Raw genomic sequence first — 72,089 nt, 5'->3', positions numbered from 1 at the left:
AGCACTCCCGTTTCAGTGTGCCAGAGCGCAGAATAACTGATGAATTTAATTTCACGTCCTGACCAGTAAAGGGGTTATTTGTTATTGTAGGTTGGTCAGGGCGTGGCAGGGGGTGTTTGTTTTATGTGTTTCGGGGTTTTTGGTTTATGTTCTATGTTAGTATATTTCTATGTTCGTTCTAGGTTTTCTATTTCTATGTCTAGTTTATTGGTTTGACCTTCAATTGGAGGCAGCTGTTTCTCGTTGCCTCTAATTGAAGGTCCTATTTATAGGGGTGTTTTGTCTATGGGATTTGTGGGTAGTTGTTTTGTGTATGCCTTACAGGACTGTGTGTTGTCGGTTTTTTGTATAAGTGTGTTTTGTTTTGGTTTTCCTTCTTTCTGCCAATAAAAAAGACGATGAGTAAACACATTCCCGCTGCGTTTTGGTCCAATCCTTACGACGCCCGTGACAGTGCCAGAGCGCAGAATAACTGATGAATTTACGAATGCGCAAAACAACCGCTGAATATGACAGGTGTCAGTAAAAGGTTAATTAAATTGTTGCCAGCAGCACAGATGCAGTCGCTAACGATCTAGATGAAATGAAAACAGTCTGACTACCTCTGCTAGGGTGAGTAAAGTGGTCAGAGAGATGTGTTTCTTTCATTATGTGTCTGGAAAGTAGCTAGCAAGCTAGCCAAATTTGAACCAGTTAGCTTGGCTGCCGTTGTGAGGTCAGAATGCTCTGGATCAACCCTACTCCTCGGCCAGAGCGTCCGGCGTGAACGCTCTGAACGCTCTGAATGCTCTGGACGCTCTGGACGCTCTGGACGCTCTGAACGCTCTGGACGCTCTGGACGCTCTGGACGCTCTGAACGCTCTGGACGCTCTGGACGCTCTGAACGCTCTGGACGCTCTGAACGCTCTAGACACTCTGGACGCTCTGAACGCTCTGGACGCTGTGAAATCTCTGAACGCTCTGGACGCTCTGAACGCTCTGGACGCTCTGAACGCTCTGGACGCTCTGAACGCTCTGGACGCTCTGAACGCTCTGGACGCTGGGAACGCTCTGAACGCTCTGGACGCTCTGAACGCTGGGAATGCTCTGGACGCTCTGAACGCTCTCGACGCTGTGAACGCTGTGAACGCTCTGAACGCTCTGGACGCTCTGAACGCTCTGAATGCTCTGGACGCTGGGAACGCTCTGGACGCTCTGGACGCTCTGGACACTCTGGACGCTCTGAACGCTCTGAATGCTCTGAACACTCTGGACGCTCTGAACGCTCTGAATGCTCTGGACGCTCTGAACGCTCTGGACGCTGGGAACACTCTGGACGCTCTGGACACTCTGGACGCTCTGAACGCTCTGGACGCTCTGAACGCTCTGGACGCTCTGAACGCTCTGGACGCTCTGGACGCTCTGGACGCTCTGGACGCTCTAGATGCTCTGAACGCTCTGAACGCTCTAGACGCTCTGAACGCTCTGAACGCTCTAGACGCTCTGGACGCTCTGGACGCTGTGAACGCTGTGAACACTCTGGATCCTCTGGACGCTCTGAACGCTCTGGACGCTGTGAACGCTCTGAACGCTCTGAACGCTCTGGACGCTCTAGACGCTCTGGACGCTCTGGACGCTCTGAACGCTGTGAACGCTCTGGACGCTCTGAACGCTCTGGACGCTGGGAACACTCTGAATGCTCTGGACGCTCTGAACGCTGGGAACGCTCTGGACGCTCTGGACGCTCTGGACGCTGTGAACGCTCTGAACACTCTGGACGCTCTGGACGCTCTGAACGCTCTGAAAGCTCTGGACGCTCTGAACACTCTGGACGCTGGGGACGCTCTGGACACTCTGGACACTCTGAACGCTCTGGACGCTCTGGACGCTCTGAACGCTCTGAACGCTCTGAACGCTCTGGACGCTGTGAACGCTCTGAACGCTCTGGACGCTCTAGACGCTCTAGACGCTCTGAACGCTCTGAACGCTCTGGACGCTCTGGACGCTCTGGACGCTCTGGACGCTTTGGACGCTGTGAACGCTCTGAATGCTCTGAACGCTCTGAACGCTCTGAACGCTCTGGGCGCTCTAGACGCTCTGAACGCTCTGAACACTGTGAACACTGTGAACGCTCTGGACGCTCTGGACGCTCTGAACGCTCTGGATGCTGTGAACGCTCTGAACGCTCTGAACGCTCTGAACGCTCTGGACGCTTAGAACGCTCTGGACGCTTAGAACGCTCTGGACGCTCTGAACGCTCTGGACGCTGTGAACGCTCTGGACGCTTAGAACGCTCTGGACGCTCTGAACGCTCTGGACGCTGTGAACGCTCTGGACGCTCTGGACGCTCTGAACGCTCTGAATGCTCTGGACGCTCTGAACGCTCTGGACGCTGGGAACGCTCTGGACGCTCTGGACACTCTGGACGCTGGGAACGCTCTGGACGCTCTGGACACTCTGGACACTCTGGACACTCTGAACACTCTGAACACTCTGAACACTCTGAACACTCTGGACGCTCTGGACGCTCTGGACGCTCTGAACACTGAACACTCTGGACGCTCTGGATGCTCTGAACGCTCTGGATGCTCTGAACGCTCTGAACGCTGGGAACGCTCTGAACGCTCTGGACGCTCTGAACGCTGGGAACGCTCTGAACGCTGGGAACGCTCTGGACGCTGTGAACGCTCTGAACGCTCTGAACACTCTGGACGCTCTGGACGCTCTGAACGCTCTGAATGCTCTGGACGCTGGGAACGCTCTGAACGCTGGGAACGCTCTGGACGCTGTGAACGCTCTGAACGCTCTGAACGCTCTGGACGCTCTGGACGCTCTGGATGCTCTGGACGCTCTGGACGCTTTGGACGCTGTGAACGCTCTGAATGCTCTGAACGCTCTGAACGCTCTGAACGCTCTGGGCGCTCTAGACGCTCTGAACGCTCTGAACACTGTGAACACTGTGAACGCTCTGGACGCTCTGGACGCTCTGAACGCTCTGGATGCTGTGAACGCTCTGAACGCTCTGAACGCTCTGAACGCTCTGGACGCTTAGAACGCTCTGGACGCTTAGAATGCTCTGGACGCTCTGAACGCTCTGGACGCTGTGAACGCTCTGGACGCTTAGAACGCTCTGGACGCTCTGAACGCTCTGGACGCTGTGAACGCTCTGGACGCTCTGGACGCTCTGAACGCTCTGAATGCTCTGGACGCTCTGAACGCTCTGGACGCTGGGAACGCTCTGGACGCTCTGGACACTCTGGACGCTGGGAACGCTCTGGACGCTCTGGACACTCTGGACACTCTGAACGCTCTGGACGCTCTGGACGCTCTGGACGCTCTGAACACTCTGAACACTCTGAACACTCTGAACACTCTGAACACTCTGGACGCTCTGGACGCTCTGGACGCTCTGAACGCTCTGAACACTGAACACTCTGGACGCTCTGGATGCTCTGAACGCTCTGGATGCTCTGAACGCTCTGAACGCTGGGAACACTCTGAACGCTCTGGACGCTCTGAACGCTGGGAACGCTCTGAACGCTGGGAACGCTCTGGACGCTGTGAACGCTCTGAACGCTCTGAACACTCTGGACGCTCTGGACGCTCTGAACGCTCTGAATGCTCTGGATGCTCTGATGCTCTGGACGCTGGGAACGCTCTGGACGCTCTGAACGCTTTGAACACTGGACGCTCTGGACGCTGGGAACACTCTGAACGCTCTGGACGCTCTGAACGCTGGGAACGCTCTGGACGCTGTGAACGCTCTGAACGCTCTGAACACTCTGGACGCTCTGGATGCTCTGAACGCTCTGGACGCTGGGAACGCTCTGGACGCTCTGGACGCTCTGGACGCTCTGGACGCTCTGAACGCTCTGAACGCTCTGGACGCTGGGAACGCTCTGGACGCTCTGGACACTCTGAACGCTCTGGACGCTCTGGACGCTCTGGACGCTCTGGACGCTCTGGACGCTGTGAACTCTCTGGACACTGAACGCTCTGAACGCTCTGGACGCTGTGAACGCTCTGAACGCTCTGGACGCTCTGGACGCTCTGGACACTCTGGACACTCTGGACGCTCTGGACACTCTGGACGCTCTGGACACTCTGGACGCTCTGAACGCTCTAGACACTCTGAACACTCTGGACGCTCTGAACTCTCTGGACGCTCTGGACGCTCTGAACGCTCTGGACGCTCTGAACGCTCTGAACGATCTAGACGCTCTGAACGCTCTGGACGCTCTGAATGCTCTGAGAGCAAAATGCTAATTTACCAAAGGACAATCTGACAATGCTCTGAATTTACAAAATGGCCCAGAGCGCACTCTGACACACTGGATGCAATTTACAAACGCACCCTCACTACGACTGGCTATTCCTAGTCGAACTCAAGAGTTGACCAAAGTAATTTATAGTGAAAGACCTTTATGTTTATTCATTGGTTAAAGTACAGTACTTAGGTTGAGCAAATTCACTTTCTCAGTAGTGACGTGTAAACTTGTAGTGACATGTTTTGGGGATTTAGAGATATCTAGCTATTATTTTCAACGCTAGAAAGTAAACACAAGTGTTTAATATATTGTTTTAATCAACAACAACAAAAAGTAACCTATTAAAATGCCTATTTTATTACAAATATAACGTGTCCCTCAATTTTGTCATTGGTGTTTCCCACCTTGAAAATCACTCATTACAAAGATATACAAGGACCCTGAGCATTCCCTCCCATGACAAACTGTTATTAGGGGAGGAGTCTATATTAAAGACAATTATTATTGTTGTTATTATTATTATTGAAACGTTAGTATGTCATAACTGTGAGGATTCCATTGATCGTGTGTTGTGTCTAAATCCAAAGTGTCAACTTAGATGAAAGGAAATAACATAGTGAACAAAGTGACTAATCGTATTTCTTAATTAAATAATTTTTTATTGGATTAACGACCTTTAGATTTGAACATTTGTGGTCTCCATTTCAGAAAATCGTTACCTCCATAGATCTGTCACGGTACAACGGGATGTGTGAGATCCGCAGTATTAGTTTCTGTCACGCCCTGATATGTTTCAACTGTCCTTGTGATTGTCTCCACCCCCCTCCAGGTGTCACCCGTCTTCCCCATTATCCCCTGTGTATTTACTCCTGTGTTCTCTGTTTGTCTGTTGCCAGTTTGTCTTGTTTGTTCAAGTCAACCAGCGTTTTTTTGTCTCAGATCCTGCTTTTCTCAGCCTCTCTTTTTCTCATCCTCCTGGTTTTTGACCCTTGTCTGTCCTGACCCTGTACCAGCCCACCTGACCACTCTGCCTGACCCTGACCCTGACCCTACCTGTCGACCTGTACCTTTGCTCCTACTCTGGATTATCGACTCCTGCCTGCCTTGACCTGTCGTTTGCAAGCCCCTGTTGTTACAATAAACATACTTCACACAGTCTGCACTTGGGTCTTACGTTGATACCTGATAGTTGCGGGCCTTGGGTTTTTACATTTCTGGTTATTTGGACAAAATGTGTACAGTAGGTGTTAGCATCTTTCTAATTTCTGAAGAGGATGGGGCATTTAGCCCATAGACTTATCCGTAACTTTCAAAGAGAAATGGTGGAGCTCTTTGTTCCGGTTCCGATCCTCGTTCTAGCTCTTCTCCTAACATGTATGGACCCAGAACTTAATCGAGCATCTGACCAATTTCGCGAGACTTTAGTTGTGGGTTAACCATGTCGTGACTTTACTTTCATTAATCTGATGGCTGTTATTTATTTAATCCACTATCTATGTTTAATTGTTACCCGATTAAGTTAATCATGTGACAATTAACTCGTTAGGATTTGGGGGCACCACGGAAGAGGTAGTCCTGAATTTAACTCCTGAATTTAACTCGATGTAACGACCCTGGCCATAGAGAGGGGTTTTTTGTTGTTTATTTTGGTTAGGCCAGGGTGTTACATTGGGTGGGCGTTCTATGTTCCTTTTTCTATGTTTTGGTATTTCTTTGTTTTGGGCCGTGTGTGTGGCTCCCAATCAGGCACAGCTGAAGCTCGTTGCTGCTGATTGGGAGTCACACATAAGGAGCATGTTTTTCCTTTGGGTTTTGTGGGTAATTGTTTCTGTTTGAGTATTTGCCTAACAGGACTGTTTGCTGTCGTTTTGTTCATTTTGTAGTGTTCTCTTGTTTATTTGAATTAAAATTCTAATGATGAGCACATCCTCTGCTGCACCTTGGTTCCCTCTTACAGACAGCTGTTACACTCTATAAGGTCTTTAACTATTTTATCAATAAACAGTCATCTGATTAATCATTACCTCTTATCAAATCATCATTCTGACCAGTTGTAACCTTCTTGGATCTGCAGAAACCCCAGCCTAGCTCTTTATTCAGTATTACACCAATTGGTTTAATTATTTATTTACTAGCTAAATAATTAATAACACAGAATAAACATACACGCTTTACATGAGACAAAGGTCCCTAGTGGACTGACAAAATATGACGGCTTAATACACAGAGATGGAGAGGGGGAAAAAGAGAACAACAGAGATAAATGTATTTATGTGTGAAATGCCTTTGTTCGTTGTTTAGCTTGATCGGAACCAAGCCTTCTCAGAAAGTTGTTGGCCTTCCCGCTGTATGGCTCTGATTGTCCGAAAGGGGTCTCCCCTTTCCTGTCTTCTATTGTTGTTCACTCTGGAAGATAACCAGCCGACGGTTCCCATTGGTGATGAGCGTAGTAGGATAGTCTCACTTAGATTCGCTTTTCTCGATATCTGACTTAAGACAGCTAATTAGCTGTACCAGTGATTGTCTGAGGTGAGCTTCTCACCTCTTCCTCCATATGTTGGTATTCAGGTTTTGAACCAAGATGGACATGAGCTGCAGCCCTTTGTCTCTCTGGTCCAAAGGAAGGTTAATTAATTTCTTCACCTCGTGTTGAAATTCAAAGTTTCAACCATTTCTAACATGAAGCTACCCGTCTCACGTTTTCCTGGTCTAAAGGTTGATTCGTCTTCCAGGCTTTTTATGCAATCTTGGTCAAAACGAGCCGTTACGTAATGCTGACAAGCTCTCTGACCTCCCTCGGGGTGTGGCTAATTAATGTGCAAAAGATACGATTAGAAGTTATCTCTTATGACTCCTAAAATCACGTTCATATCTTAACAAAAATACTTTCATCATTTTTTTTATATCATTTGACAACATACTGGATGGGAACTTGACAGATAAAAGGGGTTTCCAAATCACAGTATTTTGTCCAGTCCGTTTTTTTAATAACATCACAAAAGGAAAAGCAATAGTACATTGTTTTCCATAGTTCACCACAGACCATTTCCCACATCGTTCCGTTACAAATATTGTTCCATTATCCACTTTTTTTGGACGTTAGAGATTTGGGTGGGTAAAAGCATCTGTGAACAAAGACATTTCTTTGGTTGATATTAAAGAGCGAGAGAGAGAACCCTCTCCGCCTTCATTTACAACCTAGTGTGAGCTGTCAACAATAGAAAGCTCTCTGTCTCTCCCCTCTGTGGGAGAGAGAGAGAGAGAGAGAGAGAGTCCTGGTCACTGTCACAATCTCGCCAGTCTGATCTGACCCATTCCTGATCCTCACAGGACATTCATGACATCCCAGATAAGTGTGTTACCACCATTGGTGTTGCTACTCCTACTGGTGGCACAATGTTGTCAATGTCAGCAGAACGAACCCTGACAATAACGGTGTCGCGCAATGCGTACAAGGCAAGCAGGTACGAGCTCCACAAATCCAATTAGGGACACAAAAGACTCAAACTTGAATTGATGTTCGACAAATCAGACTCACAACACATGTGGCAAGGACTACAGACGTGGCTGTGTGTGTAGGGGGGCTATGGAAAGCCACTGGGCGGTTAGGTATGACTCCTTTGGGGGGGGGGAAAACGCATGCATTCCTACAACACAGAAGTAAGACTCGAGGCCACATGGATGCTGACGGTGGTGATGGACCACGGACACAGAATCCTCAGTCTTCTCCATCTTCCAAAACAAATGACTCTGGGCAAAAGCAACAGATCTTTACACTGGAGTCAAAGTGGCCCGCAGTGTGTTGGAGTGCGTCGAGAAGCTGAGGCGTCGACAGCGAGTTGGAAGCCATAAGGGCACAGTGCAATGCCATTGGAACTGATACCTTCCCTGTAGCTCAGTTGGTAGAGCATGGTGTTTGCAACACCAGGGTTGTGGGTTCGATTCCCACGGGGGGCCAGCACAGAAAAAAAATGTATGATATGTATGAAATTGTATGAAATGTATGCATTCACTACTGTAAGTCGCTCTGGATAAGAGTGTCTGATAAATGACTAAAATGTAGCTCCAAGCAAACGACAACATTATGTAAGTACCTAAGCCACTAAGTCTACTGCACCTGTCCTGAGTGTTTGGTTATGGTATTTATTTACAACTTTGAGGCACAGATGAGGATTTTGTTCGTTGTTAAGTTTTGTACAGTAGGCCAGATGGACAGAGGAGAAGTGACTGAGTGTAAAAAGACTGTTCTTTAGCACGTTGTATGCTGTTATCGGTGAAATATCAGAACAATTCAGCTAACGCAACAGCCAACTAACTGGTGGAGCCCCTGTGTGTGTCCTTAACCCAGAGAGCCACGACTTTCTAGATGTGAAAACGGTGAAACCACAGCTGGATTTAAGCAAAACAGATTTAGCGGCAGCTGAGTTTAGTGTCGCTCGCCAGTTTTTGCATCGCAGAAATCGTCCGCTCTGGCTCCAATGAGGGCAAATGGACCCTGCTTGAGATACCCTGCAACGATTCTCTGGCCCTTTCTCCGCTATGACGATCGCGCTTACTGCACTGAACATGGATTGACTTTTTTGGGGCGTCCACAGCTGCCTGCGAGAATTAATTTTCCACGTTGACAAATGCGTTCAGTCATTACAGAAGAAGCATGCTACACCCGAGGAAAACTCAACCAATCCAACTGGCCTTTGAAAGGGGATCTTCAAATAAGATTTTCGGGTGGAGAATGGAACGATCAATTACTCAGGACGTTCTACAGAGCATCAAGGAAGCTGCAAGTCTTTTGAAAAGGTAAGATTGAAACAATCTACCTGGTTGTTTTAAAAAAAAAAAAAATCTTGCTTTAGTGTGTAGGGGCGCTGTCTGTGGTGCTGATAGAGCGCCGTGAGATTTTGTACTATTGAACCTGTCACTTTTTGGTCAAAAGCATTTAAAAAAAATGTTTCTGTTTATTTTTGGTACAGCGTGACATAAGCAGAATTCAATATAATTTCAATGCATGAACCAAAATGGCTCCGCTGGGTATAGTTACATATCGGTATGTTTCATCATAGAGATAGATATCCTTCATTCTATTATGGTTGTCTTGATCCAAAATGGCTCCCCTGGGTATAGTTACATATCGGTATGTTTCATCATAGAGATAGATATCCTGCATTCTGTTATGGTTGTCTTGGTAACCCGTACTGTAAATGGAACTGTATGTATTGGAAAGGTGTTTATGGTGGGCTGGCATTGCTTCATTGATTACGTGGGTTGACTTTGATTCACGGAAGTGTATTGTGTATTGTGTGTATTGTGTGTATTGTGTGTATTGTGTGTATTGCGTGTATTGCGTGTATTGCGTGTATTGCGTGTATTGCGTGTATTGCGTGTATTGCGTGTATTGTGTATTGTGTGTATTGTGTGTATTGTGTGTATTGTGTGTATTGTGTGTATTGCGTGTATTGCGTGTATTGTGTGTATTGTGTATTGTGTGTATTGTGTGTATTGCGTGTATTGCGTGTATTGCGTGTATTGTGTGTATTGTGTGTATTGTGTATTGTGTGTATTGTGTGTATTGTGTGTATTGTGTGTATTGTGCCGTATCACAACGTGTTGCTGAACTTCTGAGCGACATGATTTTCCATGTCTGAAGTGGGTCTATTTGTTTGGCAAGACAGCGGTGCATGGCTGTATCTCACTGTAGTAGACTGTAGAATGCATCTCACTGTAGTAGGCTGTAGACTGTAGGCTGCATCTCACTGTAGTAGGCTGTAGGCTGTAGAATGCATCTCACTGTAGTAGGCTGTAGGCTGTAGGCTGCATCTCACTGTAGTAGGCTGTAGGCTGTAGGCTGCATCTCACTGTAGTAGGCTGTAGAATGCATCTCACTGTAGTAGGCTGTAGGCTGTAGGCTGCATCTCACTGTAGTAGGCTGTAGGCTGTAGGCTGCATCTCACTGTAGTAGGCTGTAGGCTGCATCTCACTGTAGTAGGCTGTAGAATGCATCTCACTGTAGCAGGCTGTAGGCTGTAGGCTGTAGACTGCATCTCACTGTAGTAGGCTGTAGGCTGCATCTCACTGTAGTAGGCTGTAGAATGCATCTCACTGTAGTAGGCTGTATCTCACTGTAGTAGGCTGTAGGCTGCATCTCACTGTAGTAGGCTGTATCTCACTGTAGTAGGCTGTAGGCTGCATCTCACTGTAGTAGGCTGTAGGCTGTAGCTCACTGTAGTAGGCTGTATCTCACTGTAGTAGGCTGTAGGCTGTATCTCACTGTAGCAGGCTGTAGGCTGTATCTCACTGTAGTAGGCTGCATCTCACTGTAGTAGGCTGTAGGCTGCATCTCACTGTAGTAGGCTGTAGGCTGTAGGCTGCATCTCACTGTAGCAGGCTGTAGGCTGTAGGCTGTAGTCTGCATCTCACTGTAGTAGGCTGTAGGCTGTATCTCACTGTAGTAGATTTAAAAAATTACTTAAAAAGTAACCATAATCAAGAGCACTATCACTCACACACATCCTCAAAACCAAACACCATTTACATTTTAAAACACATTCACATACAATGCATCTCACTGTAGTAGGCTGTCTAGTCGGTAGGCTGTATCTCACTGTAGTAGACTGTAGGCTGTAGGCTGTATGCTGTAGGCTGTATCTCACTGTAGTATACTGTAGGCTGCATCTCTGCCCTTTCCCACCTGGACAACAGGAACACCTTCATGAGAATGAAGTTCATTGACTACAGCTCAGCATTCAACACCTTAGTGCCCTCTAGTGGTGAAAGTAGACAACAACACATCCGCCACGTTGATCCTCAACACGGGGCCCCTCAGGGGTGTGTGCTTAGTCCCATCCTGTACTCCCTGTTCACCCACGACTCCAACACCATTATTAAGTTTGTCCAACAGCATTATTAAGTTTGTTTGATCACCGACAACGACGAGACTATAGGAAGGAGGTCAGAGACCTGGAAGTGTGGTGCCAGGCCAACAACCTCTACCTCAACATCAGCAAGACAAAGGAACTGATCGTAGATTACAGGAAACGGAGGTCCAATCGCACGCCCCCGTTCAGATCGACGGGGTTGTTGTGGAGAAGGGTCGAGAGCTTCGAGTTCAAGTTCCTCCGTGTCCTCCATCACCAAGGACCTATCACGGTCCAAACACACCAACACAGTCATGAAGAGGGCACGACAACGCCTCTTCCCTCTCAGGAGGCTGAAAAGATTTGTTATAGGCCCTCAGATCTTCCAACAGTTCCACAGCTACACCACTGAGAGCATGTTGACTGGATGCATCACCGCCTGGTACGGCAACTGCTTGGCATCCGACGGTACGGCGCTACAGAGGGCAATGCGTACCACCCAGTACATCACAGAACCTCTATACAAGGCGGTGGCCTAAAAATTGTCAAAGCCTCCATGCACCCGAGTCATAGACTGTTCTCTCTGCTACCACACGGCAAGTGGTACCGGAGCGCCAAGTCTAGATCCAAGAGGCTTCTAAACAGCTTTGACCCCAAAGCCATACGACTGCTGAACAGTTAATCAAATGGCTACTCGGACTGTTTGACCATGTTTGTATTTGCACTGACTCTCTTGCACCGGCTCTATGCACACTGACTGGACTCTACCCACACACTGACTGGACTCTACCCACACTGACTGGACTCTACCCACACACTGACTGGACTCTACCCACACTGACTGGACTCTACCCTCACACTGACTGGACTCTACCCACACACTGACTGGACTCTACCCCCACACTGACTGGACTCTACCCACACACTGACTGGACTCTACCCTCACACTGACTGGACTCTACCCACACACTGACTGGACTCTACCCACACACTGACTGGACTCTACCCCCACACGGACTGGACTCTACCCGTCACACTGACTGGACTCTACCCACACTGACTGGATTCTATCCACACTGACTGGACTCTACCCACACACTGACTGGACTCTACCCACACTGACTGGACTCTACCCCCACACTGACTGGACTCTACCCCCACACTGACTGGACTCTACCCCCACACTGACTGGACTCTACCCCCACACTGACTGGACTCTACCCACACACTGACTGGACTCTACCCCCACACTGACTGGACTCTACCCTCACACTGACTGGACTCTACCCACACTGACTGGACTCTACCCACACACTGACTGGACTCTACCCACACACTGACTGGACTCTACCCACACACTGACTGGACTCTACCACACTGACTGGACTCTACCCACACTGACTGGACTCTACCCCCACTGACTGGACTCTACCCACACTGACTGGACTCTACCCACACACTGACTGGACTCTACCCACACTGACTGGATTCTATCCACACTGACTGGACTCTACCCACACACTGACTGGACTCTACCCACACTGACTGGACTCTACCCCCACACTGACTGGACTCTACCCCCACACTGACTGGACTCTACCCCCACACTGACTGGACTCTACCCCCACACTGACTGGACTCTACCCACACACTGACTGGACTCTACCCCCACACTGACTGGACTCTACCCTCACACTGACTGGACTCTACCCACACTGACTGGACTCTACCCACACACTGACTGGACTCTACCCACACACTGACTGGACTCTACCCACACACTGACTGGACTCTACCACACTGACTGGACTCTACCCACACTGACTGGACTCTACCCCCACTGACTGGACTCTACCCACACTGACTGGACTCTACCCACACACTGACTGGACTCTACCCACACTGACTGGACTCTACCCACACTGACTGGACTCTACCCACACTGACTGGACTCTACCCACACACTGACTGGACTCTACCCACACTGACTGGACTCTACCCACACACTGACTGGACTCTACCCACACTGACAGGACTCTACCCACACACTGACTGGACTCTACCCACACACTGACTGGACTCTACCCACACTGACTGGACTCTACCCACACTGACTGGACTCTACCCACACACTGACTGGACTCTACCCCCACACTGACTGGACTCTACCCACACTGACTGGACTCTACCCACACTGACTGGACTCTACCCACACTGACTGGACTCTACCCACACTGACTGGACTCTACCCACACTCACTGGACTCTACCCACACACTGACTGGACTCTACCCACACACTGACTGGACTCTACCCCCACACTGACTGGACTCTACCCCCACACTGACTGGACTCTACCCACACTGACTGACTGGACTCTACCCGCACTGACTGGACTCTACCCGCACTGACTGGACTCTACCTGCACTGACTGGACTCTACCCGCACTGACTGGACTCTACCCGCACTGACTGGACTCTACCCGCACTGACTGGACTCTACCCGCACTGACTGGACTCTACCCACACTGACTGGACTCTACCCACACTGACTGGACTCTACCCACACTGACTGGACTCTACCCACACACTGACTGGACTCTACCCACACTGACTGGACTCTACCCTCACACTGACTGGACTCTACCCTCACACTGACTGGACTCTACCCACACACTGACTGGACTCTACCCACACACTGACTGGACTCTACCCACACACAGACTGGACTCTACCCCCACACTGACTGGACTCTACCCCACACTGACTGGACTCTACCCCCACACTGACTGGACTCTACCCTCACACTGACTGGACTCTACCCTCACACTGACTGGACTCTACCCTCACACTGACTGGACTCTACCCTCACACTGACTGGACTCTACCCTCACACTGACTGGACTCTACCCTCACACTGACTGGACTCTACCCACACACTGACTGGACTCTACCCACACACTGACTGGACTCTACCCACACACTGACTGGACTCTACCCACACACTGACTGGACTCTACCCACACACTGACTGGACTCTACCCACACACTGACTGGACTCTACCCACACACTGACTGGACTCTACCCACACACTGACTGGACTCTACCCACACACTGACTGGACTCTACCCACACACTGACTGGACTCTACCCACACTGACTGGACTCTACCCACACTGACTGGACTCTACCCACACTGACTGGACTCTACCCACACACTGACTGGACTCTACCCTCACTGACTGGACTCTACCCACACTGACTGGACTCTACCTCACACTGACTGGACTCTACCCTCACACTGACTGGATCTACCCACACTGACTGGACTCTACCCACACTGACTGGACTCTACCCACACTGACTGGACTCTACCCACACTGACTGGACTCTACCCACACTGACTGGACTCTACCCACACTGACTGGACTCTACCCACACACTGACTGGACTCTACCCCCACACTGACTGGACTCTACCCCCACACTGACTGGACTCTACCCCCACACTGACTGGACTCTACCCCCACACTGACTGGACTCTACCCCCACACTGACTGGACTCTACCCCCACACTGACTGGACTCTACCCCCACACTGACTGGACTCTACCCACACACTGACTGGACTCTACCCACACACTGACTGGACTCTACCCACACACTGACTGGACTCTACCGTCACTGGCTGGACTCTACCCTCACTGGCTGGACTCTACCCACACACTGGCTGGACTCTACCCACACACTGGCTGGACTCTACCCACACACTGGCTGGACTCTACCCTCACTGACTGGACTCTACCCACACACTGACTGGACTCTACCCACACACTGACTCGACTCTACCCACACACTGACTGGACTCTACCCACACACTGACTGGACTCTATCCACACTGACTGGACTCTATCCACACTGACTGGACTCTACCCACATTGACTGGACTCTACCCTCACACTGACTGGACTCTACCCACACTGTCTGGACTCTACCCACACACTGACTGGACTCTACCCACACTGACTGGACTCTACCCACACTGACTGGACTCTACCCACACACTGACTGGACTCTACCCACACTGACTGGACTCTACCCTCACACTGACTGGACTCTACCCTCACACTGACTGGACTCTACCCACACACTGACTGGACTCTACCCACACACTGACTGGACTCTACCCACACACAGACTGGACTCTACCCCACACTGACTGGACTCTACCCCACACTGACTGGACTCTACCCCCACACTGACTGGACTCTACCCTCACACTGACTGGACTCTACCCTCACACTGACTGGACTCTACCCTCACACTGACTGGACTCTACCCTCACACTGACTGGACTCTACCCTCACACTGACTGGACTCTACCCTCACACTGACTGGACTCTACCCTCACACTGACTGGACTCTACCCACACACTGACTGGACTCTACCCACACACTGACTGGACTCTACCCACACACTGACTGGACTCTACCCACACACTGACTGGACTCTACCCACACACTGACTGGACTCTACCCACACACTGACTGGACTCTACCCACACACTGACTGGACTCTACCCACACACTGACTGGACTCTACCCACACACTGACTGGACTCTACCCACACACTGACTGGACTCTACCCACACTGACTGGACTCTACCCACACTGACTGGACTCTACCCACACTGACTGGACTCTACCCACACACTGACTGGACTCTACCCTCACACTGACTGGACTCTACCCCACACTGACTGGACTCTACCCTCACACTGACTGGACTCTACCCTCACACTGACTGGATTCTACCCACACTGACTGGACTCTACCCACACTGACTGGACTCTACCCACACTGACTGGACTCTACCCACACTGACTGGACTCTACCCACACTGACTGGACTCTACCCACACTGACTGGACTCTACCCACACACTGACTGGACTCTACCCCCACACTGACTGGACTCTACCCCCACACTGACTGGACTCTACCCCCACACTGACTGGACTCTACCCCCACACTGACTGGACTCTACCCCCACACTGACTGGACTCTACCCCCACACTGACTGGACTCTACCCCCACACTGACTGGACTCTACCCCCACACTGACTGGACTCTACCCCCACACTGACTGGACTCTACCCACACACTGACTGGACTCTACCCACACACTGACTGGACTCTACCCACACACTGACTGGACTCTACCGTCACTGGCTGGACTCTACCCTCACTGGCTGGACTCTACCCACACACTGGCTGGACTCTACCCACACACTGGCTGGACTCTACCCACACACTGGCTGGACTCTACCCTACACTGACTGGACTCTACCCACACACTGACTGGACTCTACCCACACACTGACTGGACTCTACCCACACACTGACTGGACTCTACCCACACACTGACTGGACTCTATCCACACTGACTGGACTCTATCCACACTGACTGGACTCTACCCACATTGACTGGACTCTACCCTCACACTGACTGGACTCTACCCACACTGTCTGGACTCTACCCTCACACTGACTGGACTCTACCCTCACACTGACTGGACTCTACCCCCACACTGACTGGACTCTACCCTCACACTGACTGGACTCTACCCACACTGACTGGACTGTACCCACACTGACTGGACTCTACCCTCACACTGACTGGACTCTACCCTCACACTGACTGGACTCTACCCTCACACTGACTGGACTCTACCCACACTGACTGGACTCTACCCACACTGACTGGACTCTACCCCCACACTGACTGGACTCTACCCACACTGACTGGACTCTACCCACACTGACTGGACTCTACCCTCACACTGACTGGACTCTACCCACACAGTTACACATACTACACACACACACACACACACACACACACACACACACACACACACACACACACACTTTTGCACTCTGACACATACGCTGCTGCTACTCTGTTAATTATCTATCCTGAATGCATAGTCACTTTTACACCTTCCAGTATGTACATATTCCCTCAGTTACCTCAACTACCTCGTTCCACATTGACTCAGTACCGGTACCCCTTGTATATGGCCTCGTTATTTTATTGTGTTACTAAAGTCTTACTATTTAACTCTGCATTGTTGGGAACGGGCTCATACACTTTCACGGTAAAGTCTACACCTGTTTAATTCGGCGCATGTGACAAATAAAAGTGCCCATTTCCATTGCTATTCACACGGCCGTAACTTGATCTGGACAAGAGGAACACCTATGTGAGAATGTTATTCATTGACTGCAGTTCAGCGTTCACCACTAATGTTTCCACCAAGCTCAGAGCCCTGGGTATGGACACCATCCTCTGCAACTGGATCCTGGACCTCCTGACGGGCCGACCACAGGCTCTGATTCTAACCCGAACAGGACTGACCACCTGTTCTGACTAACAGGACTGACCACCTGCTCTGATTCTAACAGGACTGACCACCTGCTCTGATTCTAACAGGACTGACCACCTGCTCTGATTCTAACAGGACTGACCACCTGCTCTGATTCTAACAGGACTGACCACCTGCTCTGATTCTAACAGGACTGACCACCTGCTCTGATTCTAACAGGACTGACCACCTGCTCTGATTCTAACAGGACTGACCACCTGCTCCGATTCTAACAGGACTGACCACCTGCTCTGATTCTAACCCTAACTGGACTGACCACCTGCTCCGATTCTAACTGGACTGACCACCTGCTCTGATTCTAACAGGACTGACCACCTGTTCTAATCCTAACAGGACTGACCACCTGCTCTGATTCTAACAGGACTGACCACCTGCTCTGATTCTAACCCTAACTGGACTGACCACCTGCTCCGATTCTAACAGGACTGACCACCTGCTCTGATTCTAACCCTAACAGGACTGACCACCTGCTCCGATTCTGAGTACCTTAGCATACATGCATTCACTCACACGGCAACACAGATATAAACTCATACACACACGCATGTGTTACACACACACACACACACACACACACACACACACACACACACACACACACACACACACACACACACACACACACACACACACACACACACACACGCTACACACACACGCTACACACACATCACAACTAATTCTACCAGACTCATATTATAAGTGCTAAATACTGCACAATTGAAACACTTCCTCCCCCCCAATCCCCCCCTTCTCCAAAACACATGTAAATATTGGACTGTAAATTGATCCTTCCTGTATTATACTGATGCTAAAATGTTTATTCCACTGAGACACTTACTTTATGTTCCTGTTCTTCTCCTGTATTATTTCTTATTGTTGTTGCATTGTCCAGATGGAACCTGCGAGTAAGCATTTCATTGGACGGTGTAAATCAAATCAAATGACATTTTATTTGTCACATGCGCCGAATACAACAGGTGTAGACCTTTACAGTGAAATGTTTACTTGCAAGCCCCTTAAAACCAACAATGCAGTTTTATGAAAATACCTACAAAAAAGTAAGAGATAAGAATAACAAATAAATAACAGTAAATAGCAGTAAATAACAATAGCGGGGTTATATACAGGGTATTACGGTACAGAGTCAATGTGGAGGTTATATACAGGGTATTACGGTACAGAGTCAATGTGGAGGCTATATACAGGGTATTACGGTACAGAGTCAATGTGGAGGCTACATACAGGGTGTTACGGTACAGAATCAATGTGGAGGCTATATACAGGGTGTTACGGTACAGAGTCAATGTGGAGGCTATATACAGGGGGTACCGGTACAGAGTCAATGTGGAGGCTATATACAGGGTGTTACGGTACAGAGTCAATGTGGAGGCTCTATACAGGGGGGGGTACCGGTACAGAGTCAATGTGGAGGCTATATACAGGGGGGGTACCGGTACAAAGTCAATGTGGAGGCTATATACAGGGGGGTACCGGTACAGAGTCAATGTGGAGGCTATATACAGGGGGTACCAGTACAGAGTCAATGTGGAGGCTATATACAGGGGGTACCGGTACAGAGTCAATGTGGAGGCTATATACAGGGTGTTCCGGTACAGAGTCAATGTGGAGGCTGTATACAGGGTGTTACGGTACAGAGTCAATGTGGAGGCTATATACAGGGGGTACAGGTATAGAGTAAATGTGGAGGCTATATACAGGGGGGCTATATACAGTGGGTACTGGTATAGAGTCAATGTGTGAGGGCACCGTTTAGTCGAGGTAATTGAGGTAATATGTACATGTAGATGGAGTTATTAAAGTGGCTATGCATAGATAATAACAGAGAGTAGCAGCAGCGTAGAAGGGGGGGGGGCACAATGCAAATAGTCTGGGTAGCCATTTGATTAGCTGTTCAGGAGACTTATGGCTTGGGGGTAGAAGCTGTTTAGAATCCTCTTGGACCTAGACTTGGCGCTCTGGGACTGCTTGCCATGCGGTAGCAGAGAGAACAGTCTATGACTAGGATGACTGGAGTCTTTGACACCGCCTGGTGTAGAGGTCATGGATGACAGGAACCTTGGCCCTGGTGATGTACTGGGCCATACGCACTACTCTCTGTAGTGCCTTACAGTCGGAGGCCGAGCAGTTGCCTTACCAGGCAGTGATGCAACCCGTCAGGATGCTCTCGATGGTGCAGCTGTAAAACCTCTTGAGGATCTGAGGACCCATGCCAAATCTTTTCAGTCTCCTTAGGGGGAATAGGCTTCTTCGTGCTCTCTTCATGACTGTCTTGGTGTGCTGTCTTGGTGTGCTTGGACCGTGTCAGTTTGTTGTTGATGTGGACGCCAAGGAACTTGAAGCTCTCAACCTGTTCCACTACAGCCCCGTTGATGAGAATGGGCGCGTGCTCGGTCCTCTTTTTCCTTTAGTCCACAATCATCTCCTTTGTCTTGATCATGTTGAGGGAGAGGCTGTTGGCCATGCACAACACGATCAGGTCTCTGACCTCCCCCCTATAGGCTGTCTCATCGTTGTTGATGATCAGGGCTACCACTGTTGTGTCGTCGGCAAACTTAATGAAGGTGTTGAAGTCATGCCTGGCCGTGGAGTCGTGAGTGAACAGGGAGCACAGGAGAGGACTAAGCACGCACCCCTTGAGGGGCCCCCGTGTTGAGGATCAGCTTGGCGGATGTGTTTTTACCTACCTTTACCAACTGGGGGCAGCCCGTTAGGAATCCAAGATCCAGTTGCAGAGGGAGGTGTTTAGTCCCAGGGTCCTTAGCTTTGTGATGAGCTTTGAGGGCACTATAGTGTTGAACGCTGAGCTGTAGTCAATGAACAGCATTCTCACATAGGTGTTCCTTTTGTCCAGGAGGGAAAGGGCAGTGTGGAGTGCAATAGAGATTGAATCATCTGTGGATTTGTTGGTGCGGTATGCAAATTGGAGTGGGTCTAGGGTTTCTTGGATAATGGTGTTGATGTGAGCCATAACCAGCCTTTCAAAGCACTTCATGGCTACAGACGTGAGTGCTACGGGTCGGTAGTCATTTAGGCAAAACCTTAGTGTTCTTGGGCACAGGCACTATGGTGGTCTCCATGAAACATGTTGGTATTACAGACTCAGGCAGGGAGAGGTTGAAAATGTCAGTGAAGACTCTTGCCAGTTGGTCAGCGTATGCTCGGAGTACACGTCCTGGTAATCCGTCTGGCCCTGCGGCCTTGTGAATGTTGACCTGTTTAAAGCAGAGCATAATCACACAGTCGTCCGGGAACAGCTGATGCTCTCATGCATGTTTCAGTGTTACTTGCCTCGAAGCGAGCATAGAAGTTATTTAGCTCATCTGGTAGGCTCGTGTCACTGGGCAGCTCGCGGCTGTGCTTCCATTTGTAGTCTGTAATGGTTTGCAAGCCCTGCCACATCCGACAAGCGTCGGAGCCGGTGTAGTACAATTCAATCTTAGTCCTGTATTGACCCTTTGCCTGTTTGATGGTTCGTTGGAGGGAATAGCGGGATTTTTTAAAAGCTTCTGGGTTAGAGTCCCGCTCCTTGAAAGCGGCAGCTGTAACCTTTCACTCAGTGCGAATGTTGCCTGTAGTCCATGGCTTCTGGTTAGTGTATGTAAGTACGGTCACTGTGGGGACGACGTCCTCGATGCACTTATTGATAAAGCCAGTGACTGATGTGGTGTACTCCTCAATGCCATCGGAGGAATCCCGGAACATACTCCAGTCTGTGCTAGCAAAACAGTCCTGTAGTTTAGCATCTGCTTCATCTGACCACGTTTTTATAGACCGAGTCACTGATGCTTCCTGCTTTAATTTTTGTTTGTAAGCAGGAATGAGGAGGAAAGAATTATGGTCAGATTTGCTAAATGGAGAGCGAGGGAGAGCTTTGTATGCTTCTCTGTTTGTGGAGTAAAGGTGGTCCAGAGTTTTTTTCCTCTGGTTGCACGTTTAACATGCTGATAGAAAGGAGGTAAAACTGATTTAAGTTACCCTGCATTAAAGTCCCCGGGCCACTAGGAGTGCTGCTTCTGGATAAGCGTTTTCCTGTTTGCTTATGGCGGAATATAGCTCATTGAAAACTCTCTATGTAGATAGTGTGGTCTACAGCTTATCATGAGATACTCTACCTCAGGCGAGCAAAACCGTGATACTTCCTTAGATATCGGGCACCTGCTGTTGTTTACATATATGCATAGGCTCCTGCCCCGTGTCTTACCAGAGGCTGCTGTTCTATCCTGCCAATACAGTGTATAACCCACCATCTTATTAATGTCGTCGTTCAGCCACGACTCGGTGAAACATAATATTACAGTTTTTCATGTCCCGTTGGTAGTATATACAGTACATGCTTTCAGTTCGTCCCATTTATTTTCCAGCGATTGCACGTTAGCTAGCAGGACGGAAGGCAACGGCAGATCAGCCACTCGTCACCTGATCCTCACAAGGCACCCCGATCTTTTTACACGCGAATTCTCAGTTTCCTTCTTCAGCGAATGCCGGGGGATCTGGGCGTTGTCGGGTGTCTGTAGTATCTCCTTCCCGTCCAACTCATTAAAAAAAACTCTTTGTCTAATCTGAGGTGAGAAATCGCAGTCCTGATGTCCAGAAGTTATTTTCGAGTCAATAGAGACGGTAGCAGCAACATTATGTACAAAACAAGTTACGACCAACGCGAAAAAACAAACAAAATAGCATGGTTGGTTAAGAGCCGGTAAGATGGCAGCCATCCCCACCGGCGCCATCTTCCTGCAACAACTTCCTGTATACCATGTGTATCCCGTACATAGGACTAACACATCCCCACCGGCGCCATCTTCCTGCAACAACTTCCTGTATACCATGTGTATCCTGTACATAGGACTAACACATCCCCACCGGCGCCATCTTCCTGCAACAACTTCCTGTATACCATGTGTATCCCGTACATAGGACTAACACATCCCCACCGGCGCCATCTTCCTGCAACAACTTCCTGTATACCATGTGTATCCCGTACATAGGACTAACACATCCCCACCGGCGCCATCTTCCTGCAACAACTTCCTGTATACCATGTGTATCCTGTACATAGGACTAACACATCCCCACCGGCGCCATCTTCCTGCAACAACTTCCTGTATACCATGTGTATCCTGTACATAGGACTAACACATCCCCACCGGCGCCATCTTCCTGCAACAACTTCCTGTATATCATGTGTATCCCGTACATAGGACTAACACATCCCCACCGGCGCCATCTTCCTGCAACAACTTCCTGTATACCATGTGTATCCCGTACATAGGACTAACACATCCCCACCGGCGCCATCTTCCTGCAACAACTTCCTGTATATCATGTGTATCCCGTACATAGGACTAACACATCCCCACCGGCGCCATCTTCCTGCAACAACTTCCCGTACACCATGTGTATCCCGTAGATAGGACTAACACATCCCCACCGGCGCCATCTTCCTGCAACAACTTCCCGTACACCATGTGTATCCCGTAGATAGGACTAACACATCCCCACCGGCGCCATCTTCCTGCAACAACTTCCTGTATATCATGTGTATCCCGTACATAGGACTAACACATCCCCACCGGCGCCATCTTCCTGCAACAACTTCCTGTATACCATGTGTATCCCGTACATAGGACTAATACAACTTGAAACCTAATTGATTGATAGGGAACAGGCAGTGCTAAAGGCTCCGTCTGCGTCCATAATGGTACCCTATTACCTATATAGTGCCTATAGGGATCTGGTCCAAAGTAGTGCACTATGTAGGGAATAGGAAGCCATTTGGGACTATGGAGCCGTTTATGATGAGTGTTTTGTTTAGGACAAACCATTTGCCTCAAGTTGTAATTTTCCCTTTGATGTCTTGCTAACGCTGGATATTCTTTGGCTCGGCTACTAGAACATTTTCATGGTTTTGGAGTCGGACCTGAAGTACCAGTCAAAAGGTTTGGACACAGCTTCTCATTCAAGGGTTTTTCTTTACTTTTACTATTTTCTACATTGTAGAATAATAGTGAAAACATCAATACTATGAAATAACACATATAGAATCATGTTGTATCCAGAAAAGGGTTAAACAAATAAAAACATATTTTATATTTGAGATTCTTTGAAGTAGCCACCCTTTTGCCTTGATGACAGCTTTGTACACTCGAAGCATCTCTTTTGCCTTGATGACAGCTTTGTACACTCGAAGCATCTCTTTTCATTAAAAGTCCCAATGACGCTCTTAACTTTTTTACAACTTACGTTCTCAAATATCAGACCAGGTGTATTTCAGGCGCTATACAGCTATGTTGTGGTCAGGGTGAGTGACTTAGTTAGCAGTGACTTAGTTAGCAGTGACTTAGTCAGCAGTGACTTAGTCAGCAGTGACTTAGTCAGCAGTGACTTAGTCAGCAGTGACTTAGTTAGCAGTGATTTAGTTAGCAGTGACTTAGTTAGCAGTGATTTAGTTAGCAGTGACTTAGTTAGCAGTGATTTAGTTAGCAGGGATTTAGTTAGCAGTAACTTATTCAGCAGTGACTTAGTTAGCAGTGACTTATTCAGCAGTGACTTATTCAGCAGTGACTTAGTTAGCAGTGACTTAGTTAGCAGTGACTTCGTTAGCAGTGACTTAGTTAGCAGTGACTTAGTTAGCAGTGACTTAGTTAGCAGTGACTTCGTTAGCAGTGACTTAGTTAGCAGTGACTTAGTTAGCAGTGATTTAGTCAGCAGTGACTTAGTTAGCAGTGACTTAGTCAGCAGTGACTTAGTCAGCAGTGACTTAGTTAGCAGTAACTTATTCAGCAGTGACTTAGTTAGCAGTGACTTAGTTAGCAGTGACTTATTCAGCAGTGACTTAGTCAGCAGTGACTTAGTCAGCAGTGACATAGTTAGCAGTGACTTATTCAGCAGTGACTTAGTTAGCAGTGACTTAGTTAGCAGTGACTTAGTTAGCAGTGACTTAGTTAGAAGTGACTTAGTTAGAAGTGACTTAGTTAGCAGTGATTTAGTTAGCAGTGACTTAGTTAGCAGTGACTTAGTTCGCAGTGACTTAGTCAGCAGTGACTTAGTCAGCAGTGACTTAGTCAGCAGTGACTTAGTTAGCAGTGACTTTGTCAGCAGTGACATAGTTAGCAGTGACTTCATTAGCAGTGACTTAGTTAGCAGTGACTTAGTTGGCAGTGACTTAGTCAGCAGTGACTTAGTCAGCAGTGACATAGTTAGCAGTGACTTAGTTAGCAGTGACTTAGTTAGCAGTGACTTAGTCAGCAGTGACTTAGTCAGCAGTGACTTAGTTAGCAGTGACTTCATTAGCAGTGACTTAGTCAGCAGTGACTTATTCAGCAGTGACATAGTTAGCAGTGACATAGTTAGCAGTGACTTATTCAGCAGTGACTTAGTTAGCAGTGACTTAGTCAGCAGTGACTTAGTCAGCAGTGACATAGTTAGCAGTGACTTATTCAGCAGTGACTTAGTTAGCAGTGACTTAGTTAGCAGTGACTTAGTTAGCAGTGATTTAGTTAGCAGTGACTTAGTCAGCAGTGATTTAGTTAGCAGTGACTTAGTCAGCAGTGACTTAGTTAGCAGTGACTTAGCTAGCAGTGACTTAGTTAAAGGCTGTTAAACATTCAGGGTTTCTCTGTGGATTTATGTGCTTGGCAGGGAGCTGGAACAGATTATGCTTTTGTGCTCTGTGATTGAGAAACTATTGAATGTTTGGGTTGAATGTTTCATATAGCAGAGGAGGGGGGGGGATTATATAGTGATATACTAGGCTTTGACACAATGTTCTGGTCCAGGGATATCTTCCAAGATCTCCTTTTGGGTCATCGCCATGAACTGGCCTGGCTACAAAACATCAGGAAAGATTCAGCGTGAGGGAAGGACTAAACGCTAAAGGGAAACCAATCTGCTGGTAAAGCAGAGTCAGAGAGAGACATGGGTGAAGGTGCTCAACCGAGAGGAAGTGAATGTAAACGAGCTGTACAGCTACACCTACTACGCCGACATTAACGTGTACAACTGAAAGGTTGATTATGGTCCACAGTCCTTGTCAAATACATTTCAAAAGAGGACTTCACTTTCTATCCAGACTACAAACGGACTTGCCTAGTTAATAAATAAAATACAAATATATATTTTTTAAAATAAAAACAACGTGCTGACAAGCCAGACTCACAGAGGATGTGATAGAAGGTGAATTTTGGCACAGGGGGGCTATATACGGGGTGGCCAAGATCTCTATAACCATCTGCAGCGTTGATGTGACAATTTAAATTGATTTGACACAGTGGTCTGGTCCAGGATGTCTTCCAGGATCTCTTTTGGCTCACCGTCATTAACTAGCCTGTGTACAAACATCAGGAAATATTCAATGTGAGAAGGACTGAACAGTAAAAGTCAGAGAGAGAAAACTCCCGACGTTGGCTGAACGTTTTTAACCAATCCCACTACAATACTTATAATATCTGACTACATAAGATATCGTAGTGACTTTAACACAACACCTAGCGACGTCGTCAAAGAGGTTTTACACCTTTTTTTGGGGGGGGGGGCGTAACGGTAAGATGTTGGCTTGACAGTTGCTGGACCTGTGTTCGAGTCCCTTGTACGGTCTATCTGCCGAATTTTGCTACAATATTATAGCGATCTATAAAGCTTTGACCCAGTGTTCTGTTCTGGTCCAGGATATCTCCCATGTATGTCTCTTTGGGTCACTGCCATTAACTGGCCTTCAAACATCAGGCTGAAACCTGCTGGCAAGCCAGACTCACAGAGAACCAAGGCCGAAGGAGCTGATATGAGTAGATTTGGCACAGTTGACTACTATGGATATAAATTAGCTTCACAACTGCTATCGCCAGCGTTTATGTGACGCGTTAATTTGATTTTTATATACACTCTCCCTGTCGAATGCATTTGAGACCAGAGACCTTCTCAGGCAGATATGTCTGTCCAGAGGGACATTGGACCAGGACCAGGACACTGGACCAGGACACTGGACCATGGCCAGGAAACTGGACCAGGACACTGGACCAGGACCAGGACACTGGACCAGGACACTGGACCAGGACACTGGACCAGGACCAGGACACTGGACCAGGACACTGGACACAACCATTATCCTTGAATGGTTCATATGACATCCTCTTATCGGTTATTCGAGGGTCAAGGGTCAAGTCCCTTCACATCCATCTCCTTCCTCGATAAAGTCCTAGATATGTAAGTATCAACTCAAGGCTAAATCAAATCAAAATCAAATCAAATTTATTTATATAGCCCTTCGTACATCAGCTGATATCTCAAAGTGCTGTACAGAAACCCAGCCTAAAACCCCAAACAGCAAGCAATGCAGGTGTAGAAGCACGGTGGCTGGGAAAAACTCCCTAGGAAAAACTCCTGAGAAAGGCCAAAAACCTAGGAAGAAACCTAGAGAGGAACCAGGCTATGAGGGGTGGCCAGTCCTCTTCTGGCTGTGCCGGGTGGATATTATAACAGAACATGGTCAAGATGTTAAAATGTGGCTAGGCTTCTAACCATATTATTTATCCGTACTGGAAATCAGACCAAACCCCCCCCCCCCCCCCCCAAAAAAAAAATCCATTTCGTATACAGCTGACTAAGCATGAATAATCTGGCAAAGCTGTTTCACAGTAAGAGGCCTATGGTTACATAATGAGGTAGTGAAGTGAGGGCATAGGTTTAACATGTGTATGTTCCCATACCGTTCCACTGAAAGATATGGCAATAATAACATTAGCCACAGAATTACTGTCTTGACGACTGTTAAAGGAAATCATTGTTCAATACTGACGTTTTCTTGGAAATCATCCGATGAGTTTAACCTATGTTTCAGTCCAGAGTGTGTCTTCTGTCTACGGTTTCTGTACTGGTTTCCTGCCATTACGCTACCGAGTGGCACAGCGGTCTAAAGGCACTGCATCTCTGTGCAAGAGACATCACTACAGACCCTGGTTTGAATCCAGGCTCTATCACATCCGGCTGTGATTGGGGAGTCCCGTAGGGCGGCGCACAATGGGCCAAATGTCGTCCGGGTTTGGACGGGTTAGGCTGTCATTGTAAATAAGAATTTGTTATTTTAACTGACTTGCCTAGTTTAAATAAAGGTAAAAAAATACTATATCTTCGAAAACATCAGATAAGTTTAACCTCTGTTTCAGTGCAGAGTGTCTATATACTACATACTGCTCAATTATGAAACCTATAAGGTTATGGTCCTAATGGTACCCTATTCCCTATGTAGTGCACTACTTTTGATAAAAGCCCTCTGGACCCTGGTCTAAAGTAGGACACTACCCTATGGGCCCTGGTCAAAAGTAGTGCACTACCCTATGGACCCTGGTCAAAAGTAGTGCACTACCCTATGGGCCCTGGTCAAAAGTAGTGCACTACCCTATGGACCCTAGTCAAAAGTAGTGCACTACCCTATGGGCCCTGGTCAAAAGTAGTGCACTACCCTATGGACCCTGGTCAAAAGTAGTGCACTACCCTATGGGCCCTGGTCAAAAGTAGTGCACTACCCTATGGGCCCTGGTCAAAAGTAGTGCACTACCCTATGGACCCTAGTCAAAAGTAGTGCACTACCCTATGGGCCCTGGTCAAAAGTAGTGCACTACCCTATGGACCCTGGTCAAAAGTAGTGCACTACCCTATGAGCCCTGGTCAAAAGTAGTGCACTACCCTATAGACCCTGGTCAAAAGTAGGGCACTACCCTATAGACCCTGGACAAAATTAGGGCACTACATAGGGAATAGGGTTGCGTTTGACAGCCGGCCTAAAAGTTTGTTCTCTCACACATTTCCTGCAGTATGTCCTGTATGTCTCAATACAGACAGTAATGACAGAGTGTAGTTACTGTACCCCGTATGGCCCCAATCTTAAACATGTGTTCTATGGCACGGAATAAACGCAGACACATTTCAGAGAGGTATTTCTCAACCCCATTCGGAGGACAAGGCTGCATCGCAAATGGCACCCTATTCCTAACATAGTGAACACATTTTTGGACCACAACTCTATGGGCCCTGTGTCAAAAGTAGTGCACTATATAGGGACTAGGGTGGTGTCATTTGGGACCCATTCAGTCCTAGTTTCTCTTCAGCGAATTTAGTTGGTTGTGAAAGCAATGTAACCAAACATGTACAGGGAGAGACTGCAGAATATAAAAACGTTTTTTCCTAACCTGAGCCTGTGTCTTTAGAGATTTACAATGTGTGGACAGGGCTGGGGACTGCCGATGTCCCATTGGGCTCAGAGTGTGGACAGGGTTGGGGACTGCCGATGTCCCATTGGGCTCAGAGTGTGGACAGGGCTGGGGACTGCCGATGTCCCATTGGGCTCAGAGTGTGGACAGGGCTGGGGACTGCCGATGTCCCATTGGGCTCAGAGTGTGGACAGGACTGGGGACTGCCGATGTCCCATTGGGCTCAGAGTGTGGACAGGGCTGGGGACTGCCGATGTCCCATTGGGCTCAGAGTGTGGACAGGGCTGGGGACTGCCGATGTCCCATTGGGCTCAGAGTGTGGACAGGGCTGGGGACTGCCGATGTCCCATTGGGCTCAGAGTGTGGACAGGGCTGGGGACTGCCGATGTCCCATTGGGCTCAGAGTGTGGACAGGGCTGGGGACTGTCGATGTCCCATTGGGCTCAGAGTGTGGACAGGGCTGGGGACTGCCGATGTCACATTGGGCTCAGAGTGTGGACAGGGCTGGGGACTGCCGATGTCCCATTGGGCTCAGAGTGTGGACAGGGCTGGGGACTGCCGATGTCCCATTGGGCTCAATGTGTGGACAGGGCTGGGGACTGCCGATGTCCCATTGGGCTCAGAGTGTGGACAGGACTGGGGACTGTCGATGTCCCATTGGGCTCAGAGTGTGGACAGGGCTGGGGACTGCTGATGTCCCATTGGGCTCAGAGTGTGGACAGGGCTGGGGACTGCTGATGTCCCATTGGACTCAATGTGTGGACAGGGCTGGGGACTGCCAACTGCTGATGTCCCATTGGGCTCAGAGTGTGGACAGGGCTGGGGACTGCCGATGTCCCATTGGGCTCAGAGTGGGGACAGGGCTGGGGACTGTCGATGTCCCATTGGGCTCAGAGTGTGGACAGGGCTGGGGACTGCCGATGTCCCATTGGGCTCAGAGTGGACAGGGCTGGGGACTGCCAATGTCCCATTGGACTCAGAGAGTGGACAGGGCTGGGGACTGCTGATGTCCCATTGGACTCAGAGTGTGGACAGGGCTGGGGACTGCTGATGTCCCATTGGACTCAACGTGTGGACAGGGCTGGGGACTGCCGATGTCCCATTGGGCTCAGAGTGTGGACAGGGCTGGGGACTGCCGATGTCCCATTGGGCTCAGAGTGTGGACAGGGCTGGGGACTGCCAACTGCTGATGTCCCATTGGGCTCAGAGTGTGGACAGGGCTGGGGACTGCCAATGTCCCATTGGGCTCAACGTGTGGACAGGGCTGGGGACTGTCGATGTCCCATTGGGCTCAGAGTGTGGACAGGGCTGGGGACTGCCGATGTCCCATTGGGCTCAGAGTGTGGACAGGGCTGGGGACTGCCAATGTCCCATTGGGCTCAGAGTGTGGACAGGGCTGGGGACTGCCGATGTCCCATTGGGCTCAGAGTGTGGACAGGGCTGGGGACTGTCGATGTCCCATTGGGCTCAGAGTGGGGACAGGGCTGGGGACTGCCGATGTCCCATTGGGCTCAACGTGTGGACAGGGCTGGGGACTGCCGATGTCCCATTGGGCTCAGAGTGTGGACAGGGCTGGGGACTGCCGATGTCCCATTGGGCTCAATGTGTGGACAGGGCTGGGGACTGCCAATGTCCCATTGGGCTCAGAGTGGGGACAGGGCTGGGGACTGCCAATGTCCCATTGGGCTCAATGTGTGGACAGGGCTGGGGACTGCCAATGTCCCATTGGGCTCAGAGTGGGGACAGGGCTGGGGACTGCCGATGTCCCATTGGGCTCAACGTGTGGACAGGGCTGGGGACTGCCGATGTCCCATTGGGCTCAGAGTGTGGACAGGGCTGGGGACTGCCGATGTCCCATTGGGCTCAATGTGTGGACAGGGCTGGGGACTGCCAATGTCCCATTGGGCTCAGAGTGGGGACAGGGCTGGGGACTGCCAATGTCCCATTGGGCTCAATGTGTGGACAGGGCTGGGGACTGCCAATGTCCCATTGGGCTCAGAGTGGGGACAGGGCTGGGGACTGCCGATGTCCCATTGGGCTCAGAGTGTGGACAGGGCTGGGGACTGTCGATGTCCCATTGGGCTCAATGTGTGGACAGGGCTGGGGACTGCCAATGTCCCATTGGGCTCAGAGTGGGGACAGGGCTGGGGACTGCCAATGTCCCATTGGGCTCAATGTGTGGACAGGGCTGGGGACTGCCAATGTCCCATTGGGCTCAGAGTGGGGACAGGGCTGGGGACTGCCGATGTCCCATTGGGCTCAGAGTGTGGACAGGGCTGGGGACTGTCGATGTCCCATTGGGCTCAGAGTGTGGACAGGGCTGGGGACTGCCGATGTCCCATTGGGCTCAGAGTGTGGACAGGGCTGGGGACTGTCGATGTCCCATTGGGCTCAGAGTGTGGACAGGGCTGGGGACTGCCGATGTCCCATTGGGCTCAGAGTGTGGACAGGGCTGGGGACTGCCGATGTCCCATTGGGCTCAGAGTGTGGACAGGACTGGGGACTGCCGATGTCCCATTGGGCTCAGAGTGTGGACAGGGCTGGGGACTGTCGATGTCCCATTGGGCTCAATGTGTGGACAGGGCTGGGGACTGCCAATGTCCCATTGGGCTCAGAGTGGGGACAGGCTGGGGACTGCCAATGTCCCATTGGGCTCAGAGTGGGGACAGGGCTGGGGACTGCCGATGTCCCATTGGGCTCAGAGTGTGGACAGGGCTGGGGACTGCCGATGTCCCATTGGGCTCAGATTGTGGACAGGGCTGGGGACTCCTGATGTCCCATTGGGCTCAGAGTGTGGACAGGGCTGGGGACTGCCGATGTCCCATTGGGCTCAGAGTGTGGACAGGGCTGGGGACTGTCGATGTCCCATTGGGCTCAGAGTGTGGACAGGGCTGGGGACTGTCGATGTCCCATTGGGCTCAGAGTGGGGACAGGGCTGGGGACTGCCAATGTCCCATTGGGCTCAATGTGTGGACAGGGCTGGGGACTGTCGATGTCCCATTGGGCTCAGAGTGTGGACAGGGCTGGGGACTGCCGATGTCCCATTGGGCTCAGAGTGTGGACAGGGCTGGGGACTGCCGATGTCCCATTGGGCTCAATGTGTGGACAGGGCTGGGGACTGTCGATGTCCCATTGGGCTCAGAGTGGGGACAGGGCTGGGGACTGCCGATGTCCCATTGGGCTCAACGTGTGGACAGGGCTGGGGACTGCCGATGTCCCATTGGGCTCAGAGTGTGGACAGGGCTGGGGACTGCCGATGTCCCATTGGGCTCATAGATAAACTTCCTGTCACACAGCTCGCCTCCCTGGAGCTGCTCGACTGGAGTTGCTTTCATTGCTTCTGGAGCCAAAACAGAATTTCATCGAACACATCTTACCGTTAAAATTGACGTGATGAGATTACAACATGGAAGTGAAATTCCTCTCACAGAGACTGTTGGTGTTCAACTGAAGAACGGAGAAAGTAGACATTTTCAGAGTAAACAAACAGTCAAAATAAAGAGGATTGTTTTTCTATCATATCTCTCCGCTCCTCGACCTCCACTGGCTGGTGATGTTGTAGTTAACTTCCTGTCACACAGCTCACCTCCCTTTGAAATGTCAAGAACATCCGCTCTTCGACCTCTACTTGCTGGTTAAGTTGTAGTTAACTTCCTGTCACACAGCTCACCTCCCTTTGAAATGTCAACAACATCCACTCCTCGACCTCTACTTGCTGGTCATGTTGTAGTTAACTTCCTGTCACACAGCTCACCTCCCTTTGAAATGTCAACAACCTGATGTTTTCTCAACGTCCATGTTGTCGTAAGGTTCTGGCCAGCCCAGTCGTGAAAGCGGAGAGGTCACGTTGATGTCAAAACAACACAACCAAACGACCGCTAATTCTCCTACTGCACCTTGACCTCTCAGTCAGCGGTGATAACCAACCTGATTTAAAACATAGCATTGACATAGCTGTGTGATGTCTTGTTGATTTAGTGTGTTATTATTGGCCTGGAATTAGAGATATACTCATGTACATGTAGCTGGGAAAACACCTTTCAGACTCCCTGTGTCACAGCACGGGGGGGCACCTTCCCCCCACCTTTCAGACTCCCTGTCCCACAGCACGGGGGGGGGTACCTTCCCCCCCACCATTCAGACTCCATGTCCCACAGCACGGGGGGGCACCTTCCCCCCACCTTTCAGACTCCATGTCCCACAGCACGGGGGGGCACCTTCCCCCCACCTTTCAGACTCCCTGTCCCACAGCACGGGGGGGCACCTTCCCCCCACCTTTCAGACTCCCTGTCCCACAGCACGGGGGGGCACCTTCCCCCCACCTTTCAGACTCCCTGTCCCACAGCACGGGGGGGCACCTTCCCCCCACCTTTCAGACTCCATGTCCCACAGCACGGGGGGGGGCACCTTCCCCCCACCTTTCAGACTCCCTGTCCCACAGCACGGGGGGGCACCTTCCCCCCACCTTTCAGACTCCATGTCCCACAGCACGGGGGGGGCACCTTCCCCCCACCTTTCAGACTCCCTGTCCCACAGCACGGGGGGGCACCTTCCCCCCACCTTTCAGACTCCCTGTCCCACAGCACGGGGGGCACCTTTCCCCCCACCTTTCAGGCTCCCTGTCCCACAGCACGGGGGCACCTTCCCCCCCACCTTTCAGAATCCCTGTCCCACAGCACGGGGGGGGGTACCTTCCCCCCCACCATTCAGACTCCATGTCCCACAGCACGGGGGCACCTTCCCCCCACCTTTCAGACTCCCTGTCCCACAGCAGGGGGGGGGTACCTTCCCCCCCACCATTCAGACTCCATGTCCCACAGCACGGGGGCACCTTCCCCCCACCTTTCAGACTCCCTGTCCCACAGCAGGGGGGGGTACCTTCCCCCCCACCATTCAGACTCCATGTCCCACAGCACGGGGGGGCACCTTCCCCCCACCTTTCAGACTCCATGTCCCACAGCACGGGGGGGCACCTTCCCCCCACCTTTCAGACTCCCTGTCCCACAGCACGGGGGGGGGTACCTTCCCCCCCACCTTTCACACTCCCTGTCCCACAGCACGGGGGGGCACCTTCCCCCCACCATTCAGACTCCATGTCCCACAGCACAGGGGCACCTTCCCCCCACCTTTCAGACTCCATGTCCCACAGCAGGGGGGGGGGTACCTTCCCCCCCACCATTCAGACTCCCTGTCCCACAGCACGGGGGGGGGGGGTACCTTCCCCCCCACCTTTCAGACTCCCTGTCCCACAGCACAGGGGGGGGGGGGGGTACCTTCCCCCCCACCTTTCAGACTCCATGTCCCACAGCACGGGGGGGGCACCTTCCCCCCACCTTTCAGACTCCCTGTCCCACAGTACGGGGGGCACCTTCCCCCCACCTTTCAGACTCCCTGTCCCACAGCACGAGGGGCACCTCCCCCCCCACCTTTCAGACTCCCTGTCCCACAGCACGGGGGGGGCACCTTTCCCCCCACCTTTCAGGCTCCCTGTCCCACAGCACGAGGGGCACCTCCCCCCCCACCTTTCAGACTCCCTGTCCCACAGCACGGGGGGGGGGCACCTTTCCCCCCACCTTTCAGGCTCCCTGTCCCACAGCACGGGGGGCACCTCCCCCCCACCTTTCACACTCCCTGTCCCACAGTACGGGGGGGGGCACCTTCCCCCCCACCTTTCAGAACCCCTGTCCCACAGCACGGGGGGGCACCTTCCCCCCACCTTTCAGGCTCCCTGTCCCACAGTACGGGGGGCACCTTCCCCCCCACCTTTCAGACGCCCTGTCCCACAGCACGGGGGGGTACCTTCCCCCCCACCATTCAGACGCCCTGTCCCACAGTACGGGGGGGGCACCTTCCCCCCCAATTTTCAGACGCCCTGTCCCACAGCACGGGGGGGGGGCACCTTCCCCCCCACCTTTCAGACACCCTGTCCCACAGCACGGGGCACCTCCCCCCCCACCTTTCAGACTCCCTGTCCCACAGCACGGGGGCACCTCCCCCCCCACCTTTCAGACTCCCTGTCCCACAGCACGGGGGCACCTTCCCCCCCACCTTTCAGACGCCCTGTCCCACAGCACGGGGGGGCACCTTCCCCCCCACCTCTACTCACTCTACACCAGTGTTTCCCCAACCCTGGTCCTTCAGTTCGGTTATACAAGGCCATGTTGAGTCCACCTTCACCTCTTCCACCCCCGTCTGGTTTGGGTCTGCCGTCAGCCTCGCTCCAAGGTGCAAACCGCAGAGCTGATGTCTGATCTGCTGAGAGGGTCATCGGCTGTCACCTGCCCCTTTCCAACGGTGATCTGCACGACTCCAGGACAAGGTAACCGTGCAGGAAAGACCGACCACACCCCATCTTCCAAACACTCCCTGTGCAAACAGTTGAGGTCAACCACGACCAAAATCCTCCCTCGTTAAGCTGCCGTCGGGCTCGTTAGGGATGAAGAGACTTTTCTCTGAGTCGAACCCTTCACCTTGTCACCACTGAGCTGGAATATTAATGACTGCGCTATACTGAATTAGCACTATGTAAATCTCTGCACAACACTGTATATATATTTACATTTACATTTTAGTCGTTTAGCAGACACTCTTATCCAGAGCGACTTACAGTAGTGAATGCATACATTTCATTTTCATTTCATACATTTTTTTTTTTTTTTTTTGTATTGGTCCCCCGTGGGAATCGAACCCACAACCCTGGCGTTGCACACACCATGCTCTACCAACTGAGCTACAGACAGGTCCAGCTATATATACAGACAGGTCTAGCGTGATTACGTCCAGGCAGCACACCACCTCTGGAGTACAATCTGATTTACAGTGGGGATGAAGCTAAATATGCAGAGATGATTGTTTTATGTTCACTGTGTTAATGATGCATATTCTATATGTTTTTAGTATGTTTACTGTTTGTCTGTATTCTATCTGTACATTGTCTATTGTTGGCAGCACCTATTCACTAAGTTACTTTAGGGGTATGGGTAAATGTGCTATTCACTAAGTTACTTTAGGGGTATGGGTAAATGTGCTATTCACTAAGTTACTTTAGGGGTATGGGTAAATGTGCTATTCACTAAGTTACTTTAGGGGTATGGGTAAATGTATTATTCACTTAGTCACATTAGGGGTATGGGTAAATGTGCTATTCACTAAGTTACTTTAGAGGTATGGGTAAATGTGCTATTCACTAAGTTACTTTAGAGGTATGGGTAAATGTGCTATTCACTAAGTTACTTTAGGGGTATGGGTAAATGTGCTATTCACTAAGTTACTTTAGAGGTATGGGTAAATGTGCTATTCACTAAGTCACTTTAGGGGTATGGGTAAATGTGCTATTCACTAAGTTACTTTAGGGGTATGGGTAAATGTGCTATTCACTAAGTTACTTTAGGGGTATGGGTAAATGTGCTATTCACTAAGTTACTTTAGAGGTATGGGTAAATGTGCTATTCACTAAGTTACTTTAGGGGTATGGGTAAATGTGCTATTCACTAAGTTACTTTAGAGGTATGGGTAAATGTGCTATTCACTAAGTTACTTTAGAGGTATGGGTAAATGTGCTATTCACTAAGTTACTTTAGAGGTATGGGTAAATGTGCTATTCACTAAGTCTGGATGCCTGGTGCATGGAGCCGGGACAGGTGTCCCCAGACTGGTGACAAGCACCTCAGGGCGAGTGCGGGGAGCAGGCACAGGACGCACTGGACCGTGGAGGCGCACTGGAGGTCTGGAGCATAGAGCTGGCACAACCCGTCCTGGCTGGATGCTCACTTTCGCACGGCAAGTGCGAGGAGCGCCGGCACCGAGCGCACCGGGCTGTGAATGAGCACTGGAGACACAGTGCGTATCACCGCATAACATGGCGCCTGAACGGTCACACGCTCCTTAAAGCGAGTACGGGGAGTTGGTTCTGGTCTGAAACCTGGCTCCGCCAACCACCCCGTGTGCCCCCCCCCCCAATTTTTTTTATTGGGGTTTCTGTGGCCTTCCTCCACGACTTCGTTGCTGTCCCTCCTTCGCTGCTTCCGCCTGCTTCCACGGCAGGCTCTTATCTCCTGCCACTATTTCGTCCCAAGTCCAGGATATTCTCTCCCTAAGCTCCTCCACAGACCAGGATGCCATCATCTCCCAGGGGCCTGCTGCTTGGTCCTTTGTAGATGGGATATTCTGTGACGTTCGTTATAATAATAATGATCGGACCAAGGCGCAGCGTGAGTAGCGTTCCACATAATTTATTAGAAAGTGAAACTTTAGAAAAATACAAAACAAATAAAGAATAAACGAACCGTGACTACAATGAAACTACACATAAACAATATCCCATAACCCACAAGTGAAAAACAAGCTATTTAAGTATGATCCCCAATTAGAGACAACGATTACCAGCTGCCTCTAATTGGAAATCATATAAACCTAGAACCCCACATAGAAATAATATACTAGACTAGCCCCCCTCCCCCAGTCACGCCCTGACCTACTCTATCATAGAAAATAAGAGCTTTCTATGGTCAGGACGTGACAGTAAGTCACTTTAGGGGTATGGGTAAATGTGCTATTCACTAAGTTACATTAGGGGTATGGGTAAATGTGCTATTCACCAAGTCCCTTTAGGGGTGTGGGTAAATGTGCTATTCACTAAGTCACTTTAGGGGTGTGGGTAAATGTGCTATTCACTAAGTCACTTTAGGGGTGTGGGTAAATGTGCTATTCACTAAGTCACATTAGGGGTATGGGTAAAGTTGCTTGGTGAATAAAGTGGTTGTGATTCTGATGTAATCTCATCAGCCAGTTATCTGAAGTCATTAAACACCTGATTGGACCTGGGCTCCCGAGTGGCACAGCGGTCTAAGGCACTACAGACTCTGGTTCGATTCCAGGCTGTATCACAGTGGTCTAAGGCACTACAGACTCTGGTTCGATTCCAGGCTGTATCACAGCGGTCTAAGGCACTACAGACTCTGGTTCGATTCCAGGCTGTATCACAGCGGTCTAAGGCACTACAGACTCTGGTTCGATTCCAGGCTGTATCACAGCGGTCTAAGGCACTACAGACTCTGGTTCGATTCCAGGCTGTATCACAGCGGTCTAAGGCACTACAGACTCTGGTTCGATTCCAAGCTGTATCACAGCGGTCTAAGGCACTACAGACTCTGGTTCGATTCCAAGCTGTATCACAGCGGTCTAAGGCACTACAGACTCTGGTTCGATTCCAAGCTGTATCACAGCGGTCTAAGGCACTACAGACTCTGGTTCGATTCCAGGCTGTATCACAACCGGCCGTGATTGGGAGTCCCATAGGGCGGCACACAATTGGCCCAGCGTTGTCCAGGTTTGGCCGGGGTAGGTCGTCCTTGTAAATAATAATTTGTTCTTAACTGACTTGTCTAATTAAATAAAGGTTAAATACGGCCCATGTCTAACCTTTCTCTCTGTACTAAATGTCCCAGACTGTACATCTAGTCTTCAAACTATCTAACTAATATCAATCTATGGAATAAGATATGTAGTTATGCTGTATGGACCTTTACCAACAGATGGCCTGAAGGTTCTGCTTCCTGATACTTTGAATTGACAAGACCTATTCATAACCAATGTTATGATGTTCCAGGCATTTTCCTCTCACGAAAGTACTGTCTATTTTTGAACTCTCACATCCATGCTTGACCTCAACGGGCTGATTGTTTAATGAAAGTGAGAAGAACAAGGCATTGTTGCTAGCGCTCTGGCTTCAGTAAATGTGTTTGTTGGTTGTTTTGACTGACACTAAATTGGGGTTCAATGCTAGAGGTCCTCAAGTCACGCCATGTCTCAATGAACCGTTCATTCAGAACTGGCAATAAAGCAGCCACTCAATACAACGGCCACTCTTCCTTTCAGAACAGGCAATACAACAGCCACTCTTCCTTTCAGAACAGGCAATACAACAGCCACTCTTCCTTTCAGAACAGACAATACAACGGCCACTCTTCCTTTCAGAACAGGCAATACAACGGCCACTCTTCCTTTCAGAACAGGCAATACAACAGCCACTCTTCCTTTCAGAACAGGCAATACAACAGCCACTCTTCCTTTTTGAACAGACAATACAACAGCCACTCTTCCTTTTTGAACAGACAATACAACAGCCACTCTTCCTTTCAGAACAGACAATACAACAGCCACTCTTCCTTTCAGAACAGACAATACAACAGCCACTCTTCCTTTTTGAACAGGCAATAAAGCAGCCACTCTTCCTTTTTGAACAGGCAATAAAGCAGCCACTCTTCCTTTTTGAACAGGCAATAAAGCAGCCACTCTTCCTTTTTGAACAGGCAATAAAGCAGCCACTCTTCCTTTTTGAACAGGCAATAAAGCAGCCACTCTTCCTTTCAGAACAGGCAATAAAGCAGCCACTCTTCCTTTCAGAACAGACAATACAACAGCCACTTGACCTGTAAAGGTATTTTCGCTTGACGAAGTTAAGTATGATGATAGCTACTGATTAGTTTTTTTTTTAGGGCGGTAAATCTAAGGTTTTCCAGCTTGCAGGTATGTTCTGTTCTTTGCCTGTTTAAGCAGCAGAAAGGGACCGGCTTACATAGCCAATCCTCTCTCTGTTTCTAGAAACCCACATGGCATCCATAAGATAACTCCACCACGTTTTCCATCTGCAGGCTTCTTGGTGAGCATCCATAAGATAACTCCACCACGTTTTCCATCTGCAGGCTTCTTGGTGATGGCTGCCCATGTCAGACCACGCTCCTTCATCTCCTTGTCATTTGTTCTTCTCGCCAGGGGGACAGGGGGACAGGGGGACAGAGGGACAGGGGGACAGAGGGACAGGGGGACAGAGGGACAGTGGGACAGAGGGACAGGGGGACAGGGGGACAGAGGGACAGAGGGACAGAGGGACAGGCCTATCGGACATGGTCATGTAAGGGAAGGAGGCAGGAGTCAGATGTTTCAATAGGTTGTTCTGACAGACTCGCACCAGTTTGTTTTGGCCCAACAGCCCCTGAAACAGCTGCAAGAGGCGCCCCAGGGTTTCTTTGAGAGAAGTGCTCCCCGGGGCTCTCTGTCTCTCCGCCTGTGAGGTTTGGACACGGAGCAGCCAACTAACGCTGAGCTCAGTTTTCAAATCTCCGTGTTCAGGCCGGGGTTCCCAATAAGAGTTTAGGTTGGACCGAGACAAGGGAAGTGCTGCCAGTAGCGCTGTGGGGATGCAGGACGGGACACAGAGCCCTTGTAGTGGATCAGTGGGACTTGGGTCTGACTCAAGACAGCTGCCTTTACTGGGACACTCAGTCCCAAATCTGTGTGAGCTGCAGGGAAGTCACATTGTGGTGGAGACTGTTACAGTAGACTGTTCCTAAAGCTAACTGGAGACTGTTCCTAAAGCTAACTGGAGACTGTTACTAAAACTAACTTGATACTGCTACTAAAGCTAACTGGAGACAATTAGTAAAGCTAACTGGAGACTGTTAGTATAACTAACTTGATACTGTTACTAAAGCTAACTGGAGACAGTTAGTAAAGCTAACTGGAGACTGTTAGTATAACCAACTTGATACTGTTACTAAAGCTAATTGGAGACTGTTAGTAAAGCTAACTGGAGACTGTTAGTAAAACTAACTTGATACTGTTACTAAAGCTAACTGGAGACTGTTAGTAAAACTAACTTGATACTGTTACTAAAGCTAACTGGAGACTGTTCCTAAAGCTAACTGGAGACTGTTCCTAAAGCTAACCGGAGATTGTTCCTAAAGCTAACTGGAGACTGTTAGTAAAACTAACTTGATACTGTTACTAAAGCTAACTGGAGACTGTTAGTAAAGCTAACTGGAGACTGTTAGTAAAACTAACTTGATACTGTTACTAAAGCTAACTGGAGACAGTTAGTAAAGCTAACTGGAGACTGTTAGTATAACCAACTTGATACTGTTACTAAAGCTAACTGGAGACTGTTAGTAAAGCTAACTGGAGACTGTTAGTAAAACTAACTTGATACTGTTACTAAAGCTAACTGGAGACTGTTCCTAAAGCTAACTGGAGACTGTTAGTAAAGCTAACTGGAGACTGTTAGTATAACTAACTTGATACTGTTACTAAAGCTAACTGGAGACTGTTAGTAAAGCTAACTGGAGACTGTTAGTAAAGCTAACTGGAGACTGTTAGTAAAACTAACTTGATACTGTTACTAAAGCTAACTGGAGACTGTTACTAAAGCTAACTGGAGACTGTTCCTGAAGCTAACTGGAGACTGTTCCTAAAGCTAACTGGAGACTGTTCCTAAAGCTAACTGGTGACTGTTCCTAAAGCTAACTGGTGACTGTTCCTAAAGCTAACTGGAGACTGTTCCTAAAGCTAACTGGAGACTGTTCCTAAAGCTAACTGGAGTCTGTTACTAAAGCTAACTGGAGACTGTTCCTAAAGCTAACTGGAGACTGTTCCTAAAGCTAACTGGTGACTGTTCCTAAAGCTAACTGGAGACTGTTCCTAAAGCTAACTGGAGACTGTTCCTAAAGCTAACTGGAGACTGTTCCTAAAGCTAACTGGAGACTGTTACTAAAGCTAACTGGAGACTGTTACTAAAGCTAACTGGAGACTGCTAGTAAAGCTAACTGGAGACTGTTAGTAAAGCTAACTGGAGACTGTTAGTAAAGCTAACTGGAGACTGTTAGTAAAACTAACTTGATACTGTTACTAAAGCTAACTGGAGACTGTTAGTAAAGCTAACTGGAGACTGTTAGTAAAACTAACTTGATACTGTTACTAAAGCTAACTGGAGACTGTTAGTAAAGTTAACTGGAGACTGTTAGTAAAACTAACTTGATACTGTTACTAAAGCTAACTGGAGACTGTTCCTAAAGCTAACTGGAGACTGTTCCTAAAGCTAACTGGAGACTGTTAGTAAAGATAACTGGAGACTGTTAGTATAACTTGATACTGTTACTAAAGCTAACTGGAGACTGTTAGTAAAGCTAACTGGAGACTGTTAGTAAAGCTAACTGGAGACTGTTAGTAAAACTAACTTGATACTGTTACTAAAGCTAACTGGAGACTGTTACTAAAGCTAACTGGAGACTGTTCCTGAAGCTAACTGGAGACTGTTCCTAAAGCTAACTGGAGACTGTTCCTAAAGCTAACTGGTGACTGTTCCTAAAGCTAACTGGTGACTGTTCCTAAAGCTAACTGGAGACTGTTCCTAAAGCTAACTGGAGACTGTTCCTAAAGCTAACTGGAGTCTGTTACTAAAGCTAACTGGAGACTGTTTCTAAAGCTAACTGGAGACTGTTACTAAAGCTAACTGGAGACTGTTAGTAAAGCTAACTGGAGACTGTTACTAAAGCTAACTGGAGACTGTTACTAAAGCTAACTGGAGACTGTTAGTAAAGCTAACTGGAGACTGTTACTAAAGCTAACTGGAGACTGTTAGTAAAGCTAACTGGAGACTGTTAGTAAAGCTAACTGGAGACTGTTAGTAAAGCTAACTGGAGACTGTTAGTAAAACTAACTTGATACTGTTACTAAAGCTAACTGGAGACTGTTAGTAAAGCTAACTGGAGACTGTTAGTAAAACTAACTTGATACTGTTACTAAAGCTAACTGGAGACTGTTAGTAAAGCTAACTGGAGACTGTTAGTAAAACTAACTTGATACTGTTACTAAAGCTAACTGGAGACTGTTCCTAAAGCTAACTGGTGACTGTTCCTAAAGCTAACTGGAGACTGTTACTAAAGCTAACTGGAGACTGTTACTAAAGCTAACTAGAGACTGTTACTAAAGCTAACTGGTGACTGTTCCTAAAGCTAACTGGAGACTGTTAGTAAAGTTAACTGGAGACTGTTAGTAAAACTAACTTGATACTGTTACTAAAGCTAACTGGAGACTGTTCCTAAAGCTAACTGGAGACTGTTCCTAAAGCTAACTGGAGACTGTTAGTAAAGATAACTGGAGACTGTTAGTATAACTTGATACTGTTACTAAAGCTAACTGGAGACTGTTAGTAAAGCTAACTGGAGACTGTTAGTAAAACTAACTTGATACTGTTACTAAAGCTAACTGGAGACTGTTACTAAAGCTAACTGGAGACTGTTCCTGAAGCTAACTGGAGACTGTTCCTAAAGCTAACTGGAGACTGTTCCTAAAGCTAACTGGTGACTGTTCCTAAAGCTAACTGGTGACTGTTCCTAAAGCTAACTGGAGACTGTTCCTAAAGCTAACTGGAGACTGTTCCTAAAGCTAACTGGAGTCTGTTACTAAAGCTAACTGGAGACTGTTCCTAAAGCTAACTGGAGACTGTTCCTAAAGCTAACTGGAGACTGTTACTAAAGCTAACTGGAGACTGTTAGTAAAGCTAACTGGAGACTGTTACTAAAGCTAACTGGAGACTGTTACTAAAGCTAACTGGAGACTGTTAGTAAAGCTAACTGGAGACTGTTAGTAAAGCTAACTGGAGACTGTTACTAAAGCTAACTGGAGACTGTTAGTAAAGCTAACTGGAGACTGTTACTAAAGCTAACTGGAGACTGTTAGTAAAGCTAACTGGAGACTGTTAGTAAAGCTAACTGGAGACTGTTAGTAAAGCTAACTGGAGACTGTTAGTAAAACTAACTTGATACTGTTACTAAAGCTAACTGGAGACTGTTAGTAAAGCTAACTGGAGACTGTTAGTAAAACTAACTTGATACTGTTACTAAAGCTAACTGGAGACTGTTCCTAAAGCTAACTGGTGACTGTTCCTAAAGCTAACTGGAGACTGTTACTAAAGCTAACTGGAGACTGTTACTAAAGCTAACTAGAGACTGTTACTAAAGCTAACTGGTGACTGTTCCTAAAGCTAACTGGAGACTGTTCCTAAAGCTAACTGGAGACTGTTCCTAAAGCTAACTGGAGACTGTTACTAAAGCTAACTGGAGACTGTTACTAAAGCTAACTGGAGACTGTTACTAAAGCTAACTGGAGACTGTTACTAAAGCTAACTGGAGACTGTTCCTGAAGCTAACTGGTGACTGTTAGTAAAGCTAACTGGTGACTGTTACTAAAGCTAACTGGAGACTTTTACTAAAGCTAACTGGAGACTGTTCCTGAAGCTAACTGGAGACTGTTCCTGAAGCTAACTGGTGACTGTTAGTAAAGCTAACTGGTGACTGTTAGTAAAGCTAACTGGAGACTGTTCTTAAAGCTAACTGGAGACTGTTCTTAAAGCTAACTGGAGACTGTTCCTAAAGCTAACTGGAGACTGTTCCTAAAGCTAACTGGAGACTGTTCCTATAGCTAACTGGAAACTGTTTTTAAAGCTAACTGGTGACTGTTCCTAAAGCTAACTGGAGACTGTTACTAAAGCTAACTGGTGACTATTACTGAAGCTAACTGGAGACTGTTACTAAAGCTAACTGGAGACTGTTACTAAAGCTAACTGGAGACTGTTACTAAAGCTAACTGGAGACTGTTCCTAAAGCTAACTGGAGACTGTTCCTAAAGCTAACTGGAGACTGTTCCTAAAGCTAACTGGAGAATATTACTGAAGCTAACTGGAGACTGTTACTAAAGCTAACTGGAGACTGTTCTTAAAGCTAACTGGTGACTGTTCCTAACTGGAGACTGTTACTAAAGCTAACTGGAGACTATTCCTAACTGGAGACTGTTACTAAAGCTAACTGGAGACTGTTCCTAACTGGAGACTGTTCCTAAAGCTAACTGGAGACTGTTCCTAAAGCTAACTGGTGACTGTTCCTAAAGCTAACTGGTGACTGTTCCTAAAGCTAACTGGAGACTGTTACTAAAGCTAACTGGAGACTGTTCCTAAAGCTAACTGGAGACTGTTCCTAAAGCTAACTGGAGACTGTTACTAAAGCTAACTCGAAAAGGATCAACTGGCCTTAGATAAACACTTCCACTATGAGACACGTTTTGAATACAGGCCCAGATCTACAATTCAGGTTAATAGCCAATAAACTGTTGAGTATGAACAAACAGTCTTGTTAACTTTACCATTAAAACAAACAGCTTACCAGATAGTGATCTGTTGTGGCCTGCCTGAGAGACAGATATGGTCAGGTTACCAAATATTGATTTGTCGAGGCCTGTCTATATGATATGATCAGGTTGCCAGATAGTGATCTGTCGAGGCCTGTCTATATGATATGATCAGGTTACCAGATAGTGATCTGTCGAGGCCTGTCTATATGATATGATCAGGTTACCAGATAGTGATCTGTTGAGGTCTGTCTGTATGATATGATCAGGTTGCCAGATATTGATCTGTCGAGGCCTGTCTATATGATATGATCAGGTTGCCAGATAGTGATCTGTCGAGGCCTGTCTATATGATATGATCAGGTTGCCAGATAGTGATCTGTCGAGGCATGTCTATATGATCAGGTTACCAGATAGTGAGTGATCTGTCGAGGCCTGTCTATATGATATGATCAGGTTACCAGATAGTGATCTGTAGAGGCCTGTCTATATGATATGATCAGGTTGCCAGATAGTGATCTGTCGAGGCCTGTCTATATGATATGATCAGGTTGCCAGATAGTGATCTGTCGAGGCCTGTCTGTATGATATGATCAGGTTTCCAGATAGTGATCTGTCGAGGCCTGTCTATATGATCAGGTTGCCAGATAGTGATCTGTCGAGCCCTGTCTATATGATATGATCAGGTTGCCAGATAGTGATCTGTCGAGGCCTGTCTATATGATATGATCAGGTTGCCAGATAGTGATCTGTAGAGGCCTGTCTATATGATATGATCAGGTTGCCAGATAGTGATCTGTCGAGGCCTGTCTATATGATATGATCAGGTTGCCAGATAGTGATCTGTCGAGGCCTGTCTGTATGATATGATCAGGTTGCCAGATAGTGATCTGTCGAGGCCTGTCTGTATGATATGATCAGGTTTCCAGATAGTGATCTGTCGAGGCCTGTCTATATGATCAGGTTGCCAGATAGTGATCTGTCGAGGCCTGTCTATATGATATGATCAGGTTGCCAGATAGTGATCTGTCGAGGCCTGTCTATATGATATTATCAGGTTGCCAGATAGTGATCTGTCGAGGCCTGTCTATATGATATGATCAGGTTGCCAGATAGTGATCTGTCGAGGCCTGTCTATATGATATGATCAGGTTGCCAGATAGTGATCTGTCGAGGCCTGTCTGTATGATATGATCAGGTTTCCAGATAGTGATCTGTCGAGGCCTGTCTATATGATCAGGTTGCCAGATAGTGATCTGTCGAGGCCTGTCTATATGATATGATCAGGTTGCCAGATAGTGATCTGTAGAGGCCTGTCTATATGATATGATCAGGTTGCCAGATAGTGATCTGTCGAGGCCTGTCTATATGATATGATCAGGTTGCCAGATTGTGATCTGTCGAGGCCTGTCTGTATGATATGATCAGGTTGCCAGATAGTGATCTGTCGAGGCCTGTCTGTATGATATGATCAGGTTTCCAGATAGTGATCTGTCGAGGCCTGTCTATATGATCAGGTTGCCAGATAGTGATCTGTCGAGCCCTGTCTATATGATATGATCAGGTTGCCAGATAGTGATCTGTCGAGGCCTGTCTATATGATATGATCAGGTTGCCAGATAGTGATCTGTCGAGGCCTGTCTATATGATATGATCAGGTTGCCAGATATTGATCTGTCGAGGCCTGTCTATATGATATGATCAGGTTGCCAGATAGTGATCTGTCGAGGCCTGTCTATATGATATGATCAGGTTGCCAGATATTGCCTGTCTATATGATATGATCATCAGACTCAGTCCAGCTGTATCAACTGGCATTAACAAGTTATTGTTAAATACAAACCTGGCAGATATAATAATCTCTTTGATGTTTCAAAAGCCATTTTTGTTTTTGTCATTTAGCAGGTGCTCTTATCCAGGGTGACTTACAGTAGTGAGTGCATACATTTTTTTTTTTTAATTCATACTGGTCCCCCGTGGGAATCGAACCCACAACCCTGGCGTTGCAAACACCATGCTCTACCAACTGAGCCAAGCCTGGCTGTCTAACTAATTTCAACAGCAATATGGCCAAACAAGACAATGAAAGACAATGAAAGACAATGAAAGACAATGAAAGACAATTGAAGACAATGGAAGCAGGTGACGAGTGGACTGGCACCCAGTCGAGGCTAATGGGACATAACATTATTGCCTTTGTAAGACTTTCTCTCTCATTTATTCTACGTGTTGACATCCAGCATTTCCAAACATCAGTCATATTCATTATATTACAGCTGTTAAAGTAGTTCTGAATCCACACAGCCTTTGAAAAACGGTCCTTTAGTTGTGGCTTTGTATAGCTTTGACTCTGTCATTGACTTTGGTGTAACTAAATACATCCCAAAATGCGCACCCCTATTCCCCCTATGTAGTGCACTACTTTTGACCAGGGCCCTTAGGTGTCTGATCTAAAGTTGTGTACTATATAGGGAATAGGGTGCTGTTTAGGACACAGTCACTGTCTCTTGTAATAGAGCTGGACTGTCATGGCGTTCCTTTTGAATGACTGAAAGATTTCATCTTCAACTTGACACACGTACGGCCGCCAGTTTACCCAAGCTGCTTTGTAACACGATGAATGGATTGGAAGCTTTCTGAAGACAGACAGCCCAGCACATAGTCATCAAGTTGGTTATGGGACGATGTCTTTGTGTCCAAGGGACTGGCTGTTCTGCCTGTTGGTTATGGGACGATGTCTTTGTGTCCAAGGGACTGAATGTGGCTGTGCCTTTGGGGCTGATAACCCATTTTACAATACAAGCCACAGAGGAAATACAGTACTCTACCACTACTAATACAGTACTCTGCTCTACTAATACAGTACTCTACCACTACTAATACAGTACTCTGCTCTACTAATACAGTACTCTGCTCTACTAATACAGTACTCTACCACTACTAATACCGTATTCTGCACTACTAATACAGTACTCTGCTCTACTAATACAGTACTCTACCACTACTAATACAGTACTCTACCACTACTAATACAGTACTCTACCACTACTAATACAGTACTCTGCTCTACTAATACAGTACTCTACCACTACTAATACCGTATTCTGCTCTACTAATACAGTACTCTGCTCTACTAATACAGTACTCTACCACTACTAATACCGTATTCTGCTCTACTAATACAGTACTCTGCTCTACTAATACAGTACTCTACCACTACTAATACCGTATTCTGCTCTACTAATACAGTACTCTGCTCTACTAATACAGTACTCTGCTCTACTAATACAGTACTCTGCTCTACTAATACAGTACTCTACTCTACTAATACAGTACTCTACTCTACTAATACAGTACTCTACTCTACTAATACAGTACTCTGCTCTACTAATACAGTACTCTGCTCTACTAATACAGTACTCTGCTCTACTAATACAGTACTCTACTCTACTAATACAGTACTCTACCCCTACTAATACAGTACTCTACTCTACTAATACAGTACTCTACCACTACTAATACCGTATTCTGCTCTACTAATACAGTACTCTACCACTACTAATACCGTATTCTGCACTACTAATACAGTACTCTGCTCTACTAATACAGTACTCTGCTCTACTAATACAGTACTCTGCTCTACTAATACAGTACTCTGCTCTACTAATACAGTACTCTACTCTACTAATACAGTACTCTACTCTACTAATACAGTACTCTGCTCTACTAATACAGTACTCTACCACTACTAATACCGTATTCTGCTCTACTAATACAGTACTCTGCTCTACTAATACAGTACTCTACTCTACTAATACAGTACTCTACTCTACTAATACAGTACTCTACCACTACTAATACCGTATTCTGCACTACTAATACAGTACTCTGCTCTACTAATACAGTACTCTACTCTACTAATACAGTACTCTACTCTACTAATACAGTACTCTACCACTACTAATACCGTATTCTGCTCTACTAATACAGTACTCTGCTCTACTAATACAGTACTCTACCACTACTAATACAGTACTCTGCTCTACTAATACAGTACTCTACCACTACTAATACCGTATTCTGCTCTACTAATACAGTACTCTGCTCTACTAATACAGTACTCTACCACTACTAATACAGTACTCTGCTCTACTAATACAGTACTCTGCTCTACTAATACAGTACTCTACTCTACTAATACAGTACTCTACCACTACTAATACCGTATTCTACTCTACTAATACAGTACTCTGCTCTACTAATACAGTACTCTACTCTACTAATACAGTACTCTACTCTACTAATACAGTACTCTACTCTACTAATACAGTACTCTGCTCTACTAATACAGTACTCTGCTCTACTAATACAGTACTCTACCACTACTAATACAGTACTCTGCTCTACTAATACAGTACTCTGCTCTACTAATACAGTACTCTACCACTACTAATACAGTACTCTGCTCTACTAATACAGTACTCTGCTCTACTAATACAGTACTCTGCTCTACTAATATAGTACTCTGCTCTACTAATACAGTACTCTGCTCTACTAATACAGTACTCTACCACTACTAATACCGTATTCTGCTCTACTAATACAGTACTCTGCTCTACTAATACAGTACTCTGCTCTACTAATACAGTACTCTACTCTACTAATACAGTACTCTACTCTACTAATACAGTACTCTACTCTACTAATACAGTACTCTGCTCTACTAATACAGTACTCTACCACTACTAATACAGTACTCTGCTCTACTAATACAGTACTCTGCTCTACTAATACAGTACTCTGCTCTACTAATATAGTACTCTGCTCTACTAATACAGTACTCTACTCTACTAATACAGTACTCTACTCTACTAATACAGTACTCTGCTCTACTAATACAGTACTCTGCTCTACTAATACAGTACTCTACTCTACTAATACAGTACTCTGCTCTACTAATACAGTACTCTACTCTACTAATACAGTACTCTGCTCTACTAATACAGTACTCTACTCTACTAATACAGTACTCTACTCTACTAATACAGTACTCTGCTCTACTAATACAGTACTCTACTCTACTAATACAGTACTCTACTCTACTAATACAGTACTCTACTCTACTAATACAGTACTCTACCACTACTAATTCAGTACTCTGCTCTACTAATACAGTACTCTACTCTACTAATACAGTACTCTACTCTACTAATACAGTACTCTACCCCTACTAATACAGTACTCTACTCTACTAATACAGTACTCTACTCTACTAATACAGTACTCTACTAATACAGTACTCTACTCTACTAATACAGTACTCTACTAATACAGTACTCTACTCTACTAATACAGTACTCTGCTCTACTAATACAGTACTCTGCTCTACTAATACAGTACTCTACTAATACAGTACTCTGCTCTACTAATACAGTACTCTACCACTACTAATACAGTACTCTACTCTACTAATACAGTACTCTGCTCTACTAATACAGTACTCTACTAATACAGTACTCTGCTCTACTAATACAGTACTCTACTCTACTAATACAGTACTCTACCCCTACTAATACAGTACTCTACTACTACTAATACAGTACTCTACTCTACTAATACAGTACTCTACTCTACTCTACTAATACAGTACTCTACTCTACTAATACAATACTTTACCACTACTTTTTAAAAGGGGAACAATAGTTTATAGTTGTATTAATTACCTAAGAGACATACAGTAGTAGAGAGATCAGAGGAGACAGAGTAGAGAGATCAGAAGAGACAGTATAGAGAGACAGAGTAGAGAGATCAGAAGACAGTATAGAGAGATCAGAAGACAGTATAGAGAGACAGAGTAGAGAGATCAGAAGAGACAGTATAGAGAGATCAGAAGACAGTATAGAGAGACAGAGTAGAGAGATCAGAAGACAGTATAGAGAGACAGAGTAGAGAGATCAGAAGAGACAGTATAGAGAGATCAGAAGACAGTATAGAGAGACAGAGTAGAGAGATCAGAAGAGACAGTATAGAGAGACAGAGTAGAGAGATCAGAAGAGACAGTATAGAGAGATCAGAGTAGAGAGATCAGAAGAGACAGTATAGAGAGATCAGAAGAGACAGTATAGAGAGACAGAGTAGAGAGATCAGAAGAGACAGTATAGAGAGACAGAGGACAGAGATCAGAAGAGACAGTATAGAGAGATCAGAAGACAGTATAGAGAGACAGAGTAGAGAGATCAGAAGACAGTATAGAGAGACAGAGTAGAGAGATCAGAAGAGACAGAGTAGAGAGACAGAGTAGAGAGATCAGAAGAGACAGAGTAGAGAGATCAGAAGACAGTGTAGAGAGAGCAGAAGAGACAGTATAGAGAGACAGTATAGAGAGACAGTATAGAGAGACAGAGGACAGAGATCAGAAGACAGTATAGAGAGACAGAGTAGAGAGATCAGAAGAGACAGTATAGAGAGACAGAGTAGAGAGATCAGAAGAGACAGTATAGAGAGAGCAGACGTTGGGTGTATATGTTTCCGCTCCAACAGACTCCCTGCCAGTAAACACACTAGATCGTTATCATGATAAATCATTGACTTATTCCCTGCGCGACTGTCATATACCGTTTCTTGGAAATAATAAATGATTGAAATGTTTCATCACCTTTTATTGTCTTTATATTTCAGTCAGGTTTCATAAGTCAGATTTTTGTTACAATCATCAGTTGGACTGTTGAACCCATTGTAGAACTGGCCCTAGGGCAATTCTGGCAAATGCCAGATGGGCTGGTCCATCTTTAACTCAGTGGGTCGGTCTAAATTGGGATTTAGAGCAAAATGATCATTATTATTTGACTAATTATAGGAGCCAAGAGGAAAGAAATCGGATAGTGTGGTGGCCTCGGGGGGGGGGGGGGGGGGAAATGAACTGAAATGCCTGGATTGATTTCTGGTCCGAGTCCACCCCTGGTTGAACTCTTGGCTGCTCTTTCTTAGAAAACATCAACATAACACTGAGAGATTACTGTATTTTAGACATAACTACAGTACACCTGTTACTATGCAGATTACTGTATTTTAGACATAACTACAGTACACCTGTTACTATGCAGATTACTGTATTTTAGACATAACTACAGTACACCTGTTACTATGCAGATTACTGTATTTTAGACATAACTACAGTACACCTGTTACTATGTAGATTACTGTATTTTAGACATAACTACAGTACACCTGTTACTATGCAGATTACTGTATTTTAGACATAACTACAGTACACCTGTTACTATGCAGATTACTGTATTTTAGACATAACTACAGTACACCTGTTACTATGCAGATTACTGTATTTTAGACATAACTACAGTACACTTGTTACTATGCAGATTACTGTATTTTAGACATAACTACAGTACACCTGTTACTATGTAGATTACTGTATTTTAGACATAACTACAGTACACCTGTTACTATGTAGATTACTGTATCTAGTACACAACTACAGTACACCTGTTACTATGCAGATTACTGTATCTAGTACATAACTACAGTACACCTGTTACTATGTAGATTACTGTATCTAGTACATAACTACAGTACACCTGTTACTATGTAGATTACTGTATCTAGTACACAACTACAGTACACCTGTTACTATGCAGATTACTGTATCTAGTACATAACTACAGTACACCTGTTACTATGTAGATTACTGTATCTAGTACATAACTACAGTACACCTGTTACTATGTAGATTACTGTATCTAGTACATAACTACAGTACACCTGTTACTATGTAGATTACTGTATCTAGTACATAACTACAGTACACCTGTTGCTATGCAGATTACTGTATCTAGTACACAACTACAGTACACCTGTTACTATGTATGGTGTGTATGGTGTGTGTGTGTGTATGGTGTGTATGGTGTGTGTGTGTGGGTGTGTTGTGTGTGTGTGTGGTGTGTGTGTGTGTTGTTGTGGGTGTGTGTGTGTGTGTGTATGGTGTGTGTGTGTGTGTGTGTGTGTGTGTGTGTGTGTGTGTGTGTATGGTGTGTGTGTATGGTGTGTGTGTGTGTGGTGTGTGTGTGTGGTGTGTGTGTATGGTGTGTGTGTGTATGGTGTGTGTGTGTGTGTTGTGTGTGTGTGGTGTGTGTATGGTGTGTGTGTATGGTGTGTGTGTGTGTGTGTGTGTGTGTGTGTGTGTGTGTGTATGGTGTGTGTGTATGGTGTGTGTGTGTGTGGTGTGTGTGTGTGGTGTGTGTGTATGGTGTGTGTGTGTATGGTGTGTGTGTGTGTTGTGTGTGTGTGCGGTGTGTGTATGGTGTGTGTGTATGGTGTGTGTGGTGTGTGTATGGTGTGTGTGTGTATGGTGTGTGTGTGTGTTGTGTGTGTGTGTGGTGTGTGTATGGTGTGTGTGTATGGTGTGTGTGGTGTGTGTGTGTGGTGTGTGTGTGTGTGTGTGTGTGTGTGTATGGTGTGTGTGTATGGTGTGTGTGTGTGTGGTGTGTGTGTGTGGTGTGTGTGTATGGTGTGTGTGTGTATGGTGTGTGTGTGTGTTGTGTGTGTGTGGTGTGTGTATGGTGTGTGTGTATGGTGTGTATGGTGTGTGTGTGTGTGTGTTGTGTGTGTGTGGTGTGTGTATGGTGTGTGTGTATGGTGTGTGTGTGTGTTGTGTGTGTGTGGTGTGTGTATGGTGTGTGTGTATGGTGTGTGTGTATGGTGTGTGTGTGTGTGTGTGTGTATGGTGTGTGTATGGTGTGTGTGTGTTGTGTGTGTATGGTGTGTGTATGGTGTGTGTGTGTGTGGTGTGTGTGTGTGTGTGTGTGTGTTATACTCTGGTAATAAATGTGTACTACTGTAGGTCAATAGGATCTGTGCTCCTTCAGAATCCCTGATAGAAGTTATATATTTTCTCTGTCTCTCAGACGGTGTGACCAGACAGACATTACCTGGACATAAAGGCTCACCTTGAGAGACGTTTTACGTGTCCCCCCAAACGATTGTGTTTTTTTTGTTCGTTGATTTGGGTTGTTTGTAAAAAAAAAATGTTTTATAACTTATTTTGTACATAATGTTGTCGCTACTGTTTCTTATGACCGAAAATAACTTCTGGACATCAGGACTGAGATTACTCACCACGGACTGGCAGAATCCTTTTTCTTCTTTTAAATAGTCTGACGAGCCCGATGCGAATGTTATACTGCTCTCCCGGGACGGAGGGTCGGGGCTGCCTTCTGAAAATTCGTAGACGATCGAATAAACCCTCCACTTCCTTCCATTCTGCTTGCGAACGTGCTAATCTTTGCAGAATAAAATCGATGACCTACGCGGAAGATTAACCTACCAACGGGACATTCAAAACGGTAACATCTTACGCTTCACGGAGTCGTGGCTGAACGACGACATTGTCAACATACAGCTGGCTGGTATTACGCTGTACCGGCAGGATAGAACAGCGGCGTCTGGTAAGACAAGGGACGGCGGACTATGTATTTCTGTAAATAACAGCTGGTGCACGATATCTAAGGAAGTTCTGAGCTATTGCTCGCCTGAGGTAGAGTATCTCATGATAATCTGTAGACCACACTATCTACCTAGAGAGTTTTCATCTGTATTTTTCGTAGCTGTTTTACATACCACCACAGACTGATGCTGGCACTAAGACAGCATTGAAGGAGCTGTATTTCGCCATAAGCAAACAGGAAAACGCTCATTCAGAGGTGGTGCTCCTAGTGGCCGGGGACTTTAATTTCAGGGAAACTTAAATCTGTTTTACCAAATTTCTATCAGCATGTTAAATGTGCAACCAGAGGAAAAAAACTCTGGACCACCTTTACTCCACATACAGAGAAGCATACAAAGCTCTCCCTCACCCTCCATTTAGCAAATCTGACCATAATTCTATCCTCCTCATTCCTGCTTACAAACAAAAATTTAAGCAGGAAGCACTAGTGACCAGACCAATAAAAAAAGTGTTCAGTTGAAGCAGATGCTAAACTACAGGACTGTTTCGCTAGCACAGACTGGAATATGTTACGGAATTCCTCCGATGGCATTGAGGAGTACATTAAATCAGTCATTGGCTTCATCAATAAGGGCATCGATGACGTCGTCCTCACAGTGACTGTTCGTACATACCCCAACCAGAAGCCATGGACTACAGGCAAGATCCGCACAAAGCTAAAGGTAAGAGCTGCCGCTTTCAAGGAGCGAGACTTTAACCCGGAAGCTTATAAGAAATCCTGCTATGCCCTCCGACAAACCATCAAACAGGCAAAGCATCAGTACAGGACTAAGATCGAATCGTACTTCACCGGCTCCGACGCTCGTTGGATGTGGCAGGGGTTGCAAACCATTACAGACTACAAAGGGAAGCACAGCCGAGAGCTTCTATTTTGTTGCCTTACATCCTGGAATTAAAATACATTTTTTGGGGGGTTTCGTATCATTTGATTTACACAACATGCCTACCACTTTGAAGATGCTGTCACAGTTGACTTGGACTGGTGTAAGGCGGAATCAGATGCAGGAGACAGGTGCTGGAGTTGAGTGTCCCTTTTAATAATTTGACACACAAAAAACAAAACCCCGAGGCACAGGGCGCTACAGACAGACTGCCTGGGAAAAACGCATTCCCGATATGGCGAACAAACTATAAATATTAGCGGCACAAAAAGGCACGGGGCGCAGCCCGGTAAATTCTCTCCTCCTTAAACTGTCAGATAACAAACCCGTAATAAAAACACGGACCACCGTCCTGAGTGGACAATCAACAATCCCGCACAAAATCCCAACTGAAAACACACCTTAAATAAATCCCCACTAATGACAACACAAAACAGGTGCGGAACAGACAGACAAAACTAAACGACAGAAACAACGATCGATGGCAGCTAATAGGCCGGCGACGACGACCGCTGAGCGCCGCCCGACCGAGGAGGGGCGCCACTTTCGTTGGATCCTGTGACAGATGCTAAATATTTTTTTATTGTGAACCAAACAAGAAATAAGACAAAAAACAGAAAACCTGAGCGTGCATAACTATTCACCCCCCCAAAGTCAATACTTTGTAGAGCCACCTTTTGCAGCAATTACAGCTACAAGTCTCTTGGGGTATGTCTCTACAGTGAGGGAAAAAGTATTTGATCCCCTGCTGATTTTGTACATTTGCCCACTGACAAAGAAATTATCAGTCTATAATTTTAATGGTAGGTTTATTTGAACAGTGAGAGACAGAATAACAACAAAAAAATCCAGAAAAACGCATTTTAATGAGGGAAATAAGTATTTGACCACCTCTCAATCAGAAAGATTTCTGGCTCCCAGGTGTCTTTTATACAGGTAACGAGCTGAGATTAGGAGCACACTCTTAAAGGGAGTGCTCCTAATCTCAGTGTGTTACCTGTATAAAAGATACCTGTCCAGAGAAGCAATCAATCAGTCAGATTCCAAACTCTCCACCATGGCCAAGACTAAAGAGCTCTCCAAGGATGTCAGGGATAAGATTGTAGACCTACACAAGGCTGGAATGGGCTACAAGACCATCGCCAAGCAGCTTGGTGAGAAGGTGACAACAGTTTGTGCGATTATTCGCAAATGGAAGAAACACAAAAGAACTGTCAATCTCCCTCGGCCTGGGGTTCCATGCAAGATCTCACCTCGTGGAGTTGCAATGATCATGAGAACGGTGAGGAATCAGCCCAGAACTACACGGGAGGATCTTGTCAATGATCTCAAGGCAGCTGGGACCATAGTCACCAAGAAAACAATTGGTAACACACTACGCCGTGAAGGACTGAAATCCTGCAACGCCCGCAAGGTCCCCCTGCTCAAGAAAGCACATATACATGCCCGTCTGAAGTTTACCAATGAACATCTGAATGATTCAGAGGACAACTGGGTGAAAGTGTTGTGGTCAGATGAGACCAAAATGGAGCTCTTTGGCATCAACTCAACTCGCCTTGTTTGGAGGAGGAGGAATGCTGCCTATGACCCCAAGAACACCATCCCCACCATCAAACATGGAGGTGGAAACATTATGCTTTGGGGGTGTTTTTCTGCTAAGGGGACAGGACAACTTCACCGCATCAAAGGGACGATGGACGGGGCCATATACCGTCAAATTTTGGGTGAGAACCTCCTTCCCTCAGCCAGGGCATTGAAAATGGGTCGTGGATGGGTATTCCAGCATGACAATGACCCAAAACACACGGCCAAGGCAACAAAGGAGTGGCTCAAGAAGAAGCACATTAAGGTCCTGGAGTGGCCTAGCCAGTCTCCAGACCTTAATCCCATAGAAAATCTGTGGAGGGAGCTGAAGGTTCGAGTTGCCAAACGTCAGCCTCGAAACCTTAATGACTTGGAGAAGATCTGCAAAGAGGAGTGGGACAAAATCCCTCCTGAGATGTGTGCAAACCTGGTGGCCAACTACAAGAAACGTCTGACCTCTGTTATTGCCAACAAGGGTTTTGCCACCAAGTACTAAGTCATGTTTTGCAGAGGGGTCAAATACTTTTTTCCCTCATTAAAATGCAAATCATTTTATAACATTTTTGACATGCGTTTTCTGGATTTTTTTGTTGTTGTTATTCTGTCTCTCACTGTTCAAATAAACCTACCATTAAAATTATAGACCGATCATTTTTTTTGTCAGTGGGCAAACGTACAAAATCAGCAGGGGATCAAATACTTTTTTCCCCTCAATGTATAAGCTTGGCACATCTACCACTGGGATTTTTCCCCATTCTCTAAGACAACGCCAGGGTTGTGGGTTCGATTCCCACGGGGGGCCAGCACAGAAAAAAAATAAAAAATACAAAATAAAAAAATGTATGAAATTGTATGAAATGTATGAAATGTATGAAATGTATGCATTCACTACTGTAAGTCGCTCTGGATAAGAGTGTCTGCTAAATTACTAAAATGTAAATGTAAATGTAAAACTGCACAAGCTCCTTCAAGTTGGATGGCTTCCACTGGCGTACAGCAACTCTTTAAGTCACAACACAGATTCTCAATTGGATTGTTGCAGACTCTGGGGCCTTTCAGAACATGTGTATATATACTGAGATCATGTGACAGATCAAATGACACCTAGATTGCACACAGGTGGACTATATTTAACTAATTATGTGACTTCTGAAGGTAATTGGTTGCACCAGATCTTATTTAGGGGCTTCATAGCGAAGGGGGTGAATACGTATGTACGCACCACTTTTCCATTTTTTTGGGAGGGGGAATTTATTGAAACAAGTAATTTTTTTCATTTCACTTCACCAATTTGGACTATTTTGTGTTTGTCCATTACATGAAATCCAGATAAAAATCCATTCAAATTACAGGTTGTAATGCAACTAAATAGAAAAAGAAGCCAAGGGGGATGAGTACTTTTGCAATGCGCTAACCTGCCTACCGACCCGTAGCACTCTGACTACCGACCCGTAGCACTCTGACTACCGACCCGTAGCACTCTGACTACCGACCCGTAGCACTCTGACTACCGACCCGTAGCACTCACGTCTGTAGCCATGAGGTGCTTTGAAAGGCCGGTCATGGCTCACATCAACACCACTATCCCAGAAACCCTAGACCCACTCCAATTTCCATACCACACCAACAGATTCACAGATGATGCAATCTCTATTGCACTATACACTTTCCCTTTCCCACCTGGACAAAAGGAACACCTATGTGAGAATGCTATTCATTGACTACAGCTCAGCGTTCAGCACCATAGTTCCCTCAAAGATCATCAATAAGCTAAGGACCCTGGGACTAAACACCTCCCTCTGGAACTGGATCCTGGACTTCCTGACGGGCCGCTCCCAGGGGGTAAGGGTTTATCCTCAACACGGGGGCCCCTCAGGGGTGCGTGCTTAGTCCCCTCCTGTACTCCCTGTTCACTCATGACTGCACGGCCAGGCACGACTCCAACGCCATCATTAAGTTTGCCGATGACACAACAGTGGTAGGCCTGATCACCGACAACGATGAGACAGCCAATAGGATAGGATGTCAGAGACCTGGCCGGGTGGTGCCAGGACAACAACCTCTCCCTCAACTTGATCAAGACAAAGGAGATGATTGTGGACTACAGGAAAAAGAGGACTGAGCACGCGCCCAGTCTCATCGACCGGGCTGTAGTGGAACAGGTTGAGAGCTTCAGGTTCCTTGGTGTCCACATCAACAACAAACTATCATGGTCCAAACAAACCAAGACAGTCGTGAAGAGGGCACGACAAAACCTATTCCACCTCAGGAGACTGAAAAAAATTGGCATGGGTCCTCAGATCCTCAAAAGGTTCTACAGCTGCACCATCGAGAACATCCTTACTGGTTGCATCACCGCCTGGTATGGCAACTGCTCGGCCTCCGACCGCAAGGCACTACAGAGGGTTATGCGAACGGCTCAGTACATCACTGGGGCCAAGTTTCATGCCATCCAGGATCTCCATACCAGGTGGTGTCAGAGGAAGGCCCTAAAAAGGCCCAGGCATTACAAGGACACAAAGACCCACCTTGAGAGATGACACAGGTCACTACAGCTTGTGATGTCAGTGCTACGGATCAGCTCATTGGAAAGAGAAAAGATAGCTTTTTATCTGTGGGGAAGGAAAATGAGGCTCAAAAAACATTTACTGACCCACAGACCTGTATGGCATGGCTGTATACAGTCCATCACTATTGATCTAGTCCTGTGTGTATGGGGTGGTGGTGTGTATGAGGTGGTGGTGTGTATGGGGTGGTGGTGTGTATGGGGTGGTGGTGTGTATGAGGTGGTGGTGTGTATGAGGTGGTGGTGTGTATGGGGCGGTGGTGTGTATGAGGCGGTGGTGTGTATGAGGCGGTGGTGTGTATGGGGTGGTGGTGTGTATGAGGTGGTGGTGTGTATGGGGCGGTGGTGTGTATGGGGTGGTGTGTATGGGGTGGTGGTGTGTATGGGATGGTGGTGTGTATGAGGTGGTGGTGTGTATGGGGTGGTGGTGTGTATGGGGTGGTGGTGTGTATGGGGTGGTGGTGTGTATGAGGTGGTGGTGTGTATGGGGTGGTGGTGTGTATGGGGTGGTGGTGTGTATGGGGTGGTGGTGTGTATGGGGTGGTGGTGTGTATGAGGTGGTGGTGTGTATGAGGTGGTGGTGTGTATGGGGTGGTGGTGTGTATGGGGTGGTGGTGTGTATGGGGTGGTGGTGTGTATGGGGCGGTGGTGTGTATGAGGTGTGTATGAGGTGGTGGTGTGTATGAGGTGGTGGTGTGTATGGGGTGGTGGTGTGTATGAGGTGGTGGTGTGTATGAGGTGTGTATGAGGTGGTGGTGTGTATGAGGTGGTGGTGTGTATGGGGTGGTGGTGTGTATGGGGTGGTGGTGTGTATGAGGTGGTGGTGTGTATGGGGTGGTGGTGTGTATGGGGAGGTGGTGTGTATGGGGTGGTGGTGTGTATGGGGTGGTGTGTATGGGGTGGTGGTGTGTATGGGGTGGTGGTGTGTATGGGGTAGTGGTGTGTATGGGGTGGTGGTGTGTATGGGGTGGTGGTGTGTATGAGGTGGTGGTGTGTATGAGGTGGTGGTGTGTATGAGGTGGTGGTGTGTATGGGGTGGTGGTGTGTATGGGGTGGTGGTGTGTATGGGGTGGTGGTGTGTATGGGGTGGTGGTGTGTATGAGGTGGTGGTGTGTATGAGGTGGTGGTGTGTATGGGGTGGTGTTGTGGTGGTGTGTATGGGGTGGTGTTGTGGTGGTGTGTATGGGGTGGTGGTGGGGTGGTGTGTATGGGGTGGTGGTGTGTATGGGGTGGTGGTGGGGTGGTGTGTATGGGGTGGTGTGTATGGGGTGGTGTGTATGAGGTGGTGGTGTGTATGGGGTGGTGGTGGGGTGGTGTGTATGGGGTGGTGTGTATGGGGTGGTGGGGTGGTGTGTATGGGGTGGTGGTGTGTATGGGGTGGTGGTGGGGTGGTGTGTATCGGGTGGTGGTGTGTATGGGGTGGTGGTGGGGTGGTGTGTATCGGGTGGTGGTGTGTATGGGGTGGTGGTGGGGTGGTGTGTATGGGGTGGTGGTGTGTATGGGGTGGTGGTGTGTATGGGGTGGTGGTGTGTATGGGGTGGTGGTGTGTATGGGGTGGTGGTGTGTATGGGGTGGTGGTGTGTATGGGGTGGTGGTGTGTATGAGGTGGTGGTGTGTATGGGGTGGTGTTGTAGTATTGGTATCCTGGGGGTTTTACTTGTTCATCAATCTGCCTCCCTCTTCTCCTGCTCTATGGACTTTTCTTGCTGGGACAAGCTTTGAGTGTTTCACAATATTGTGTGTATGAAGTGGTACCAGTATTGTATGGGGTGGTGCCCATATTGTATGGAGTGGTACCAGTATTGTATGGAGTGGTACCAGTATTGTATGGAGTGGTACCAGTATTGTATGAAGTGGTACCAGTATTGTATGGGGTGGTGCCCATATTGTATGGAGTGGTACCAGTATTGTATGGAGTGGTACCAGTATTGTATGGAGTGGTACCAGTATTGTATGGAGTGGTACCAGTATTGTATGGAGTGGTACCAGTATTGTATAGAGTGGTACCAGTATTGTATGGCGTGGTACCAGTATTGTATGGGGTAGTACCAGTATTGTATGGAGTGGTACCAGTATTGTTTGAAGTGGTACCAGTATTGTATGGGGTGGTACCAGTATTGTATGGAGTGGTACCAGTATTGTATGAAGTGATACCAGTATTGTATGAAGTGGTACCAGTATTGTATGAAGTGGTACCAGTATTGTATGGGGTGGTACCAGTATTGTATGGAGTGGTACCAGTATTGTATGGAGTGATACCAGTATTGTATGAAGTGGTACCAGTATTGTATGAAGTGGTACCAGTATTGTATGAAGTGGTACCAGTATTGTATGGGGTGGTACCAGTATTGTATGGAGTGGTACCAGTATAAGTGGTACCAGTATTGTATGGAGTGGTACCAGTATTGTATGGGGTGGTACCATTATTGTATGGAGTGGTACCAGTATTGTATGACGTGGTACCAGTATTGTATGAAGTGGTACCAGTATTGTATGGAGTGGTACCAGTATTGTATGGAGTGGTACCAGTATTGTATGACATGGTACCAGTATTGTATGAAGCGGTACCAGTATTGTATGGGGTGGTACCAGTATTGTATGAAGTGGTACCAGTTTTGTATAGAGTGGTACCAGTATTGTATTTTACTTAAGTATTGTATGGCGTGGTACCAGTATTGTATGAAGTGGTACCAGTATTGTATGAAGTGGTACCAGTATTGTATGGGGTGGTACCAGTATTGTATGGAGTGGTACCAGTATTGTATGGAGTGGTACCAGTATTGTATGAAGTGATACCAGTATTGTATGGAGTTGTACCCGTATTGTATGGAGTGGTACAAGTATTTTATGGAGTGGTACCAGTATTGTATGGAGTGGTGCCAGTATTGTATGGAGTGGTACCAGTATTGTATGGAGTGGTACCAGTATTGTATGGAGTGGTACCAGTATTGTATGGAGTGGTGCCAGTATTGTATGGAGTGGTACCAGTATTGTATGGAGTGGTACCAGTATTGTATGAAGTGATACCAGTATTGTATGGGGTGGTACCAGTATTGTATGAAGTGGTACCAGTATTGTATGGAGTGGTACCAGTAATTTATGGAGTGGTACCAGTATTGTATGGAGTGATACCAGTATTGTATGGAGTGATACCAGTATTGTATGGAGTGGTACCAGTATTGTATGGAGTGGTACCAGTATTGTATGGAGTGGTACCAGTATTGTATGAAGTGATACCAGTATTGTATGGAGTGGTACCAGTATTGTATGAAGTGGTACCAGTATAAGTGGTACCTGTATTGTATGAAGTGGTACCAGTATTGTATGGAGTGGTACCAGTATTGTATGGAGTTGTACCAGTTTTGTATGGAGTGGTACCAGTTTTGTATGGAGTGGTACCAGTTTTGTATGGAGTGGTACCAGTATTGTATGGAGTGGTACCAGTATTGTATGGAGTGATACCAGTATTGTATGGAGTGGTACCAGTCATTTATGGAGTGGTACCAGTATTGTATGGAGTGGTACCAGTCATTTATGGAGTGGTACCAGTATTGTATGGAGTGGTACCAGTATTGTATGGAGTGGTACCAGTATTGTATGGCGTGGTACCAGTATTGTATGGAGTGGTACCTGTATTGTATGGAGTGGTACCAGTAATTTATGGAGTGGTACCAGTATTGTATGGCTGGGTTTTAGTGAAAAGTAGAGCGTAGCCATTCCATCCAGTCTCTTGGTTCTGATTTAATATATTGAATGATACAGATTGACCCGGATCAGAACTCAGGTTTGGTGAGCTTGGCCTTGTGAATATTCTTTTCCAAGTTGGGCCTCGGGTTTCTGAGTCTTTTGCACGGCTTTGACCGTAGTTCCAGATACAGAACAGCTCCAGAACAAAGGTCAAAACCCGTGCCCAAAAAAAAAATATGAGAAAGCATTGCATGGGTCTGAAACGTTGTACTTGTTGATTCCCACACAAACACAAACTTCTAAATATTTACGGTAAATATCTTTAGCAACAGGGGGTGGATTACACGGCTGAGACAGCACTCCTTCCTAACGCTGAGAGTAGCAGCAAGTTCTAATGCTGCTGTGGCTTTTACTCTAGCTTCAATTCAAGGGTATTTTACTTTACTTAAATCTAAGTGTATTTTGCGTTACTTTACTTTAAGTGTATTTTGCTTTACTTTACTTTGTGTATTTTACTTTTCTTTAAATGTGTTTTTGCTTTACTTTACTTTGTGTATTTTGCTGTACTTTACTTTGTGTATTTTGCTGTACTTTAAGTGTATTTTGCTTTACTTTACTTTGTGTATTTTGCTGTACTTTAAGTGTATTTTGCTTTATGTTACTTTGTGTATTTTGCTGTACTTTATGTGTATTTTGCTTTACTTTACGTGTATTTTGCTGTACTTTACGTGTATTTTGCTTTACTTTACTTTGTGTATTTTGCTGTACTTTAAGTGTATTTTGCTTTACTTTACTTTGTGTATTTTGCTGTACTTTAAGTGTATTTTGCTTTATGTTACTTTGTGTATTTTGCTGTACTTTACGTGTATTTTGCTTTACTTTACTTTGTGTATTTTACTTTTCTTTAAATGTGTTTTTGCTTTATGTTACTTTTTTAAGTGTATTTTTCTTTACTTTGTGTATTTTGCTTTACTTTAGGTGGCTTTTACACACAGATTGTACAGCTTCCAGCCTTGCAGGATTCTGCAGTTTTGCTTACTAAGGATTCAGCTTGTTTCACAGTGATACACAGATACTAAATAGCTAAACTACTATCTATAGTTGTATTGCAGGACACTTGCCAGATGTAATGTTTGTGTTCCTGACTTTTGCCACTCCAGCAGCTCCTGCTGAGGCATCAGCTCTCTTATTGAGAGGAATTACCACACGCAGACAATCTACCTGGGGTTCATGTATGTTCTTCCTCTTTGATGAGAGGGAGAGAGGGAGAGGGAGAGAGAGAGGGGGAGAGAGAGAGGGACGGGAGAGGGAGAGGGAGGGGAGAGAGAGGGAGGGGATAGAGAGAGAGAGAGGGGGAGGGGAGAGAGAGAGAGAGAGAGGGAGGGGGAGAGAGAGAGAGAGAGGGGGGAGGGGGAGAGAGAGGGACGGGAGAGAGAGGGGATGGGAGAGAGAGGGGGAGAGGGGGAGGGGAGAGAGAGAGGGAGGGGAGAGAGAGAGGAGGGAGGGGATAGAGAGAGAGGGGGAGAGAGGGACGGAGAGAGGGGGGGGAGAGGGGGAGGGGAGAGAGAGAGAGAGGGGAGGGGAGAGAGAGGGAGGGGAGAGGGAGAGAGGGGGGGAGGGGAGAGAGAGAGAGGGGGAGGGGAGAGAGAGGGACGGGCAGGAGAGAGAGGGAGGGAGAGAGGGGGGGAGAGGGGGGAGGGGAGAGAGAGAGGAGAGGGAGGGGCGAGAGAGAGGGGGAGGGGGAGAGGAGAGAGAGAGAGAGAGAGGGGAGAGGAGAGAGAGAGAGGGATGAGAGAGAGGAGAGGGGGGCAGGGAGAGAGAGGGACGGGAGGAGAGAGGGACGGGAGAGAGGGGGGGGAGAGGGGGGGGAGTGGGAGAGAGAGAGAGAGGGAGGGGGAGAGAGAGAGAGGGGGAGGGGAGAGAGAGGGACGGGAGAGAGAGGGACGGGAGAGAGAGGGGGAGAGGGGGCGGAGGGGAGAGAGAGAGAGAGGGGGGAGAGGGAGAGGGAGGGGATAGAGAGGGACGGGAGAGAGAGGGGGAGAGGGGGAGGGAGAGAGAGAGAGAGAGAGGGAGGGGCGAGAGAGAGAGAAGAGGGAGGGGAGAGAGAGAGAGAGGGGGAGGGGAGAGAGAGGGACGGGAGAGAGAGGGATGGGAGAGAGAGGGGGAGAGGGGGAGGGGAGAGAGAGGAGGGGGAGAGAGAGAGAGGGAGGGAGGGAGAGAGAGAGAGAGGGGAGAGAGGGACGGGAGAGAGGGGGAGGGGATAGAGAGAGAGAGGAGGGGAGAGAGAGAGAGGGGGAGAGAGGGACGGGAGAGAGGGGGGGAGAGGGGGAGGGGAGAGAGAGAGAGAGAGGGAGGGGAGAGAGAGAGAGAGGGAGGGGGAGAGAGAGGGAGGGGAGAGAGAGAGAGGGAGGGGAGGAGAGAGGAGAGGGGGAGAGAGGGACGGGAGAGAGGGGGAGGGGAGAGAGAGAGAGAGAGAGGGAGGGAGAGAGAGAGAGGGGGAGAGAGGGACGGGAGAGAGAGGGGGAGGGGAGAGGAGAGAGAGAGGGAGGGGAGAGAGAGAGAGAGGGGAGGGGAGAGAGAGGGACGGGGAGAGAGGGGACGGGAGAGAGGGGGGAGAGGGGGAGGAGAGAGAGAGAGAGAGGGAGGGGAGAGAGAGAGAGGGGGAGGGGAGAGAGAGGGACGGGGAGAGAGGGACGGGAGAGAGAGGGGGAGAGGGGGAGGGGAGAGGAGAGAGAGAGAGGGGGGGAGAGGGAGAGGGGAGGGGATAGAGAGGGACGGGGAGAGAGAGGGGGAGAGGGGAGGGGAGGAGAGAGAGAGAGAGGGAGGGGAGAGAGAGAGAGAGAGAGAGATAGGGAGGGGAGAGAGAGAGAGATAGGGAGGGAGAGGGAGAGGAGAGAGAGAGAGAGAGGGAGGGGAGAGAGAGAGAGAGAGAGGGAGGGGAGAGAGAGAGGAGAGGAGGAGGGAGAGGAGAGAGGGACGGAGAGAGAGAGGGACGGGAGAGAGAGAGGGGGGAGAGGGGGAGGGGAGAGAGAGAGAGGGGGGAGAGGGAGAGGGAGGGGATAGAGAGGGACGGGAGAGAGAGGGGGAGAGGGGGAGGGGAGAGAGAGAGAGAGAGAGAGGGAGGGGAGAGAGAGAGAGAGAGAGGGAGGGGAGAGAGAGAGAGAGGGGGAGGGGAGAGAGAGAGAGAGAAGGGAATTAGACCAAAGTTCTCAATTGGTATAAAATATATAGAGTACTGTACACACTACAATTACTGAGGTTTAAATATAAGCTCAACTGGACACCTTAATGAGGCAGTGAATGAACTGAGAGAGAAAGCACGCAGGGCATTCTACGCCATTAAAAAGCAAATTCAAATTGAAATACCTATTATATTTTGGCTAAAACTAATTGAATATGTCTTTCAACCAATTGCACTTTATGGCAGCGAGGTGTGGGGTCCACTTGCAAAACAAGATTTCATCAAATGGGACAAACACCCCATTGAAACCTTACTTGCAGAGTCCGTAAGATTCTCCTACGTGTCCAGAGGAAAACTACAAACAATGCATGCAGGGCAGAATTAGGCCAATATCCACTAATAATAAAAACTCAAAAAAGAGCAATTAAGTTTTGGAAACATCTAAAATACAGTGACCCCCCTCTCATATCATTACCAAGCCCTGCAATGCCAAGAGCTGAGCAAAGAAAAGAGTCCCCTCATCCAGCTGGTCCTGGGGCTGAGTTCACAAACCTGTTCTACTAACACACTGAAGCCTCAGGACCAGAACATCCAATCAATCAGAATAAACCAAATTACAACACAGTCAAAACAAAACTACATTGCTTATTGGGAAACACAAACACAAAGCAAAATGCAGTGCTATCTGGCCCTAAATCGACAATACACCATGGCTAAATATTTGACCATGGTTACTGATCAAAACCTTAGAAAAACCTTGACAAAGTACAGGCTCAGTGAGCACAGCCTTGCCATTGAGAAGGGTAGACACAGGAAAACCTGGCTCCCTGTAGAGGAAAGGCTGTGCAACCACTGCACCACAGCAGAACCTGAGACAGAGCTGCATTTCCTGACAAAATGTCAAAAATATAAAACAATTAAAGAGTGTCATTTCCCCAAATTTGAAAGCCTTATTCAAGGTTTTAAAGACCTCTCTGATGAGGATAGGCTACCCGTCCTGTTGGGGGAGGACGCAGAGAGCTGTGGGTTGGCAGCGCACTACATTGCTGCCTGCTATAAGATGAGGGACAGTGTCTGACAGACCAATAAACCTGCACATGTCCTCAACTGTATGATTATTGTTATTGTTGAATGGATGGTTATTTTGACCCTTGGTTATTGTTGTTACTGTTGTCCCGTTGACAATTTTGATTCTCATTTTTATTTATTTTTATATTGTAAATATCCAAAATAAGCTTTGGCAATATGTATATTGTTACGTCATGCCAATAAAGCAAATTGAATTGAATTGAATTGAGAGATAGAGAGAGAGAGAGTGAGATAGAGGGAGGGGATAGAGAGGGAGAGAGAGCAAGAGAGGGAGGGGATATAGAGAGAGAGAGAGGGAGAGAGAGGGAGAGAGGAGAGAGGAAGAGGGAGGGAGAGAGAGGGAGAGAGAGAGGGAGGGGATAGAGAGAGAGAGAGAGGTAGAGGGAGGACGAGAGGGAGAGAGGAAGAGGGAGGGAGGGAGAGAGAGGGAGAGAGAGAGGGACGGGAGTGAGAGAGGGCGAGAGAGAGGGAGGGGATAGAGAGAGAGAGCGAGAGAGGGAGAGGGAGGGGATAGAGAGAGAGAGATAGAGAGAGAGAGAGAGAGAGAGGTAGAGGAAGGGGAGCGAGAGAGAGAGAGAGAGAGAGAGGGAGGGCGAGAGGGAGAGGAAGAGGGAGGGAGGGAGAGAGAGCGAGAGGGATAGGGAGATGGAGAGGAAGAGGGAGGAGAGAGAGGGAGAGGGAGGGCGAGAGATAGAGATAGATAGAGGGAGGGGAGAGAGAGAGAGAGAGAGAGAGAGAGAGGGGCAAGAGAGAGAGAGGGAGGGAGAGAGAGTGAGAGAGGGAGAGAGGGACAGGGCGAGAGAGAGAGGGAGAGAGAGGGTGAGAGAGAGAGAGAGAGAGAGAGAGAGAGAGGGCAAGAGAGAGAGAGGGAGAGAGAGGGTGAGAGAGAGAGAGAGAGAGAGAGGAGAGAGAGAGAGGGCAAGAGAGAGAGAGGGAGGGAGAGAGGAGTGAGAGAGGGAGGGAGAGAGAGAGCGAGAGGACAGAGAGAGAGAGAGGGAGGGCGAGGGAGAGGGAGGGTGAGAGAGAGAGAGGGCGAGAGAGAGAGATAGAGGGAGACGGAGGGAGGGAGAGAGGGAGGGGAGAGAGAGAGAGGGACAGGGCGAGAGAGAGAGGGAGAGAGAGAGAGAGAGAGAGATATTCCCTGTGAATACCTTAGTTCCACTCAGAAAAAATGCCTGGGGATTGTGCAATCCAGATTCTTACAGATGTCAAGACTTCCTGTGGTGAAAGGAGTCAATTGTGAGTTTATCATTTATCAGAATCATAGCAGCTCTCGAGACGGGTTCAGACTCACTCCAGGAAGCAAAACAGGAGAAATTGTACATTTGTACTCTACTTGTTGAACTTCAGCAGGTGTAGACGTGGCAACCCTTTGACACATTGTATTCTACACCGTGAACTAAGATGGAGGTATGCTTGGCAGGCACTCGACAGCTCTCTAAGATGGAGGTATGCTTGGCAGGCTCTCGACAGCTCTCTAAGATGGAGGTATGCTTGGCAGGCTCTCGACAGCTCTCTAAGATGGAGGTATGCTTGGCAGGCTCTCGACAGCTCTCTAAGATGGAGGTATGCTTGGCAGGCTCTCGACAGCTCTCTAAGATGGAGGTATGCTTGGCAGGCTCTCGACAGCTCTCTAAGATGGAGGTATGCTTGGCAGGCTCTCGACAGCTCTCTAAGATGGAGGTATGCTTGGCAGGCTCTCGACAGCTCTCTAAGATGGAGGTATGCTTGGCAGGCTCTCGACAGCTCTCTAAGATGGAGGTATGCTTGGCAGGCTCTCGACAGCTCTCTAAGATGGAGGTATGCTTGGCAGGCTCTCGACAGCTCTCTAAGATGGAGGTATGCTTGGCAGGCTCTCGACAGCTCTCTAAGATGGAGGTATGCTTGGCAGGCTCTCGACAGCTCTCTAATTTGAGGTAGGGGGCCAGAAAAGATCAGGTGTTCGTCTCATATTTCCCCATTTACCGTGCCTTCAAAAAGCATTCACACCCGTTGACTTTTTCCACATTTTTGTTTGTGTTACAACACTTAAAATTGATTAAATTGAGATTTTGTGTCACTGGCCTACCCCAATACCTCATCATGTCAAAGTGGAATTAAGTATTTAATTTATTTAAAAAAATTTTTACAAATGAATTAAAAATGAAAAGCTGAAATGTCTTGAGTCAATTAAGTATTCAGCCCCTTTGTTATGGTAAGCCTAAATACATTCAGGAGTAAAAATGTGCTTAACAAGTCACATAATAAGTTTAATTGGCTCACCGTGTGCAATAATAGTGTCTGAATGACTACCTCGTCTCTGTACACCACACATACAGATAATTGTAAGGTCCTTCAATCGAGCAGTGAATTTCAAACACAGATTCAAACACAAAGACCAGGGAGGTTTTTCCCAATGTCTCACAAAGAAGGGCACCTATTGGTAGATGGGATAAGAAAGAAAAAAAACGTTGAGCTCGGTGAAGTTATTAATTACACTTTGGATGGTGTATGAATACACCCAGTCACTATAAAGATAAAGGCACCCTAAGTTAGTTGCCTGGGAGGAAGGAAACTGCTCAGGCCGATGGTGACTTTAAAACAGTTACAGAGTTTGATAACTGTGATAAGAAAAAAACTGAGGATGGATCAACAACATTGTAGTTACTCCACAATACTAACCTAAATGACAAAGTGAGAATGTGACATAGAAGTGTGTCATGCGACGTAAAGCCTGACTAAGGTTCAGCGGATGGGTACCGGGAACAAGAGTGGAGAAGTATGATTTTTTTAATTATTTCGGCATCTTGAGAGAATGAATTTGAGGTTAGGGACCATCTGTAGAAATGACGGTGCTATCTTTATCAGAATCGTAAAAGTGGATAGTATTTCAACCACATAAAATATGCATCCAAGCCAAACTGAAATCGCATTAAAAAAAACATGTTGGGACATTTTAAGACCTTTATTTTCCTTAAAACCGGTAAAACTGATTTTAATTTGGATATTTTGCCCCGAAAATGTAGTTATTGCATTTTCTCTCCGGTCTCTAAACATATTTGTTGTGTGAGAGAAGCAGAGATGAAAGAGGAAACAAACTTTACCAATGTCAACTAGATTGAAGCATTCATTCTATCGATTTATGACATTATTCTGGTAGACAAGGGTTTAATTTAGTCTTTTAGGGCAACAAGTAATGACAGAAGAGAATCTGCATCTATCTAATTATAGACAAGTTGACTAATAAATAGCCTTTCAAAATGTCAGAAATGATAAGCATGAATTCCAGGCCTATCTAAAAAGGCCTTCTCTGACTGTACAGCTCATGTTCTATATTTGCGGGTTTGGGGTCAGTTGCAGGCCTCAGATTTTCACGGATGGATTATTAGCAATTGCGGGTGGCTCCTGGTGAAGAAAAAGCATCACTAGTGTGACTGTGGGTGTGTTTGTGGTGCACTGCTAACCCTCCAGGACATCTACAGCACCCAGGGTCAAAGAAAGGCCAAGGAGATCATCAAGGACCTCAGCCACCCGAGCCACGGCCTGTTCATCCCGCTACCATCTAGAAGATCATCAAGGACCTCCTCCACCCGAGCCACGGCCTGTTCACCCCTCTACCATCTAGAAGATCATCAAGGACCTCCTCCACCCGAGCCACGGCCTGTTCACCCCTCTACCATCTAGAAGTTCATCAAGGACCTCCTCCACCCGAGCTACGGCCTGTTCACCCTGCTACCATCTAGTAGATCATCAAGGACCTTGGAGCCACGGCCTGTTCAGCCTGCTACCATCTAGTAGATCATCAAGGACCTCCTCCACCCGAGCCACGGCCTGTTCACCCTGTTACCATCTAGAAGATCATCAAGGACCTCCTCCACCCGAGCCACGGCCTGTTCATCCAACTACCATCTAGAAGATCATCAAGGACCTCCTCCACCCGAGCTACGGCCTGTTCACCCCTCTACCATCTAGAAGATCATCAAGGACCTTGGAGCCACGGCCTGTTCATCCTGCTACCATCTAGAAGATCATCAAGGACCTCCTCCACCCGAGCCACGGCCTGTTCACCCCTCTACCATCTAGAAGATCATCAAGGACCTCAGCCACCCGAGCCACAGCCTGTTCACCCTGCTACCATCTAGAAGGAGACAGTACAGGTGCATCAAAGCAGGGACCGAGAGACAGAGAAACAGCTTCTATCTCCAGGCCATCAGACTGTTAAACAGTCCCCCCTAGCCAGCCTCCGCCTAGTACCCTGCGCTGAACCTTAGTCAGGTTTTAATAGTCACAGTGGGTAGGTTTTTAATAGTCACAGCAGAAACAACATCCCCTTTACACTTCCTGATGAACTCAGTCACCGTGTCTGTGTTTACGCCAGTGCTGTTCTGAGAGGCAACCCAGAACATTATTATTTATTGAAGTAAACCTTTATTTTACCTTTATTTAACGAGGCAAGTCAGTTAATTAAGAACAAATTCTTCCTTACAATGACGGCCTACCCCAAGTTCAGGAGTAAAAATGTGCTTAACAAGTCACATAATAAGTTGCATGGACTCACTCTGTGTGCAATAATAGTGTTAAACATGAGTTTTGAATGACTACCTCATCTCTGTAGCCCACACAGACAATTATCTGTAAGGTCCCTCAGTCAAACAGTGAATTTCAAACACAGATTCAACCACAAAGACCAAGGAGGTTTTCCAATGCCTCACAAAGAAGGGCACCTTATTGGTAGATGGGTAAAAATAAAAAAAGCAAGTTCACTTTGGAGGCATTGGATGGTGTATCAATACACCCAGTCACTACAAAGATACAGGCGCCCTTCCTAAATCAGTTGCCGAGGAGGAAGGAAACCGCTCAGGGAGCTTAATGGCTTT

The sequence above is a fragment of the Salmo trutta genome, chromosome 12, assembly GCF_901001165.1.
Source record: "Salmo trutta chromosome 12, fSalTru1.1, whole genome shotgun sequence".
Classification (NCBI taxonomy): Eukaryota; Metazoa; Chordata; class Actinopteri; order Salmoniformes; family Salmonidae; genus Salmo; species Salmo trutta.
The sequence above is the reverse complement of the archived record's forward strand: the minus strand, read 5'-3'. Positions refer to the sequence as shown.